Source organism: Tenrec ecaudatus, unplaced genomic scaffold (genome assembly GCF_050624435.1).
Source record: "Tenrec ecaudatus isolate mTenEca1 unplaced genomic scaffold, mTenEca1.hap1 Scaffold_554, whole genome shotgun sequence".
NCBI classification, from domain to species: Eukaryota; Metazoa; Chordata; class Mammalia; order Afrosoricida; family Tenrecidae; genus Tenrec; species Tenrec ecaudatus.
The window spans coordinates 303850-375938 of NW_027459466.1; positions in this window are offsets into that span (position 1 = coordinate 303850).

Sequence of the window (72089 nt, forward strand, 5' to 3'; positions counted from 1 at the left end):
AGGTGGATCACAGATCTAGAAGTCAAACCCCAAACCATCAGGACCATTAAGGAGGGAATCGGGACTAATCTCAGAGCACTGGCCCAGGGAGCACATAGGCTCACTGCAACAGGGAAGGGGACACACACAGGTGATCTGGAAATCGACAAATGGGATCTAATAAGAATAAAACACCTGTGCACCTCGAAAGACTTTGCCAAGAGGGTGACAAGGCAACCCACAGACTGGGAGAAGATTTTTAGTAATGACACGTCAGACAAAGGGCTCATTACTAAAATCTACAACACCATCATGACCTGTAAAAGGAGGAAAACAGTTAACCCCCTAAGGAAGTGGGCAAAAGAAATGAGAAGAACTTTCACTAGAGAGGAGATCAATAGGGCCAATAAATATATGAGAAAGTGCTCGAAGTCCCTTGCCATAAGAGAAATGCAAATCAAAACAACCATGAGATACCACCTAACACCCCTCAGGCTAGCTCAGATCAGTAAATCAGAGAGCAACAAGTGTTGGAGGGGCTGTGGTGAAATAGGAACCCTCCTCCACTGCTGGTGGTCGTGCAGATTTGTACAGACACTGTGGAAAGCAATCTGGCGATACCTAAAGAAAATGGAAATTGATCTACCTTACAACCCAGCCATCCCTCTACTGGGCATATACCCGGTTGAAGCAGCAAATAAGACACGACCAGTCATATGCGCTCCAATGTTTATTGCGGCACAATTCACAATAGCAAAGACTTGGAAACAGCCTAAGTTTCCATCGATAGACGAGTGGATTAGCAAACTTTGGCACATACACACAATGGAGTATTATGCAGCACTAAAAAGCACCGATGAGCACATGAAACACGTTATTTCATGGGAAGAGCTGGAAGGAATTATGTTAAGCGAGGTAAGCCAGACCCAAAGGGACAGGTACAACATGAGTCCCCTGAGGTAAGTACAATCAGCATGACAGAAATGGGGCATTAATCCACCCAAGGGGAGGGGATGGTTTATATCTCCACAGGGAAAGTGGGACCAGACTTCAACCCAGTGTCGCAAGGTGTGAATGCAATATCCCAGCGTGGAGGACGGAACCGGTGGAGAGGTCTGGGAGGCTGGCCCCAGCACCATAAATTAAGTGGATTCCTGCCCCTCCCCCGAAAAGAACTTGTTCCAAAGGACGACATTGACCCTGCAGCTATGGGAGATGGACATATTTGATCAGAGCACACGGGAGCAGATGAAGGGGCAGGAGGAGAGAGTGGAGCACAGCCTGGCCCACCAGGCCGTGATGATGATGTTCCTGAGTAGAGCAGCCAGTCCACAGAGAGAACAACATGGCTGGCCCTACTATGAGACATGATGCCCCTCAGTGACTAAGGGCGATACAGGGGACAGCACCGGAGACACAGTGTGGGAATTGCACCTGACCTGATCCCACCACACCGAGGCAAATCACTGGGGGAGTGCAGCGGAACAGCAAGGGAATGGAGTGGCAAGGTCCCCAGGGAATGCTGAAAGTGGACTTTGGGGCCAGGGCGTGGTGCCCCAACAGACTGGACTGGAAAACGCTCCTAAGGGCCAGCAAAGATCCCTGAACTAACTACAAGCTTTTCTCTTGTGAACTGTTTTGTTCTGTTCTTTTTCAGTGGTTTGTTTTGGTTGTTTTCTTGTCTGGTTGTATACTGTTGCTTTGTGTTCCTCTGTCTAGTTTTCGTGCATGTTAGTGACTCCACAGGTCTGTCTGAATAGGACAGGCTGGATGAACTATCTGGATGAAAAACAACGGGACCGACAGTTCCGGGGGGACTTGGGGTGGGGGGTAGGGGGGGTAAGGAAGTGGTGTTAACAAACACAGGGACAAGGGAAAAACATGGGACCCCAAAGGGTAGAGAAGGGAGAGTGGCAGGCCTGATGGGAAATGATCAAGGGTAAGGTTGCTTAGAGAAGAGGTATACTCTAGCCCAGGTGGCGATGAAGCATGGTAGTAGGGCAGGAGGAAGGTCAAGGGAGATGGAGGAAAGAGCTAGGAGTCAAAGGGCATTCATGGAGGTCTAGACAAAGACATGTACATGCAAATATATATAGGAGGTTGGAGAAATAGATCTTTGTGTCGATATTTATAGGTCAAGTATTAAGGTGGCAGAAGGACCTTGGGCCTCTACTCAAACACTCCCTCTATGCATGAATACCTTCTTTTATTAAATTGGAACTCTATGATGCTCACTCTCCCGACACAACGGCTGGAGCCAAAGTGGGTGAACAAGTAAATGTGGTGAAGAAAGCTGATGGTGCCCGGCTATCAAAAGAGATAGTGACTGGGGTCTTAAAGGCTTGAAGATAAACAAGCTGCCATCTAGCTCAGAAGCAACAAAGTCCACATGGAAGAACACACCAGCCTGTGTGATCGAGTGGTCCCAAAGGGATCAGTTACCAGGCATCAAAGAACAAAAAATCATATCATAGACTACACACCTCCATGATAGGATCGCTGAAGACAAATGGGTGCATAAGCAAATGTGGTGAAGAAAGCTGATGGTGCCCGGCTATCAAAAGAGATAGTGTCTGGGGTCTTAAAGGCTTGAAGGTGAACAAGCGGCCATCTCACTCAGAAACAAATAAGCCCACATGGAAGAAGCACACCGGCCAGTGCGATCACGAGGTGCCCAAGGGACCAGATATAAGGCATCATGCAAAAAAAAAGATATAAGTGTGTGTATGTATGTGTATATATGTGTATATGTATATATGTATGTGTATATATATATTATATTAAATGAAGGGGGAAGTGCAGAGTGGAGACCCAAGGCCCAAGTGTCGGCCAATGGAGATCCCCTCATAGAGGGGCTTAGGAGAGGAGATGGGTTAATTAGGGTGTGAGGTAGTATCGATGAAGAACACAGCTTTCCCCCAGATCCTGGATGCTTCCTCCCCCCAACTACCATGATCCGAATTCTACCTTGCAGGGCTGGATAGGACAGAGGCTGTACACTGGTACATATGAGGGTTGGAGGTACAGGGAATCCAGGGTGGATGATACCTTCAGGACCAAGGGCGTGAGGGACGATGCTGGGAGAGTGGAGGGTAAGTAGGTTGGAAAGGGGGAACTGATTACAAGGAGCCACATGTGACCTCTTCCCTGGGAGAGGGACAGCAGAGAAGGGGGGAAGGGAGACCCCGAATAGGGCAAGATATGACAAAATAACGAGGTATAAATTACCAAGGGCATATGAGGGAGGGGGGAAAGGGGAGGGAGGGGGGGAAAAAAGAGGACCTGATGCAAGGGGCTTAAGTGGAGAGCAAATGCCTTGAGAATGATTGGGGCAGGGAATGTATGGATGTGCTTTATACAATTGATGTATGTATATGTATGGATTGTGGTAAGAGTTGTGGGAGTCCCTAATAAAATGTAAAAGAAGAAAAGAGAAAAAAATGATTAGGGCAAAGACTGTACAGATGTGCTTTATACAATTGATGTATGTATATGTATGAACTGTGAAAAGAATTGTATCAGCCCCAATAAATTGTTAAAAAAAAAAAAAAAAAAAACTTCCAGCCACTTCACTGGAGAAAAATAAGACTTTCTATTCCCACACATAGTTCCAGTGTAAGAAACCCATGGGGACAGCTCTACCCTCTCCTTTTAGGCTGTAATGACTTTCAGTCCTTTCTATCACAGTGAGTTTGTATTTTTGTCTCTTAGAAGAAGTTCAGGAAAAATGTCATTAAAATCAAAGATGTTGAGGTATTATTCCCTCATACATGGGACATATTACAGGAATGGAATAGTCCAGAGAAAAGAACATGGTTTTTTGTTTAAGTTTAACAAAAAATAGAACCATCTTCAATGGCTGTATTTTAACAATAGAGTGTAGTTTAACAATACAGGGGCTAATTATGTCAGGCATTGTGGAGATAGTGAAAGACAAGGCAGGATTTCCTTCTGTTGTGCAAAGTGTCATTAGGAATGAGGAGTGCGTCTACCAACCTAAGTATCACCATCCATAAAAAAAAAATTCCCACATATTGACCAACTGGATACATTGCCATCAGATTCATTCTGTTAATGAAGCCCTTATACGATTACATTTCTAAACCGTGAAAGAGCTCAAGCTCCCATTTTCAGAAATCTATAGAAAATGTTTGACTGAATGAAGTGAATAAAGAAGACTGTAGGGCTGAAGAAATGCTGACACTAGACAAACAGATAATCCATGTCCTCTGGTAGAGCTTTATATCCAGACTCTACTCAGGAAGTTCTGTTGCCCATCCCAATGGACCAAGTCCCAAACTAGGAGGTTGACGCCTTACATAACCAGTACCAAGTCATAGAAGGAAAATCATTCCAGTAATCCAGTGGATTATACCATATATCCATTTGATAGCAATAGCTATCACGAAGCTTTATGAAGCCCTGTCTTTGTTCCCCTACCCTGCCATGCTCTTACATTATAGACAACCCTCAGCTATTGGACATAGTGTTCCCCACAAGTCCTATCTAACCTTTACCTGGATAATGAAAATACCCTAGGCATCTTTAATACCATTTTGTAGCTCAAGCTTCTTGAAGTCAAATTAATGCATTCTTTACACACAAGAAGCAGAATTCTAGAAAGTTTGGAGTTGGTTGAATGAATTTGGTTCACACACCAGCCAAATGTTGATAGCTTTCCTGGTCGTGCATAAACGTGAAAGATAGTATTCCCAGGTTTTAGCTCCCTCAACTGGACGGTATTTCTCTCTGGCAAATCTGTGACCTGAAACTTAGCAGTAGATAATGTTGATTAGGGCATGTCAGTTTTTTGGCCTACACTTCTTACCCTAAGTGGTTCCTTGTGGCCTCAAAATAATGCTCCAATCTGAGTGTTTGCATTAAATACAGGACCCACTCTAAATTGAGGGTACTCTGTTTTCTTCAGCCTCCTTTGTTGGCATTCATGTCAGACAGGAGATATTTCTTCATCTCAGAGGATGAATTCATTCCAGGTCTTCCCAAAATGAAAACAGTGAATCTGAAGTCCTATATAGACTTGGGAATTTAATGCTTATGTTGAGGATTGATCTATATTGTTAAAGGTTGACCTACAGCATTAAACCACACAGATGAATTTGATATCACCTTAGGTGATTTTTCAGGCACAGCATATTATTTCAGTCCAAGTCAATGAACTCACTGTGTCAATTGTTTTTGTGCCATTAAAACACCAGTATTGTACTTAAAAAGCAATTTAGAAAAGTATGATATGTGATCAATAGTTTTGTTGCTGTTGTTATTTATTGTGGACTGTTTCTAGTAACAATTATTTCTCTTTTTAAAAACCATTTTATTGGGGGCTCATACAATTCTCAAAATCCATACATACATCCATTTGTCAAGCACATTTTTACATGTGTTGCCATCATAATTCTCAAAACATTTGCTTTCTACTTGAGCCCTTCGCATCAGTTCTTCAATTTTCCCCCTCCTTCCCACCTCCTCCCTCCCTAAAGAAATCTTGATAATTTATAAATTATAATTATTTTGTCATATCTTACACTATCTGATGTCTCCCTTCTCCCACTTTTCTGTTGTCCATCTCCCAGGGAGGAGGTTATATGTAGATCTTTATAATCCATTGCCCTTTTAGAATTATTTCTTAACATTTATGTTTAGTTTATCTTTATACTTCATTATCTGAATATAACACAAACAACCCCTTGCTTTCCAGAACTTGGAAAGATTTTTAAAGAAAATTCCCCCAATATTTTAATGATCGTTTAACTAAAGAATCAGAAATTATTTATATGTATTTTAAGTAGTAGTCACACACTTGTTCATGTTTCTTTCTTTCCCACTATCTCATCCAACTAATTCCTATACTTTTATTTGTTGATTCCAATGCAAATGTTTCTCTTACTGTGACATTCCAACAGATTCTGAGTTTTTCATCAAAGTTCATCCTGCTTCAAGCTCCTTGTATCCCATGGAAACTGTATAATATTGACAGTGTGTGAACAAATGTGTATGGTAGGTAGAGCACATTTAGAAGCCCATAGTAATAGAATGTGGTACCACAGTAGAGGGTCACAACCAGTGAAAGCTGTTTTAGAGATGGAAAACAAGAGATAAAAGGAAATAAGCAGGACATACTAGAGGGGACTTGGCTAAGGCAGAGACAACCTTAACAAGAACTCAAGCCCAGAGGGAGGTGTATTTCCTAGTCTCTACAGCTCTTGTGTTTAAGGATGCCCAATGTTAAAGCTTTTGTGAAAGATAGCACATTACCAATAAGGAATGACAAGGTGTAGGTAGACAGACGATGCTAAGAGTAAAGGTGAATGAAGGAAGAAGCTTAAAAGTACATGAGATGAAGGAAGGTAATGGCTGATGCAGTCACTCTCCTCCTGGCTGGGGAGCAGAAATAACCTAGACTGTAGGCACAAGGTGGATAGCAGCACGGGGGAACCCCAGGGTGAGGTCTTGTGACTAGCTCTCAGAGGGTCTCTGCAAGCCTGGGGTTATGACCACTTTTAGACAGCAGATGGAGCAACAGCAATCTAATTGAGAGGAATTACTAATAGGTGGAAGGAGGACAAGCATGATGGTGGGGTAAGGAGGAAGGTAAAAGGAAACAGAAGAAAGATCTAGGAAGCAAAGCTATGGATAGTGGTACAAGCATAGGTCTGTGCATATGTAAATACATTAATTCTGAAAAATAGAGGTCTTGACCTACATGCATATATTTATAAGGCAATACACTAAGATAGTAGATGGACTTTGGGACTCTGACCAAGCCCTCCCTCAATGCAAGAACACTTTGTTCTAACAACCTGACCTTCTTTGATGCTCACCATACCAGCATGATCACTGAAGACAAAATGGGTGCATAAGCAAATGTGGTGAAGAAGGAGAAAAGTGCCTGGCTATCAAAATATATACCACCTGAGGCCTTAAAGCCTTGAAGTTTAAAAGTGGGTATCTAGTAGAGAAGCAACGGGCCCACATGGAAGAAGCACACCATCCTGTGTGATCATGAGGTGTCAAAGAGATAGGGTAATAGGCTTCATAAGACCCCAAACAAGCAAGCAAAAAAACCCCCAACATATTGCTGAGTATGAGGAGGGTTGTAGTAGAGACCCCACATCTATCTGTAAACAATGGGACATCCCCTTACAGAAAGGTCACACTGAAAGGATGAGTCAACCCGGGACCAGGATAGCACTGATGAAACACAAATATTATTAGGTTCCTTGAGGCTTCCTCATATCCCACTATCATGACTCCAATTCTGCCTTTCCCTGTGGGCTAGACTGGAGCATGTGCACAGGTACAGAAAAGAGATAAGAGTTCACAACATACCGAATCCAGGAACAGGAATGGGAGTATTAATACCAGTCGGGGAAGCGAAAGGCAGGGAGGAGAGGGGAGGAAGGGGGAGCCAATCACAATGATAGACACATAATCACACACACACACACCCGGGGGAGAAACACAGAAACCATGGGGGAAGAGAGATAGCAGTCAGTGCAAGATACAAAAATAACAATAATTTAATATTTATCAAGGGGTGATGGGTGGGGGGAGAGGAAGAGAGGGGATAAAAGGAGCTGATACCAAGGTCTCAATGGAAAGTAAATGTTTAGAAATGAATGATGGAAATATATGTACAAATATTCTTGATACAATTGAAGTATAGATTGTTATGAGTCCCCAATAAAATTATCTTTTAAAAAAGTACATGAGATGGATTAAGGAAAGACATGACTTTCATCCATTCTGTCATCTTGGGCTAGAGCATGGGTTTCAAGCTCTCTAAGTAATGTTAACAGATGACAAACAACACAAAGTGGGAGAGGGCTTATTGCCTTGGGGTCTAGGATATCCCATCCATAGTCTTGGTCTTCTAGGGAGACTGGGTGCGAATCATGCTTAACCAGGAACTTGGAGGGAGGAAAACAAAATGAGTGTGGTGGCAAGAGGCTGTGCTTCGATTAGTGAGGGCAGTATTAGTCTGAATGACTAGTTGGGCATCATTGGCACAGCCCTTTTGCAACCCCCAGGGTGTTTTTGGAGGCAGAGGGGTGTGAGGTTGCAGTTATAGGATAAAGGGTGAGGGGTTGGGCCCCTCTAAAACTGATCTGCAAGTCATGCTAATAGACAAAGCCACAATTTGTTTTAGACAATCTTGTGCCCAGTTATCATGCATTTCTGGAATCTAAGTGTCATCATTCCTCTAGGTCTTAAGGACAGCCTTCCAGCTCAGGGCTCTGAGACAGGTTGGTTTCAGAGAAGGTGAGCTTCCAGGTCCCTCCTTGCTCAGTATTCTTAATCTAAGCTCGACTAAGTATTAACTTCTTCTGGAAAGATTGTTAGGTTATGGGAAATTACAAAACAACTAAAAGGTGATAATAAATTCAATAGATCAATAGATGCATTATACTGGATAAATCTGCCTAACAAGGCCCCTGAAGAGTGTTGAAAAACAATGATGTTACTTTAAGACTAGGTTCATCTTACCCAAACCATGGCATTGCCAATTACCTCATATGCATTTACAAGTTGGACATTGAATAAGAAAGAATTAAGAAGAACCAGTGTATTTGAATTGTAGTGCAGGGGCCTTCAAATGGACAAACAAATATGTCTTGGCAGAAGTAAGGTCAGGGTGCTAGATAGAGATAAGGAGGTGAGAGTTCACATGAAATTCTTTGGACATGTAAGAAGTGATCAGTCCTTGGAGAAGGATATTTTGTTTGGTAAAGTAAAGGGGTAGTGAAAAATAGGAACCCCTCAACTGAAAGGATTGATACAGTAACTTAGGTAATAGGTTCATTCTAAATTGTGAGAATGCTGCAGGGCTTGGCAGTGTTTCATTCCTTTGTGCACAGGGTCCCTGTGAGATGGAATGGACTCAATCAGAACTATCAACAAGAAGAACCTCAGAAATTACTAATCAATACCCAAGCAATGCACAAACTACTAAATATTTAGTTATGTTTACAAAAGTTATTTCCATGTTATCAAATGCCTGAAAGCTCAAGAGACATTCACTGGAATATAAGCTTATTAAAAATAAGGAATGGGTTTCTTTTGTTAAAAAATATAATAAAATAAAGGTGATGCAAAACCAAGGTGATGCAAAAATTACTGAGGAATTGCTGCTCCTCCTTATACCATTCTTCTGGAGGTTAGCTAAAGGACATTTTCTAAGATCCATACAGCATGTCATATGGCAGAGTATTTTCCAAATTGAGGATCTATTGTGAGGGCAACACACAATGATGTAGGTGTTAGTGACTATCTGTCTGGCAAGAGGAATGTAAATCATGTCGTCTTCCAAACTGAGCCAGCTGGAAGATCAGAGGGTCCAACCAGTGCATGGGATCAATGGTAGTTGAATGCATTTTAGGTTGCTTACAAGGGCTATCATCAATTGAATCAAAATAAAATTCCAGGAGAAATTTCTAGCATAATCAGACCATAGATTAAAGCTTAATACAGAGTACTGAGCTGGTATGAATAAACACCACTTAACTGTTTGTTAGTTTAAGTTCAAGTTATTGAGTGTAAATATAACAATGGTTGTGAGAGAACACTTACCAATACTTCAATACTTTCTCTTTTTAAAAAAATCATTTTATTGAGGGCTCATACAACTCTTAACACAATCCATAACATACATCCATTGTGTCAAGCACATTAGTACATCCATTGCCATCATCATTCTCAAAACATTTTCTTTCTGGTTGAACCCTTGATTATCAATACTTTGTATCAAACCAGTAAATACCCTTGACACCAATGTCAGATAATGACACTACAAGAAAACTGTAGCGCAATACTGATAATCGATCTACATGAAAAATTCTTTTAAATATTTGGAACAGATTCAGACAACATATTACAAGGATTATGTACCATGATTCATTGAAATTTGTCCCAGAGCATATTTTACATAAGAAAATAAGCACTATAGTGAACCATTGACAGAAAAGAGGGTCAATTGTCTAAGTAGGCACAGAAAACAAAGTAGGAACATTTAAAAAGTCAAAGGTATTGGGCCTCTACTCAAGTCTTTCCTCAATGCAAGAATACTTTGTTTTAATAATCTGTTATTCTGTGATTCTCATCTTCCCAACAGGATTGCTTAAGGCAAAAGGGGTGTATAAGCAAATATAGTGAAGAAAGCTGATAGTGCCTGGCTATTATAAGATATAGCATCTGGTCTCTTAAAGGCTTGAAGTTAAATAGTCGGTCATCTATCTGAGAAGCAACAACGCCCACATGGAAGAAGCACACCAGCCTGTGTGATCATGAGGTGTCTATGGGATCAGGTATGAGGAATTAGAAGACCCCAAACAATCATACAGATGGGAACAAAGGGTGTTTGATTGGAGACCCAAAGCACGTCTTTAGACATTGGACATCCCCTCACAGAGGGGTCACAAGGAAAGAATGAGCCAACCAGTGTACAATAAAGCACCAACAGAACACATACCATTCGTATAGTTCTTTAAAGCTTGCTTCACCCTACTATCATGACCCCAGTTCTACTTTTCAAATTTGGCTAGACCAGAGCATGTACACTGGTACAGATACGATCCCTCAACATAACATATGGAATCCAGGAGAGATAAACCCCTCATAACAATAATGGGAGTAATGATACCATGAAGGTAGGGGAAAGGTGGGGCCACAAGGGGGAGAAAGGGGAACAGATTGTAAAGATTATCACATAACACTCCCCCAGGGTAATGAACAACAGGAAGTGGGTGAAGGAAAATAGCAGATTGTGTAAGATATGAAAACAATAATTTAAAATTGATCAAGGGGTCACAATGATGGGAAGGTGGTGGAGGGAGGGAAACAAAGATGAGCTGATACCAAGGGCTCAAGTAGAAAAAATAAAATATTTTGAAAATGATGATGGCAATGTATGTACAAATGTGCTAGATAAAATTGATGTGTGGATTATTAAAACAGCTATAAAAGCCCCCAATAAAATAATTTAATTTAAAAAATCAAAGGCTTTTAAAGTTTGGGGGAAAAAACTACAACTGTAACATGAAGCAGGTATAGTTCAATATGCTAATATATTCAGTTAAAAAAGCACCAGCAAATATCATTCTTAGAGGAAAGAGAAAATACCCCACCCCACTTAAGAAATAGGACAGACAGTTCCATTTTCAATACTGTATTAAAAATTCTATAGTATTTTCTAGATAGACCAATCATAAATGGAATGCTTTTTAAAGGAAGAAAAGAGGCTTCCAAAGAGAAGAAATACTAATTCCTCTAATCATCACAATTTAATGATATTTTACATAACAGATTTCAAATATACCATAAATATTACAGGTAATAAATAGTTTAAAAGTTGTAGGCTACATTTCAACACACAAAAATAATTTTTGCCACTGAACTCTCTAACCATTAACTACAAATCTCCAAATCTGAAACCATTAACCCTTACACCTTAATATGCTAAGCGTGCTTACAACACACTAATAACCTCCTAATGCACTGACCCCCTAAGTACATGAAAAAGCCCCTTACCACCCAGAACTCTTAACACCCTGAGCATCCCCTGACACCCACAAGAAACTTGACATGCTTAACAAATCCTACCACAATACACTCTTAACCTAGGCTAATGCATTTATCCCAATGTTTAAAACCAGGTCAAAGGTTGAATATATTTTACAACCTGAAACCTAACTTCATGACCATAAACCTCAAATTCAGAAATCCAACCCAGAAAACAAGAATCCTTAAACCATAAATCTACATCTTCATACCTTAACACATAAGCCCCTAATAAACTCCAAACACAATCTGTTAGCCCCTACTGAACTCCAAACATAACCTTCAAAACATAAAACCCTTTAACATGTCCACTAACATCTGACTCATGACACTTGATTCCTATTTCTATTTCTTGGCAATTGTTCTTGAACCTGGAACACTGATTAATCCCAGGATTTAGATGCTAATCTTTAAGTACAGACTCTCATTCAAGCACACTACAAGCCTAAACAGAACCCCAAACCTAATCCATCAAAAAACTAATGTTGCTAATTATGTGTATGGAGCTGTCTTCTCTCTCAGATTTTACACAAACAAGAACTTGGGTAGGTTGGCAGGCAAACTAAGAATCACAAACACATTTTCAGTTAATTTTAAGTAATTTGCATCTGGTTCAAGGAACTTAGGAAAACAAAGAAGTGTTATATAAAGTTTAAATATGACAAATAGCATCATGGTCAAGGGCTATCACAGGTCCCTTGCTGATCTCTGATCTACTGTGTGCTGGCCTCAAGGAGTCTTTTCTGCTGTTAGACATATGCAGGGATGGTACCCAGTAAGCCAGATGCCTGAGGGTTGAATAGTATTTACGCACGAATATGTAGATCACTATTTATCCTGGTTTATCCCTGGAGGATAGAGTGAAACCCATGTTAAATAAAACAAAATACTTACTGGTTATTCTTTCATTTACCCCCTTGCTCTCCTCATTCCCAGGGGACACTCACATCACCAGAGATGGAGGAGGTAGCAAATTAAAGGTGCTTACCTTGGAATCTGTGACTCCACTTTTGAAAATTGATCTTGGCCTTTCTCTCAGACCTAGGAAAAAAGACTCAGAGGAAGAATTTGCACACCCCCTTAAATAGAGAGACCTGGCAACCCTAAAATATTTGGGTCCATGTCTCTTGGAGATTCCTGTGAGTTAACGTCTTAAGCTCACAAGACATACTTCAAGCAGGAGCTCTATTTTCACCCCAAGCGGGAAAGGTGTCAATTCCAGGGACACCTGTGTGTCCAGTACCAGGAACTGTCACTCACAGCACACTGGGGATCTCCTCTCATGAAGACACAAGTCCTCGAAGAGGTCTCAGGAGAACAACAGCGGACCAAGCTCTCTCTGATGCTGGCCTGGAAATTAATACCTTTGAGTTCAACCCCAGGGACTTCCACAGGCAAACCAGAATATTCCTTCCTGAGCCTGTCTTACATGTCTACCGGCTGAGAGTACCTGCCTTAAGATAGGGCCCCCTCCCCAGGTTCCAGGGTCTCTTACCTTTAGGACACACAAAACATCCAAGCACGGATGATCCGCTGTCTTTCCACACAGCATACCCTGATCTGAGATCCAGATCCACCCCAATCTCAGCACCTTGAATTATCTGCCTCACCTGGGTCCTGTGAGTGACCTGGGGAATAAAGCAGGGAAGGTAGAGACAAGTTAAATCACAATCACCTGTAATTACTTCAGCATGATTAGTAAATCAACAGCTGAAGGCAGATTAGACCCTAGGTAGATTGGTTTACATTGCTGTAGTGAGGCATTCTTAGCTAATGCTTGGGAGCCCCGAGAACATCTTTGTTCACACACTCACACACACACACACACACACACACACACACGCATGCACGCGCAAGCATTCATTTAAATGGTAGCAGGCAATAACATCCTAAAGAGAATGGGGAGCCTAAAGGAAAATAAGAGACAATGGATAATATTTAACATCAAATCAGAGCACAACTAAATCCCACAGCCTACCACTGTGTTCTCTATATTTGCTCCATTAGAAAATGTAATATTTGCTGACCCTTTTTCTGTTAATCTCTATTATCAGATTAGGTGTGTTCATTAGTAAATTACCTCTTTGGCAAACTTCATTCTTCAGTGATCAACCTTGATTATCCTTTATGTTTTAAATATGTTTTCTCACACTTCAGATTTGAACTGCTTAAAACTTCACATTTTTTATTTATGAGTACTCAGAGGGCATTATACCATTGTGGCAGAACATAATAACTAATGAAAACTAATTGACAGTCTTGGGTCTTAGGAACTTGAAGGTAAGCAAGTGGGCATCTAGCTCAGAAGCAACAAAGCCTAAATGGAAGAAGCACACCAGCTTTTGTGATCACAAGGTGCCAAAAGAATCAGTTATCAGGCATCAGAGAACAAAAAATCATATCATTGCATTCTCCTCTCCCCGATAGGGTCGCTTAAGACAATTGGATGCATAAGCAAATGTGGTGAAGAAAGCTGATGATACCCAGCTATCGAAAGATATAGCATCTGGTGTCTTAAAGGCTTGAAGGTAAACAAGCAGCCACCTATTTCAGAAACAACAAAGCCCACATGGAAGAAACACACCAGCTTGTGTGATCACGAGTTGTCAAAGGGATGAGATATTAGGTATCAAAGAACAAAACACTGTGTAATTGTGAATGAGGGGGGTGAGGAGTGGGGACCTTAAGCCCATATGTAGGCAACTTGGCATCCACTTATGGAAGGGTCTCAGGGAGGAGATAAGCCAATGAGGGTGCAGTGTAGCAACCATGAAACACAACTTTCCTGTCTAGTTCCTAAATGCTTCTCCCCCCACCCCCCTCCCCCACTCCCCCACTCTCATGATCCCAAGTCTACCTTACAAATCTGGCTAGACCAGAGGATGTACTTTGGTACAGATAGGAACTAGAAACACAGGGAATCCAGGATGCATGATCCCCTCAGGACCAGTGGTGAGCATGGCAATACTGGGAAGGTGGCGTGGAAAGGGAGAACAGATTACAGGGATCTACATATAACTTCCTCCCTGGGGGATGGACAACAAAAAAAAAAGTGGGTGAAGGGAGACGTCAAACAGTATAAGATATGACAAAAATTTATAAATTATCAAGGGTTCTTGACTGAGAGGGAGAGTGGGTAGGGAAGGGGAAAAAATGAGGAGCTGATGCCAGGGGCTTAAGTGGAGAGCAAATGTTTTGAGGATGAGGGCAAGGAATGTAAAAATGCGCTTTATACAATGGATATATGTATGGATTGTGATAAGAGTTGTATTAGCCCCTAATAAAATGATTAACAAATAAAAAGAAAACCAATTGACTAATTATAAATTTGTATTGGCTTAATTATATCTTTTTAGTCTGTTTCTCATTTGAGGATATTTTAATGCAGTGAATTCACAACGGATGGTGGGTTATCTTGTATTCACAGTTATTGGCAAAAAAACACCTGGTTGACAGTGTCTAGAGGCAATCTGATATATTTCGCTAGGAAAAATGAGTATATTTAACTATAACGTATAAAATAAATAAGTAATGTGTAAATATTGTGGGGTTTTCCCCTAAAAATCCAGCGAATTGCACTTTTTCAATAAAACACACATTTTCATCTGTACAGTTTCCACAGCAAAACAAGATTTTCCAAATTAGAGATAAAATATTTTAGTTGTATCAATATTATTGACATGTTCAAAGAAAGTTTTGGGTCGATGCATACCAATGCTCAGTTTAAAAATTTTTAAGATTGATTCGTGGATAATATTTTCTCAAGTTAACATTTGCTGGAATTAAGAAAATCTGTGGGAGACTCAAAGCCCATCGGTAGGCAACTGGGAACTCCCTTGATGATGGATTTTGGGGACGAGATGTGCCAGTCAGGGTGCAGGGTAGCAATGATGAAACATATAACTTTCCTCTAGTTCTTAAATGCTTCCTCCCCCCACTATCATGATTCCAATTCTACCTTAAAATTCTGGCTAGACCAGAGGATATGCATTGGTACAGATAGCAACTGGAAACACAGGTAATCCAGGACAGATGACTCCTTCAGGACCAGTGGTGAGAATGGCGATGCCTGGAGTGCGGAGGAAATGTGGGGTAGAAAGGGGAACAGATTACAAGAATCTACATAAAGCCTCCTCATTGGGGGATTGACAGCAGAAAAGAGGGTAGGTGGAGACGTCAGACAGTGTAACATGTGACATAATAATAATTTATGAATTTTGAAGGTTTTATGAGGGAGGGGGGAGTAGGGAAGGAGGGGGAAAATGAGCAGCTGATATTAAGGGTTCAAGTATAAGGCAAATGTTTTGAGAATGATGGCAACAAATGTACATATATGCTTGGCATAATGGATGTATGTATGGATTGTCATAAGGATTCTATGAGCTCCCAATAAAATGATTTTTTTTAAAAGGAAAAGAAAATCTATGGGTAACTTTTCATCCTCACTTTAGTTGGCTATAAAATATGAGTATATTTTTGCATGTACAAAGAATAAAATATTACAATGAGTAAAATAATGTTCAACTGAGGAACGCCCTTCTAGCATCCCTGTCAACAAGTTTAACCAGGTTAAACCACCACAATGACTTTCTACAATGATTCATTATCAAGTTTATGAAATTGAATGTCTCATTTATGAAAACATATTTGCATATGTTCAATTTTAGATACTGTACCTGATCTCTTCACATAGTAGCAAACAATCATAGTTCCATTGGTCTACACTCTTGATGTTGTTAGTTTATTGTGCCAACTTGGCCAATAAACACGTCAGATTAATTGAAGGGCAGAGAGATAAATGGCTCAGCGAGCCTCACCTTTCTTGTCTCTTGCTCTTTGATCATCAGATCAGTGTGTGGCTGCCTTGCTTGATCTGTGCATCAATTTGCAAGCTACACTACCAGTTGGACAACTAAGCCGTGGACTGTGTCGCTGTAATTTGAGGTTCCTTCAAGACCTGCTTTGCCACACTATTAGAATATACATTTCTTGAGCTGGGAACTGTCGGACACTGTCATCTGGCTGACTGTTGGTGACCTACCTGCCTTGCTGTTTGCTTCCTGTGACTGGATAGCCTGAATTGCTCTACAGAGGACTACCTGGTGGTCCTCAAGATTTGAAGGATCCCCAGTGTCTCAAAGACTGTCTCATGGGAGTGAGCTGCACTGAGCCATTTGTGCTGCTTTATAGATTGTTTATTTCTTATGTTATCTTTTTCTCTCTAGCATTATATTAATCAATGATAATATAATTAGCATTCTATAATTTATATATTAATTACATAATATATCATTGATAATGCTAATAATTATATAAACTATAATAATCTATAGTTATTAGCATTATGGTTTTGTTTCTCTAGAGAATACTATATAACATAATTGATAATGCACGTTCATATGCTCAATAAATTTGTAAAATATATATATATGCTCACCTCAGCCCCATGATGCAAAGACCAAGGTTTATTAAGTGCATCCACTTCATTGGGGGAAATGTGGTAAGAGAAAAAGTGCAGAGAAGATCATGGAGGCGGGAGGATCACTCAGCTAAGACGCAAATCTTACCCTGAGAGAAGGAACAAAAAATGAGGTAAGAAAAACTTCCTTAAATGTCAGTGTAACCCAGCAGATGTCCAATAATTTGATCAGCTTACCTCAATACAAAATCACTCTAGAGAACCACCTTCTTTATCACAGACAAACGTTTATGCTTTGCTATTCTTCTTCTTGACTTGGGCTCACCCTTAGAACTGTCAGGGCTACAAACCAGGCAGTAGAATTCAGAAGCGATGTTTCTGCCTTGTCTCCTTATGCTCATTGTGTTGGAAAGAATTACCTTCTTAGATTTGATTCTGCTGTTATATGTTTATATATGAAAACGTGTATGTATTTTCTAATAAGATACATTGACATGAAGGATGTCCTTTCTTTAGGATGAGATTGTAAGAAATCTTTCCTCTTAATGACATTCTCATAGGTAATAATTTCAAATTTTGTTTCCAAATAGCATCCTGCTCTTCTTTGCTTAGGACTTTCATTACATTTCCTGAAAATCATCTCACTCTTCTCTCTTTAGTTCTTTTTAAAGATAAATATTCAGTTCGTTTTTGGAGTTAGTTATCTCAGCCCATTAGATTCCCATTTGACGTTTTCCTCAAAGATATTTCAGGGACATTAATTGTATATATTCCTACCCTGTTATTATTATTTCATGCTACTCTCCACAGAAGTCAAAGACATTGACTTCCTCTATACATTCTTCTCTCCCATACTGATCGAACTCCTATGCCCTTATCATCTCATCTACTGATAGCAGAGGGAGTAGTTTAATCATATCAGCTACTATGAGGAAGGCAGTTGAAGCTGATTACTTGCTTAAAGACTTATAATCTAGAGACCATAAGGATTTCTACTCTGTCTTTCAGGGACACTATGAGCCAGAATTAACATAACAAGAGTGGGCAATTGAGTTTGTTGATTTGATTCTTATTTTATTTGCTGTTTTCTTTTTTTTTTCCCCTGTATGTCAACACAACTCTGATGGAATCTAGGGGAAACGAGTAAGCCTTGGTGATCTCCCCTTCAGGATCTGCACTCAGTTTCAGTAACAACTGTGTGTCCTATGTATGTAGTTTCCAGGGTAGGGCTTTCAGTGGGTTGCACAATTTAACCTGATGGTGGCAGAGAGAACTATGTTCCACGAAGAGTTGATTGCCCATCTCTAGAAACAGGATGAACTGAAAGTGAGGGGGTGTCAGTGTGAGTCCAGGCACACTCAGGATCCAATGAGCACAGGCACCAGCATCTGAAGTCAGTGCAGGTTGATTGTCAGGGTGAGTTTCCTGTTGTGGTTTTGAGATTCATTTCCATCTCTAACTTTTCCAGGGGAATCTCTCTCTATAATTATTCTGCATCCACCCCTGCTATCTATGAATTCAAAAGTTGTATTGAACAAGTAAATAGCCTCACTCGCAGGAAAACCAGTCCATTAACCGCATGAAAACTCAGCTTTCCTGGCATTACAGAGTGAGAGTTCTGATGAATTTCAGCGAAAACTCTGTAGAATTCTCTCTCAGACTTGAGTCAGAGAGCATGCAAGGGGCCATAAATTTAAGTGTTTGAACACCAACTTGTCAAACCAACAGAGATGCCTTCAGGAAAGACCTGTGCTTTGATTTGATTCTGAAACAACAGACTCATGGCAAAGACTGCAGTGCAATCCTCTAATTCCGAAACGCTGAGTTTTGAGTTAAAGACTAGTGAGTGGTCAGTATGTATGGTCAGTAACATATGAAAGTATAATTTGGTTCACAACCGCTGTGCTCCTTCATGCAGAAGTGGGTCAAACCCAACAATGATCTGAAGGTTTATTTGTCCTTTTCTATTTTCTTTTTTTCCTTCTTTTTTTTTCAACTTGGACAACTATTGATTCATGCTTTATCATTTATATCTACAATGGAGCATGTCCACATTATCAATCACTCTGTTAAAGAGCATGTGTTAGTTATTATCCTGCAAGATGCAGGGACCAATCAGGGAAAAATCTGTGCTGATTTTCCTGGGAAACACCTGTGTGAGAAAAAATCAAGAAGAGGCCAGGAGAGAGAAAAGGAATTCAGTCTATGAAAGGAGGACAAATGGGTTTCAAAATATTCACAGAGAAATGGAATTAAACAATAATGGATTGTTTCCAGTAACTTTGGAAGACTACTTGTGTGGTCTTGAGGGAAGAAGAGAGAGGGGGTATGCTTGGCAGAAATTGTATTAACTATTGTGCAGTTCAAGGAAAGTTCAGTATGGCCATTGGATGTTCTAATTGAAAAATCCACCTTTGAAAATGATATACAATCTCTTGTGCTGCTGGACTTTCTGTGGGGGCTCCCCTCTGGGCTTGAAACATCTGCATAATATTGACAATGGATTTCATGACCCTTTGTGACCACTGTAGTTTTCCAAAATGAAGGAGGCATCATCAGGCCTGACGGATTCTTGATCGATGTTTTTGAAGATAACCTGGTCTTATTTTTTCCTTTTAGAATACACATAGATGGTTGGATTATATTTCTTCTATTGGTTATATTGACTTGGGTATTTCTCACCCTAGAGAGATTTCTCACCCTACAGAGATAATTTCCAATCCTTTTTAAGACCAATGCTTCTATCCTCTTCTCCTGGGAATTTTATTACCTGCACTGGAGACATTAAAGCTCTGTGTCATTTAACATCTTATATTTATTGTACATTTTATCATGAATGTTGGGTTTTTACTAAGAACATACCACAAGTAATTTTATTTTTGTACAATCTTCAATCTAGATGGACTATTCTGTGTTTTCTACAGAAAGTGAACATGTTTCTCTTTACAAACAGTTTCATAATTAGCACTGTGATAGACACACCACTCTATCTGTTGAAATCTATTACATGGCTCATTTTGCTTTAGCATCAATATAAATGTAAGACAAGTGTATCAGTGCACAACGATGAAAATAATGAAGTCATTTTTAGGAAAGTTACCAAAAGCATGCTCCTTTATTCCTGCTTACAGCTCAGAAATGAGGTTAAAGCTTCTCAGCCCAGGTTAGGAGTGTGATGGGATTGAGATGGGAAAACACTCACTTACAGTCAATCCAAAAAATTTTAAACGTTCATTAAATATTTTTTAAGTTGAGTTTCTCCCTATATTTTTAGGTTATGACATAGCATTCCGTTTGACTCAATGTTCAAGTTGACAGATGCTATTTGAGAGGTGAGCCGTTAACACCCACCATCAGGTCCCTGTGCACATGAAAACTGACAAGCTGCATCCACAAAGATTACATTCTAGGGAACCATATGGGCTCAGTTCTAGTCTGTAGTAAAGAGTGACCTGGAGACAAAATGGTCAAAACATTCACAAAAATAACGTGTCACGGTATATATTAAAGTTAATGTCTCCTCCAATTTTGAAAGTACAGTTAACCATGCCATCGGCAGCTAACTAATAAGGAGAATTCTGAATTAATGTTAGCAGTGACTTAATTCACACTTTATGTGGAATAGACTAGGAAGCAAACATAAGCAATTCACAACTTAGGTCTAGAGAGACTGACTTAGATATGCCTGCAGGAATTGGGCCCAGGAGCAAGGAAACGTCTCATTATCAAGTATGATGTAGTCTGGATACTTCCTAAATAATTATTAACCTCATGTCATTTTTCTGGTACTCAGTATTCTGAATTCTAATCTTAGTCAGCTGTTTATTGACTAAGTCAACAAATTAAGGACAAATTTTCTCTTTATGATACTACTTAAGTATCATAAATAACTTTCACTTTGTTTTGAAAACTTGACAGATTTTACTCAAGCATCTTGCTTCAGGCATTACTTTCATTATGTTTTTGAAATTAATTAATTTCTATTTATGTTTGCTTTACTCACTGCTGCACCTGCTTTACTCTATTAGAATATGATCATCTCTTTAGTCTTCTCACTCTTTCTTTGCAGATTTCAATGTGCTCTGCAGAGCATTTTATCCAATGGTCTCCTCTCATATGAAAAAGGACTCTGTTTTATTCGGCACTCCATTTCCACAACCATGTGTCCTGCTCACTTCAGATGGACAATCTACAGCAATTTGTTAAGGAATGTTGATTGGTTGTGTGACTGAAAAATCACTCTGTTCAGTTTTTCAATATAAAATGAATCACGAAAACTTTCAAAAATGCTAACGAATTAAATTTGAGATGTCACAATGTGCTGCACAGACTAAAAACTAACTGCACGGAAAGGTCATGATCAAATGAGATTGATGTATTCAGATAAATGAGAATTTAATCTTAATATTTACTATTTCTGCACGGTGGAAACATGTATTTCCCTTGTTCTCAGAGCTGAGTCTTATGAGGATTTATCCTAATCTGGCAAGAGTTAGAAAATATTAATGTTCACTATACATCTATTTTTCTACTCCTCAGAGGAGCAGATTATTCCCTTTCTAAATTGTGATCCACAATTGTTATGCTGGGTATCTGGATGGTGATGAAGTGAGAGAATGGGAATGTTCTGTGTGATCATCTGATTGGGCCTTGCTCTGTTATAGGACCTTCGTAGTGGGGCTCTGACCTTAACTTCATGCCTTTTCCATACTTTATATCTTCCCTGGTCGGTGTTCCTTTCCTTCACGGCAGTATCCACATTCTTTGCCTTTAACTCTTTATCACTGTTGACTATGCCTCTCCCCCTACTTAGGTGTCATGGGTAAGATGTGGGTGTGTGATTGATAGGGGGAATATTTCACCCCCAGCTTTGCAAAATTAATAAAAATGACCTTCCTCTGGTGAGAAATCTTTCAAGTTGAGAATGGTCTTCCTCTCCAGTGCCAGAAACATGAGGACTTGTTTTAAATGTTCACTGGAGAACCTGGACGGGTTTTACAGTTAGAACATGGGCCCCACTAATAACCAGCCCCAGTGTTTTCTCACAGTCTCAGTAATCAGTACTCAACCTCTAGAAATGTATCACATTTAAATGTACATACATATTTTTATTTTTCATATATATATTATTGTGAAGATGGCATAAGAATAGAGTGTTTTATGCTGTTGTACATAAGGTAAATATGAGTTGAAACTGCTTCTGACTTGATGGCACCTAACAATAATATGCATTTTGTCTCCAATGTTCACATTTAAAATGACAGGAATTATCAATGCTACTTGATTGCAAGTTCTTGCAGAAGTTGGCAGATGTCTTCAATTTCTTCTTTTTTTACATTTTATTAGGGACTCATACAACTCTTATAACAATCCATACATATACACACATCAATTGTATAAAGCACATCCATACATTCCCTGCCCCAATCATTCTCAAAGCATTTGCTCTCCACTTAAGCCCTTTGCATCAGGTCCTCTTTTTTTCCCCTCCCTCCTCACTCCCTCCTCCCTCATGTGACCTTGGTAATTTATACATCATTATTTTGTCATATCTTGCCCTATCCGGAGTCTCCCACCCCCTTCTCTGCTGTCCCTCCCCCAGGGAGGAGGTCACATGTGGATCCTTGTAATCAGTTCCCCCTTTCCAACCCACTCACCCTCCACTCTCCCAGCATCACCCCTCACACCCTGGATTCCCTGTGCCTCCAGCCCTCGTATGTACCAGTGTGCAACCTCTGCCCTATCCAGCCCTGCAAGGTAGAATTCGGATGATGGTTGTTGGGGGGAGGAAGCATCCAGGATCTGGGGGAAAGCTGTGTTCTTCATCGGTACTACCTAATTAACCCATCTCCTCTCCTAAACCCCTCTATTACACAGGCAGAGTTGTGGTAATCTCCATGTGCAGAGATGTTATAGGGGGACTAGTGCAATGGGTGCCTCATGGCCCAAAGTCAATAAAATCTGATTAACATTTTATCACCCCTTCTGCTTTGTTTCCAGGTTCTTCTAGCCGAAACCTGGAAATCAGTGCCCTGGACTTTAAGTAAAGAGCATCCAAAGGTTAATGGTGTCTCTTGAGCTCTTAGCCCTTGAATTGTTTTAGGACCATCAGACAAGGAAATATTTTTATAAAAATGTGTACTATACTCTTCAAATTTTGCCAATTTTGTAGCGATATAACCTGATCGTATGGGATTTTGCTCTAATTTTTCTTTCACAGTGCGGATATTATGTTGTTTTTTTTGAACAATTTATTAGGGGGTCATACAACTCTTATCACAGTCCATATATATACATACATCAATTGTATAAAGCACATCTGTACATTCTTTGCCCTAAACATTTTCCATTTTTTATCCTCTTTTCTTTTTTTACATTTTACTGGGGACTCATACAACTCTTATCATAATCCATACATATACATACATCAATTATATAAAGCATATCCATACATTCCCTGCCCCAATCATTCTCAAAGCATTTGCTCTCCACTTGAGCCCTTTGCATCAGGTCCTCTTTTTATTTCCCTCTCTCCCCGCTCCCCCCTCCCTCATGTGCCCTTAGTAATTTATACATCGTTATTTTGTCATATCTTGCCCTATCCGGAGTCTCCCTTCCCCCCCTTCCCTGCCGTCCCTCTCCCAGGGAGGAGGTCACATGTGGATCCTTGTAATCAGTTCCCACTTTCCAACCCACTCGCCCTCCACTCTCCCAGCATCGCCCCTCAAACCTTGGTACTGAAGGTATCATCCACCCTGGATTCCCTGTGCTCCGGCCCTCATAGGTACCCGTGTACAACCTCTGCCCTATCCAGCCCTGTGAGTTAGAATTCGGATGATGGTAGTTGGGGGGAGGAAGCATCCAGGATCTGGGGGAAAGCTGTGTTCTTCATCGGTACTACCTCGCACCCTAATTGACCCATTTCCTCTCCTGAACCCCTCTATGAGGGGATCTCCATTGGCCGACACTTGGGCCTTGGGTCTCCACTCTGTACTTCCCACTTCATTCGATATGATATATATACACACACACTCACACACACATACATATTATACACACACACATATATACACCTATACACATACATCTTTTTTTTTTTTTTTGCATGATGCCTTATACCTGGTCCCTTTGGCACCTCGTGATCGTACTGGCCGGTGTGCTTCTTCCATGTGGGCTTTTTTGCTTCTGAGCTAGATGGCCACTTGTTCACCTTCAAGCATTTAAGACCCCAGACACTATCTCTTTTGATAGCCTGGCACCATAAGCTTTCTTCACCACATTTGCTTATGCACCCATTTGTCTTCAGCGATCCTATCATGGAGGTGTGCAGTCAATGGTATGATTTTTTTGTTCTTTGATGCCTGATAACTGATCCCTTCGGGACCACTTGATCACACAGGCTGGTGTGTTCTTCCATGTGGACTTTGTTGCTTCTGAGCTAGATGGCTACTTGTTTATCTTCAAGCCTTTAAGACCCCAGTCACTATCTCTTTCGATAGCCGGGCACCATCAGCTTTCTTCACCATATTTACTTGTTCACCCACTTTGGCTTCAGCCGTTGCGTCGGGAGAGTGAGCATCATAGAGTTCCAATTTAATAAAAGAAAGTATTCATGCATTGAGGGAGTGTTTGAGTAGAGGCTGCAGATATTATGTTTTAATTAAAATTTTCAACTTTGGTTAGTCCTTTTAAAGTATCTTAAATATATATGTTGCAAACTAATTGAATTTATTTATAGAATAATATCAGACTTATGACAATATAGATAATATTCCTTAGATTTGTTTTTCTAATCAACTTCACATAACACAAGCCCCTTGAATGTTCAACGTTAGTGTTTGAGTAGTTGATTTTGTCACATCTCCCCTACGAGATGAGTGAAATTATAGGAGATGTGTGTAAGTGGATACGTCTGTACCAGTATGACCAGCTGTGAGCTCACTTGGTGAGATACTCCCACAATTAGCCATCAGGATTCCAGAATGCACTTGAGATGCACAGCTCAGCTATCACTACCTGTGATGCTCTAGAACAGCGGTTCTCAACCTGTGGGCCACGACCGCTTTGGGGATCGAAAAACCCTTTCACAGGGGTCACCCGATTCATAAAAGTAGCAAAATTACAGTTATGAAGTAGCAATGAAAAATAACTTTGGAGGTCACTACAACACGAAGAACTGCTCTCGAGTTATTGAAGCTTCCGATTATTTAGACATGATATAGACCAGAAATACATTCATGAATGTGAAATATATACACATACAAGTGTTCTATAGAGTTGAAGGTTGAATCCATCTCTGCTGTCACAGCATCAAGCAAGGATATTGTCATATAGGTTGCATCTAAACCACTGACAACAAAGTGAACTCATGAAGGGGTGACTGTGGAGCTTCATTTCCTATTGACAGTATCCCTGGGTAAGACAGCACATGGGATGGAGAGAACACTGTGGCAGCTCCAGAGCCCTCACCTTCTGATTTATGTCCTCACAGGTGTGCATGCCCAGATGCAGTTAGTGCAGTCTGTCACCAACGTGAAAAACCTTGGAGATTGGTGACGGTGTCCTGCAGGACCTCTGGAAACACTTTCACCAGCTACAGTATAAATAGGGTTTGACAAGCACCAGGAAAAGGCTTCTGTGGATGGGCTGGATCAACACCCACGCTGGGAAATCAGCCTATGTCCAGGGATTCACACAGGGCTATGCCTTCTCCTTGGATGCCTCAGTCAGCACAATGACTCTACAGATTGTCAGCCAGAAGTCTGAGACACACGCTGTGAAACCCACATCCCGAGAGCGGCAGGAAACCTGGGGAAATGGCAGCTGTGCTCACTATGGCAGGGACTCTGGATATTTCTCTGAATCCTTTATTTACTAGGTATGCCCTTCGAGATGAAATACAAAGAAAATTACTTCCTGAAATTAGCATAACTTTCCTGTGAAATGAGGAGGAGGATAAACAATACCTTGGTATGCAGCCTTTGTTCAGCTCTCTGTGTAAATACTGCCATTGCAGCACTAGGAACAATGCAGACTCTATGAAGGGTTGATTCAACATCTCCAGAGACAATGACAAGAACACAGTTTATCTGTAAATGGAAGGTTAGAAAATGGAAGACAAGACCCTCTGTTACTCTGTGAGAACATGAGAGGAAGTCAGTGTGATCCCAGACACCAACTCCCTGCTCGGAGATAGCTGGGCAGCAGGGGACACTCAGGACCCACACATCACAGGACACACTCAGGGACAGGTGCACAGGGACAGTTTCAGGGCTGGTTTCCTGTTGTGGTCTGGGGATGCTTCTCCATCTCACGTTTCCCCCAAGGGTTTTCTCTATTTTTATGACACAGGAATGCAATGTTAATGTACAAGAAATATGTAAAATCAGACCTATTGCATGTAGGATGTATAACAATGGAATTGAAATCTCAATTTAAAAAGTGGGAGGAAGGAGCAAATAAAAAAGACAATTTTTATTTATTAGGGTTATACCTTACTTATTGGTATGCTAAACTTGGCAGCAATTGCATTCTTCAAGTAAAGCTTGATAATAGTTGTATTGATTGGATTTCCTTGAAGGCATATAATCCTATCACAGACATTATTGTATTTCATGATGGGTTTAGCAAGATCCTTTCTGACAATGACTGCCATGCCGTTCTCTTGACTGTGCTTTTCCCAACATAGTAAATCCTATGTTTTTCTGTTCAAATTGGTCAATACCAGTCAGTCGATTTATGCTCACTAATGCCTAGGTTACCAATCAATATTCTTGCACCCCATTTAATTTTTGACCACTTCCAATTTCCCTGAATTCGTAGTATGCTCTTTACAAGTTCTGGTATTAGAAGGCTTTTGTAGCTGTTTCGCTTTACCTTACTTAAGTCATGCCCCATCAGCAAAGGAAGATCCTGACGGCTCCACTCCCAAATCACGTCATGATGGCCTACTCCCCTCCAAGAAATCGGCCTCTCTTCAGTCACATTTTGAGTGCCCTCGAACCTGAGGGGCCCATCCTCTGGCAGTAGCTTCAACAATTTCCTACTTCCTTGGCTTAAGCTTTTAATATTCGACAATACTTCAAAGTTATGCATAAGGTTTTAGCAGCATCTTCCTCTTAAGAGGGCAGAGGGGTCCTTCTGCATTGTCTGTTCTTAGTCTGGAAGCTTTGCTGAAATCTGCTCCCTTTGGGTGACCCTGCTGGCATTAGATATAACACTGATATATCTTCCAGCACCTCAACAAAAAGAGCCATGACAGTATCATGAACTAACAGACAGATGGTGAGAATATAACAGCATTTCTTTACTATATATCAAGCAAGTTCTGGATAATATTTTAAATGCAATAAATAAATAACAGCATAGTGCAACCAAATAGTGGAATATTTCAGTTCAACATTCTCTATTATGAACTTAACATTGAAATAGAAATCTATAAGGACATCAAGAATCAAATAAGTAAACAAATAAACAAGTCTAGCAAACTAAAATTAATAACCAATATATAGCATACTCCACCAAGAACCAAACATATTTGCTCCCATTAAGCTGGGGTATATTTCAGAAATAAAGTTAAGCATGAAATTGGTGGAAATATAAACAGAACTATAAATAGACAGACAGATAGATAGATATAGATGACAGATACAAGATATCGACAGTATTGACAGAAAGTAGATGATAGCTAAATCGATAGTTGAGTAGATTTGTAAACCAATTAATAGATATTCAGCAGATATAGGAAAATATATAGATGGATGAGAGAGAGAGAAAGAGAACCTTGTTCAACAGACTCCATTGTCATTGTGTATTCAGGTTCAGGGTTTGGGCTAAGTCCATGCAGATGGTGTTCAGACAACACTCTTGTCTATCCTGAGATAAATTGGAGACTAATTGCACAAACCACAACATGAGGTGTTCCATCAGGAGTAAGCTGTTGTACATGGATGCTATAAAACAATGACTCACTCGTCGAGATTATCTCAAGTAACTGGGTCCTCACAAAAGAAATATACCACTTATTTGATGCATGCATGGATGGCGATACAAGTAGGTCAGGGAAGCTATGTGAGACCAGATTGTAAGCACCACGAAGGGAAGCTTGGGATGTATGGCACAGGGTCTCAGGCCAAATAGGGACATGACCCTCATTCAAGACTCAGTGCATGGGGAGGAAGATACAGATTTTCTAGCCGAATTTGGGGGCCTTCCCTACCCCATTTTCCCCTGTGTCATGGTTTTCAGTCCTCATCCTGCTTCTGAGAACCAAGATTTAGATGTTTTTAGCATAACTGTCAACCCCAGAGAACAGAGGGAGGAGAATGAAGCATGGAAGTAGGACATCTTCTCTGGGTCCTGGCTTGTGTCTTGGGATACCACAAGTGGACACACCACAATCCAAGGTGCTCTCTGCCCACCAGAGGAGACCTGAAGGGAAAGTGTTCTAATGTTATTTTCTCTTTACTTTTCCTTGTGAATTGCATGGAGGTATACTGAGGAGATTAGTGTTCATTCAACAATTCATACACTTTTGTTTCATTTCATTGTCTACAATACACACAAACTCCTGTTACAATTACCTTTTCTTGTCAAACATTCTGAATTTTCCCTGGATAAGTGATGCCCTTTTAAACTCAGAAGTTTGATTATTCTAGGGTAATTGTATCTCCCCGGGACTATTGCTCCCTTGTAGGCTTGCCGATTATTTGACTGGAAGTTTTTCCGAGGCTGTGAGTTGGGTCCCAAACCTGAAGGGATGCTGACAGCCATAGTCTCAGGACTTCCACAAGTCTACCCAACCAGGAAGCCTAGTCTTTGTATTTTTATTTTCTTTGTGTGTGTGTGCGTTGTTTCACTTATTATCCCACTCCTCCCAAGAACTTCTAATGCTATCTTTTCCAAACAAGTGGGTACTGATAGCAAGGCACCATCTATTGCTTCTGGTCTTAGAGTTCAGGATACTCATGTCCATGATTCATTACAGCATTGGACTAATAATGGTTTCCATGTGTCTTCAGTGATCATCACTCTGGAAAGGGAGAGACAATTAGCTACACTTCATGTGGTTTAAAGTCTCTAATCACTACCCTCAAAACCCAGATGTAGAACATTGTCTTTATGGGCTGTTATGTCAACGGTTCTTGGTGTTCCCTGAGCCCCAAGGCCTCCTTAGAGAGAGAAAAGTTAACCTACTGATTGTTTCCTTTCGTTCAGATCAGAGCAGATCAGAGAAATATTTAGGACAGATTATGAAACTGATGAAGATGAAATATTCTCCATGTTGTACTTTTAACTTCTCTTCTGAACTAGCTCCACTGTCAGAGAGATGGTGACAAGGGCCAGGTTGACCATGAGTATTCAGAGTGACACACTCATCTTTGGCTTTAATCTGCACAGATTTGTCTGACACTCTGAGTAAAGCTGACATTCCCTGAAATTTGTCTCCTCTCCTCAGGAAGCAGGAAGCACAGGGGAGGCTGGGCACTGGGAGACACCTGAGAGGTCTATTCAGAAGGGGCCATTCAGGCTATCAGATTTTTCAAAGTCTTCACTAAGAATACAGGGTCACTTTTTATGCTGGACATCATTCCCCACAGACAGTAAGGAGGGACCATCTGTGAGGCCCCAGGCTCCTTGGGCTGCAGATTCACACTGGGTTTAAAACCACTCCTCCCCGGTGTAGATTGAGAGATGCACTGAGTGGAGAGCCACCGTTCAAAACTCTCCATGCGTGAGGTGCTAGTGCCAGTGTTCTCTCTCTCTCTGTCTCTCTCTGTATACATGTGTGTGTTGTGGGATGTTATTAGGATCCAGTTCTTCCCTCCCTGCGGTCCCAAGACCCGCACCTCCCCCTGCCTTGGGTTTCCAGGGTTGTGAGGCTGGAGGAGTCTGACATGGAGGGCAGGACAGAAATATGCAAAGTGGAAGACATCCATTTTAGACCCACAGGCTACCTCCACAGGGGAAGCTCCCTCATCACCCAGCTGGTGACCTTAGTGTGATTGCTTTCCATCCTCCTTGCAAGATGGGTTCTGCCACCCTACCTCTCCTCATTGCTCTTTTCCCAGGTCAGGATTGCCACAGGGTTCGAGATGAATAGAGGTGTGTGTGTGTGTGTGTGTGTGTGTGTGTGTGTGTGTGTGTGTGAAGAGGAAATCTCTGAATCCTATCTCCACACGTGTGTGTGCTCAGATGCAGCTGGTGCAGTCTGAAGTGAAGAGACCTGGGGAGTCTTTGTGGATCTCCTGTAAGACATCTGGATGCAGCTTTACTGGAAGCTGGATCGGCTGGATTAGGCAGACACCTGCAAAGGGCTTGGAATGGATAGGAATTCTTGACCCTAGTGAGGCTGACACCAGGTCCAACCCATCCTTCCAAGGAAAAGTCACCATCTCCACAGACAACTCCATCAGCACCATGTCCCTGCAGTGAAGCAGCCTTAAGGACACAGACATGGCCATGTATTGCTGTGCAAGAAACACAGTGAGAGAAACTCCTTCCTGAAAGGGGCAGAAACACTCAGCCCGATGCAGCTGCAGAGCAGGAGTCTCAGAGGCATCTGTCAATCCAGCACCAGAGGACACAATGTCTGCTGTGTCCTAGAGAGTGAGAACAAGAACACAGGCCACTGACACGACAGGGAAATATCTCCCCATGTGGGGGCAGTGATGCCTCTTACTGGATCGGGGTTCTCTGGAGTGGCTCACTCTGTGGCTTCTGAATAACCACACGGCTATAGAGCAGATGAGGTCAGGTTTCTTCACGATATTTTCAGAGTTCAGCCCTTGCTGCCGTTGAGGAATGAGCAGGTGCATTGCTGTAATAGGAAAGAAATTCCTAACCTCAAATTTCCTGGCCTCTTTTCTCACCAAGGCCATTCCAATTATTACTAGAACTTCTTCCTGACAAGTAACTGAGGTATCTTATTGTCAACATGGCTGATAAACACATGTGGGGTTAATTGAAGGGCGGAGGGATAAATGGTTCAGTGAGCCTCGCCTTTGTAGTTCTCAGGTCTCTTGCCTGTGATGACCGAACCAGCGTGCAGATGCCTTAGCAGTTCCCTGCTTCAGCTTGCAAGACTGACTTCCTGCAAGACATCCCCAAGGAGAAGCCACATGAACCTACCCCGATGCAGCCCTGGGTGCTGGAGCACCCGTGTGGAGAACCCTGTGTGCGCTGAGTTGCTTACACATTCACTGACTCAGCTTTTCTCCTACAGTTGGCATCATTGTGTCCGTTTTGTGAGATGGAGGTGGACTTTGTGGATTGGTTTTGGACATATGAGTTAATGTTGGTCTTGTGGGCTTGAGAAGCACTGGGTTGGGATGTTTTCTTGATGCACACTTACCCTTTATATAAAACTCTCTTATACATTAGTTTCTATAGATTTGTTTCTCTAAAGTACCCAAACTAACACAGTAGCGATGGTCATTTTTGCGTTCTAACTGAATTCAGTTGCCTGCATTCAACTTGATTCAAGAAACAGCTTTGTAGAAACTTTAAGGTGGAGTGGTGGCATTTGCAATTAGAAAACTACTAATGGATCCCAGACCTTATACCAGCCAGTTACACTCATGGGGAAATACTTCATATAGTTTCCTGGTTAAAAGGAAGGAGGAGATTAGAACCTGCTGAGCCAGGATGGACTTGGTTCAGAAGTGTCTACATCCTTCCTCTCCCTCTTTCTCCTGAAGATACTGGTCCTACCTGAGGTCAGTGTCAGGGAAGGGTATTTTGGATTGATTAGATTCAGGTAGCACACAGGGAGAGGCCATGGTGTACAGAGACCTCTGACTATAAGTCACTGTATTAGTGACTTTGACCCTTCAAGGAAACAGTTCTCCCTAACTCCGACCTCTGTGAGCATTGAGGACACATCTGTTATTACTGTGCAGGTGGACACAGAGAGGGCAGTCAGTGTGGCCCTCACATAAACTATACTGCAGGACAGCTCTGGTACCGGACTGCACAGACCGTTCAGACCAGCAGGTGGCACTCAGGACAAACAACAAGCCCAGGATCCAGGAGCAGGTACAGAGCTGAAATAATGTGGGGCTTTCTGCAGTGTCTTGAGTTGGTTTTGTTCCCACAGCTCTCAAACAGGTTCAGTGGAAACTCTGTTTACAATCGTAGGGAGTGTACTAGTGTCTCCTTAATGGTAACAAAGAAACTCTCACTGTCATGTAGTTGATTACGATCCAAAGTGACCCGATGGGACAGGTTTAAACTACCCCTGTAAAAGGTATTTGCATATAAGTGTTTAGTCTTGCAAAATTCTCTCATGTGATCTGCAATTTTATTTTTTAGTTTCACCTTAGTTAGTTGAAAGTATATAAAATACGAGTGATTTATATAAACAAACCTGGAGTTCGCATGAAAGTACCAGCATGATAGCCAGTGAAATAGGCCCCATGGGGCAGAGATACAAAGAGGGGTGGTGATGTTGAAAGCTAAGTATCCCCAATAAATTTTTTTAAAATAGAAAGAAAGAAAGCTAAGTATTGGGCTTCTAACCACAAGGTCACTGGGTTGAAATCCAACATCCTCCCCTCAGGGACTGTACTATCGTCTCTTAAATTCCAACAAAGAGAATGTCCCTTAACAAAGGGCAGGAAGACAGTAAAAGCACTACAAGTTGGTGCCCTTTGAAAGTGAAAACTTGCCAGAAACGTAAAATGCAAACATTATCCACAAAATAAGTGATCGAAAAATGGTAAACTTATTCCCTGTCAGTGGTGGAAAATTTGTGGGCTGAGGGTGTAGGGGGTCAGGCAGCCCCACTAGGTCCCTGCTGCCATCAGAATCATTGTATGTTTATTCACTGCACAGGGTGGTGTCTATTAACAATATTTCATCCTTCACTGCCTAAAAATTGAATGACTTTCTAAATCATTAGTATTATGAGGAAGGTAAAAACAATTTATTTTGGTTTTATGTTGACATTTACTTAGAGAACTGACTCTTTTTCATTAAGTGAACTTTTGCATAAATGCTATGTTTCTGAAAGCTACTGCAACTTGATATCACAATTACAAAGTCTTTAAGAATAGAAATATGTTTTGTTGAATATGGAACTAGAAGTTAAAATTCAAGGCCAGCTCTAAGGGAAGGCTTTATGACTGTTAAAAAAATTCATTTGATTAATGATAATCTTTTCAATTAATAGTTTAAAAGTATAAAACTAGGAAAGTTAGACCTTAATCCTATTAAGAAAAAAACATACAGTAAAGTGCTTAGATGTTAAAACAAAATACAAAGGCAAAATAGTCTAGAATAAAATAATGGACTTTATATTTGTGTTTGTTTGTATGTCTTTATGACTATGAGATTTCAGATAAAACCATAAAATCATGATGCATTAATGAAAAAAATAAGTTCAATAGCATTTGGACTTTTTGCAATTTTAAATGTTATGAAAAGCTAGATATTTTAATAAACTATGTGTAACCTTGAAAAGAATGGGAATTCCAGAACATTTCATTGTGCTCATGAGGAACTTGTACATGGATCAAGAAGTAGGTGTGTGAACAGAACAAGGGTTTAAAATCAGGAAAGGTGTGTGTCAGTGTTGTAACCTCTTTTCATACTTGTCCAAGCTGTATGATGAACAAATAATCAGAAGAGCTGGCATATATGAAGAAGAATATGGCATCAGGACTGAAGAAAGGCTTATTAATAACATGTGATATGAAGATAATACATTCTTGCTTGCTCAAAGTGAGGACTTGAAACACTTGCTGATGATGATCAAGGATTGCAGAGATTATTATGTATTAGGATTCAATGTAAAGAAGACCAAATGATGAGGGCCATATTCCAATTATTCCAATTCTGCTGTTGTTTCTGATAACTGTTTATTTTGAACTGACTTTGGAAAGTCAGCATACTTCATGAAGACTACAGACACCCATCTTCCTCCCAGGTGCTCTCACAACAAGCAGCCAAGAAGAGCATTCACTCTCTCTCTCCTAATAGCTCAAGTCAAAGCAAAACAAAAAAAAGTGTTACACGACTCAGTCTTTATAAGTGGCCTTGATTCTGCCTTGTCTGCTTGAGCCAACTGTAGTAAAGTTCAAAGTATTGGAATTTTCTTTTAAGTTCCAGGATCCTACTGCATTTAAACTCTGAAAATTGTCTTACTTTGTGGAACTTTGTGAATCCTTACAATTATTATTGTGCATTCCTAGATTGTTTCATTCCTTCAATAAACCCTTTAATTTTTAACTGAAGCTCCTGTTTGGCTTTGGAATGAAGAAGAGAAAAGTAAATAATATGTTCATTTCTTGACAATAGATGTCTACCAATCACTATCAAGTTCCTAAAAAGGAAGAAAACAAACAATAAATAACAATAAACTGACCATTTTTTAGCAAAATGTAGTAAACATCAAGGGATTCAAAAAGTTATCTTCAATAACTAATTTTTGTGGCAAGATTATATTTGTTTGAATATAATAGCGAAGGAGAATCTGACTACAGTGTAAGAACAATTATGAACATTGAGCATTCTGTTTGAGGCCATGCCCTAACCTGCTTAACTTTATGTAACAATGTAAATTCCACAGCTTGTACAAAGAACCTCCCCTTAGGACACGAGATGAGGCCACAGGATGTTAGACTACCCCATTTATTGCCTATAATTATTCTGAATTTTCTTTCCCAATCCCCTGTCTCTCTTGAGCCTTTCCTCACAGGAAAATATCACATTATACCAAATGACTATCCATTTTGACCAAAAGTGGCCAGGCAAACATGTCCAGTATAGATATTCCCAACCTTCAGGTCACAGATAACTTGGAACGGAAGGACTTTGTTCAAGGAAGCAAGTCACCAAAAAGACATCATCACACCAAATAAAAAGACATTTGGAACCAAGAAGTAGAAAGAGTCCTGTCTTGTTAAGAATCATAACCCCAGGTAGGGACAGAGGGGAGAAATGAGAAGCTGATACTAGGCATCAAGTAGAAAGAATATTTTTTGAGAACGATGATGGCAACAAATGTGCAAATGTGCTTGAGACAATGGCTGGATGAATGGACTGTGCTAAGAGTTGTACAAGCCCCCAATAAAATTATTTTTTTGTAAAGAATCATAACCGTGGACATCAAGAATCTCAACAGAGCCATAGCAATAGAAGAAATAGAAAAGGGTATCAAGGGATTACCACCAAAAAATCCCCTGGACCAGATGGCTACACTGGAGAATTCTACCAAGCATTCAGGGAAGAACTAATACCAATCCTACACAAACTTTTCCAGAACATAGAAAAATATGGCAAACTCCTGGACTCCATCTATGAAGCTAGTATAACTCTGATACCCAAACCGGGCAAGGATCCCACAAGAATCGAGAACTACAGATCAATATCCCTAATGAACATTGATGCAAAAATCCTTAACAAAATACTAGCCAACAGAATACAAAAGTATATAAAACAAATAATTCACCATGACCAAGTGGGATTCATACCAGAGATGCAGGGATGGTTCAACATACGAAAGACCATTAGTATTATTCATCATATTGACATGAAAAAGTATAAGAACCACATGATAATATCAATAGACGCAGAAAAAGCATTCGACAACATCCAACACCAATTCCTGTTTAAGACACTAGCGAAGATAGGAATGGAAGGAAAGTTCCTCAAGACAATACAAGCTACATATGAAAAACCAACAACCAAAGTGGTAGTCAATGGAGAAAAGACTAAAACAATCCCACTGAAAAAGGGGAAGACAAGGATGCCCCTTGTCCCCATTCCTATTTAATATCATGCTGGAGGTTTTAGCTAACAGCATAAGGCAAAGATGTGACATCAAAGGTATTCATCTGGGGAAGGAAGAGGCAAAACAATCGTTATTTGCAGATGATATGATTTTATATATGGAAAATCCCACAAGTTCCACAAGGGGAGTACTGGAAGCAATAGAGGAGTTTGGCAGAGTGGCAGGATACAAGATCAACAAACAGAAGTCCATCGGACAGTTATACACATCAGATAAGACCACAGAAGAAGAGATCAAAAAGGTGGTACCCTTCACAATAGCCAAACACAAATTGAAATATCTAGGGATACACCTGACTGAAAAAACAAAAGATCTATATAGGGAAAACTATAGAACACTATTACAAGAAACCAAGAGCTACTTCAACAAATGGAAGAATATCCCATGCTCTTGGATTGGGAGACTTAATATAGTTAAGATGTCAGTTCTGCCAAAAGCACTATATAAGTTTAATGCCATCCCAATACAATTACCATCATCTTTCTTCAAAGAAATGGAAAAAATGATTACCAACTTCATATGGAGAAGGAAGAAGCCCAGAATTAGCAGAGAACTCCTCAAGAAGAAGGACACAGTGGGAGGGCTTGCTTTACCTGACTTTGGCACATACTATGCACAACAGTTCTCAAAACTGCATGGTATTGGTACAATGACAGATACTCAGACCAAAGGAAAAGAAACTGAAAACCCAGGAATAAAAGCATCAGCATACACACAGCTGATCTTTGATAAGGGCCCCAAAAATATCAAATGGGAAGCCGATGCCCTCTTTAACAAGTGGTGCTGGGAAAAAATGGATATCAACCTGCAGAAAAATGAAGCAAGACCCTCATCTCACTCCATGCACAAGAATAAACTCAAGGTGGATCACAGACCATGAAGTTAAACTCCAAACTATTAGGGCCATCAATGAGGGAATTGGGACCAACTTGAGAACTTTGGTGCAGGGAATACACAGGCTATCAGAAATAGGGAAGGACACAAACACAGAGGTGGCACAAATTGACAAATGGGATATACTGAAGATAAAACACTTCTGTACATCTAAAGAATTCACCAAGAGAGTAATAAGAGAGTCCACAGACTGGGAAAACATCTTTAGCAATGACACATCAGACAAAGGCCTTATTACTAAAGTCTACAATACTCTGCTAGCTTCCAAAAAGAAAAAAACAATAGCCCACTTGCAAGGTGGGCAAAGGACTTGAACAGAAATTTCACAGGGACAGAAATCCGAATGGCCCACAAACATATGAGAAAATGTTCCCTATCTTTAGCCATAAGAGAAATGCAAATTAAAACAACAATGAGGTACCACCTGGCACCCTCAAAGGTAGCCCAATTCAAAAAATCAGAAAGCAACAAGTGTTGGAGGGGTTGTGGGGAGACAGGAACTCTCATCCACTGCTGGTGGGCATGTAAGTACGTACTGCCACTATGGAAATCAATCTGACGATAGCTAAAACAGATGGAAATAGAGTTACCATATGACCCAGCAATCCCCCTACTGGGCATATACCCAGAAGAAGCAAGAAACAAACCAAGGCCAGACATCTGTGCTCCAATGTTCATTGCGGGACAGTTCACAATTGCAAGGAGCTGGAAGCAATCCAAAATTCCATCAACTGATGATTGGATTAAAAGACTGTGGTATATACATACAATGGAGTACTCCGCATCACTAAAAAGCAGTGATGAACGTATGAGGCACATAGCGGCATGGGAAGAACTGGAGGAAATCATGCTAAGTGAAGTAAGTCAGGCACAAAAGGACAAGTACAACATGAGCCCGCTGAGGTAAGTATTAAAAAATTTTTTTTAATGCAAAAGTGGCATAGGGGGAAAAGCTACTGTACACAAACATTTTGGGGGTGAAGACTGTGTAGTATGGAAGAGACCAGACCAAAACCAGGGATGCACATGGTAGACAATGGTTAAGGAGGTGGAGAAAGCAAAATAAAAGAATGAATATAAGGAACAAAAGGGGAGTGGGGGCATGGGGCACTAATCCACCCAAGGGGAGGGTATTGTTTATATCTCCACAGGGAAAGTGGGACCAGACTTCAACCCAGTGCTGCAAGGTGTGAATGCAATATCCCGGGTTGGAGTAGGGAACCAGTGGAGAGGTCTGGGAGGCTGGCCCCAGCACCATAAATTAAGTGGATTCCTGCCCCTCCCCCGAAAAGAATTTGTTCCAAAGGGCGACATTGACTCTGCAGCTCCGGAGATGGACATATCTGATCAGAGCACACGGGAGCAGATGAAGGGGCAGGAGGAGAGAGTGGAACACAGCCTGGCCCACCAGGCCGTGAGGATGATGTTCCTGAGTAGAGTAGCCAGTCCACAGAGAGAACAACATGGCTGGCCCCACTATGAGAAATGATGCCACCCAGTGACTAAGGGCGATACAGGGGACAGCACCGGAGACACAGTGTGGGAATTGCACCTGACCTGATCCCACCACATCGAGCCAAAGCACTGAGGGAGTGCAGCGGAACAGCAAGGGTATGGAGTGGCAAGGTCCCCAGGGAATGCTGAAAGTGGACTTTGGGGCCAGGGCTTGGTGCCCCAACAGACTGGACTGGAAAACGCACCTAAGGGCCAGCAAATGATCCCTGAACTAACTACAAGCTTTTCTCTTGTGAAGTGTTTTGTTTTGTTCTTTGACAGTGGTTTGTTTTTGTTGTTTTGTTGTCTGGTTGTATACTGTTGCTTTGTTTTCCTCTGTCTTGTTTTCGTGCATGTTAGTGTCTCCTCAGGTCTGTATGAATAGGACAGGCTGGATGAACTATCTGGAGGAAAAACAACAGGACCGACAGTTCCGGGGGAACTTAGGGTGGGGGAGCAGTAGGGGGTAAGGAAGTGGTGTTAACAAACACAGGGACAAGGGAACAACATGGGACCCAAAATGGTAGTGAGGGGGGAGTGGCAGGCCAGGTGGGGAATGATCAAGGGTAAGGTTGCATAGAGAAGAGGTATAGCTATACCCCAGGTGGGACAGGGCATGGTAGTGGGGCAGGAGGAAAGTCAAGAGAGATGGAGGAAGGAGCTGGGAGTCAAGGGGAATTTATGGAGGTCTAGACAAAGACATGTACATGCTAATATATATAGGAGGATGGGGAAATAGATCTATGTGTGTATATTTATAGGTTCAGTATTAAGGTGGTGGAAGGAGCTTGGGCCTCTACTCAAACACTCCCTCAATGCATGAATACTTTCTTTTATTAAATTTGCACTCTATGATGCTCACTCTCCCGACACAACTGCTGAAGCCAAAGTGGGTGAACAAGTAAATGTGGTGAAGAAAGCTTATGGTGCCCGGCTATCGAAAGAGATAGTGTCTGGGGTCTTAAAGGCTTGAAGGTGAACAAGTGGCCATCTAGCTCAGAAGCAATAAAGCCCACATGGAAGAAGCACACCAGCCAGTGCGACCACGAGGTGCCAAAGGGACCAGGTATAAGGCATCATGCAAACAAAAAAAAGAATATATATATATATATATATATATATATATATATATATATATATATATATATATATATATATATATGTGTGTGTGTGTGTGTGTGTATGTGTGTGTGTGTACATATGTATATGTGTGTGTGTGTGTGTGTGTATACCATTGAGAATGAATGGGGAAGTGCAGAGTTGAGACCCAGGGCCCAAGTTTCAGCCACTGGAGATCCTCTCATAGAGGGGTTTAGGAGAGGAAATGGGTCAGTCAGGGTGCGCTATAGTACCGATGAAGAACACAGCTTTCCCCTCGATCCTGGATGCTTCCTCCCTCCAACTACCATGATCTGAATTCTACCTTGCAGGACTGGATAGGGCAGAGGTTGTACACTGGTGCATATGGATGCTGGAGGCACAGGGAATCCAGGGTGGACGATACCTTCAGGACCAGGGGTGTGAGGGGCGATGCTGGGAGAGTGGAGGGTGAGTGGGTTGGAAAGGGGGAACTGATTATAAGGATCCACATGTGACTTCCTCCTTGGGAGATGGACGGCAGAGAAGGGAGGGAAGGGAGACTCCGGATAGGGCAAGATATGACAAAATAAATATTTGTGGATTATCAAGGGCTCCTGAAGGAGGGGGGAGTGGGAAGGGAGGGGGAAAAATAAAGAGGACCTGATGCAAAGGGCTTAAGTGGAGAGCAAATGCTTTGAGAGTGATTAGGGCAAAGAATGTACGGATGTGCTTTATACAATTGATGTATGTATATGTGTGGATTGTGATAAGAGTTGTATGAGCCCCTAATAAAATGTAAAAAAATAAAAGAAAAAAAAAGAAAATGATTAGAGCAAAGAATGTACAGATGTGCTTTATGCAATTGATGTATGTATATGAATGGATTGTGATAAGGGTTGTATGAGCCCCTAATAAAATATTTTTAAAAGAATCATAACCCCACCATAATGCATATTCATGACAATCCCCGGTCCCTGTGAAATCTGTTTCACATCCATAATCCTTTACATTTACTTGTTGGTTTACTTGGCTAAATCTGTAAACCACTTCTACCATTTATTTTCAGGAGCTTTCCTTGGGGAATCTTCTGGCTGAGTCCTTACTTGATCCAAGTAAAGCAAGGCCCTTTCACTTTCATACATCTCCTGTCTTTTTTTCTCAGCAAGAGTGGTGCTACTTAAATGTTATACATTTCGTTTAGATGAGTTTGCTTTTCCCTTATAGAGTCGCTATGATACGGAATCACTTTAATGACAGTGGGTTTGGGATTGGTGTTATCATAAAAAAGATGTGATAGGGACAGGAGGAAGGTCAAGGGAAATAAAGAGGTGGGAAGCAAAGGGCTGTTATAGAGGTCTAGATAAAGACATGTACATATGCAAATATATTTATATATGAGGATGGGGAAATAGATCTATGTGCAGATAATTATAGGTTTAGTATTAAGTTAGCAGAAGAACATTGGGCTTCCATTCAAGTACTCCCTCAATACAAGAATACTTTCCTCTATTAAAGTGGCATTCAATGATGCTCACCTTCCCTACACAACCGCTGAAGACAAAGAGGGTGAATAAGCAAATGTGGTGAAGAAAGCTGATGGTGCCCAAGTATCAAAAGATACAGCATCTGGGGTCTCAAAAGCTTGAGGGTAAACAAGGGGCCATCTAGCTCAGAACAACATAGCCCACATGGAAGAACACACAAGCCTGTGTGATCCCAAGGTGCTGAAGGGATCAATTATCAGACATCAAAGAACAAAAAATCATATCATTGGATGCACACCTCCATGATACGATCGCTGAAGACAAATGGGTGCATAAGCAAATGTGGGGAAGAAAGCTGATGGTGCCCAGCTATCAAAAGGTATAGTGTCTACATGGAAGCAGCACACCAGCCAGTGCCATCATGAGGTGTCGAATGGATAAGGCATCAGAATAGAAAACAATCTTACCATAGTGAATGAGGGGAGGAGTGCAGAGTTAAGACCCAAAACTCATTTATCAGCCACTGGAGATACCCTTGAAGAGGGGTTTAGGGGAGGAATGAGCCAGTCAAGGTAGGATGCAGCACTGATGAAAAATACAACTTTCTTCTAGTTCCTAAATGCTTCCTCCCCCCACTCCCCCACACGATCATGATTCGAATTCTACCTTGCAAGTCTGGCTAGACCAAAGGCTATACACTGGTACAGATAGGAGCTGGAAACACAGGGAATCCAGGGCAGATGATACCTTCAGGACCAGCGGTGTGAGTGGAAATACTGGGAGGGTAGAGGGAGAGTGGGTTGGAAAGAGGGAACTGATTACAATACAAGGATCTACATGTGACCTCCTCCCTTGGGGGCAGACAACAGAAAAGTGGGTGAAGGGAGACGTCAGACAGGGCAAGATATGACAAAATATTAATTGAGAATGATGAGGACAATGAATGTACAGTTGTGCTTTACACAATTGATGTATGCATGGATTGTGATAAGAGTTGTATGATATGAACCCCTAATAAAATGATTTTGAAAATAAATAATAATGAAATAATAAAGTTAATTCTCAGAGTAAAACAAAATTTTTAAATTGAAAAAAAACAAAGAAGATAATGGGGTCGGATTTCCTCTTTTCAGTTTCTGAGCAGACTGGCATCATCACTACTTCATTCCCGGGGCTTCCAAAATGCAGAATATTTTATCAATTTCCAGGTAAAATATCAAACCTACTGAAAAACATTACATCATGGACAGGGTTCTCTAGGATCCACAGACCTTGTCCATTGTCATCAATTTCCTGTGGAGATTCTTCTGCCAAGCGATAAATTGCCAGTGTCCAGCTCTGTCAGAGATAACCTGAAACAGGGTCTGAAGGTAGGGAGAGGGACTTTAAATAAAGAAGGAATAGAAGACAGAACAGAGGGGTTCAGGAGGACCGAACAGCTCAACAACCCTGGAGCTGCTGGCAATTTTATTTTTGCAAAAGCCTTCCTTATATACTAAACACAGTAACCACAACCTTGACTTCATCATCTGTTCCGGGCAGTTTGCCAGTCTGTTTATACAAAGCTTATTCATAACTAAAACAATATATTCCTCAAAAAACTTTTATATCTAGTACAGGATGAGAACACACAATCAAGGCTATCTGTTCCTCCAAGGATACTGTGAGATCAGTCAACTGGACACGTAGTCCTCTGATGTACACAGAAAGGCCAAATTTTCCAAACTGACTCAGGGGAAGATAGGGAAAGGGAAAAGAGTCCCCCCTCCAATCCCTTAAAGCCCGGAGTAATTAGGGAAAATTCCCTACTCAGTCTCAACCAAAGCCAAGGAAGTAAGTGGAGAACTTCTTAGACCGAATCCCACAGTAAATTCTCTCTGGTAGTGTCCAGATTCCCCAAATGGCTTGACATAATAAGGTTTCCATTGCTTGTCATCAGTGATTATTTTCCCTCTTCCTAGTTGTCAAAGATTTGAACCCAGGATTGATGAACCCCTCACAGATTCTCAACCTAGTTTTTGCTTTCTCTGGTGACTGCTGAATTCCAGAGCTGGATCTGCCAAAACCTGCAGAAGTGGTTGGAGTAGTTGTGAGCAATATATTCTAGTAGCAGAAAACAGCTTCCCATCACTATGGAGATGGTACTCAAGCTCCTGAAGAATACCCACAAATCAGTTATCCTGCATCTGAGCTCAATCACACTGAGGGCACAGCTGTCCACTCATGTGGGAGAGAATCTGAGAGAGAACTGAGTGCCATCCCAGACACAAATATCACTGCAATCATGGCATTGATCTACGGTGATAACATGGGGTGTGGATAGCACAGGGGCGACTATATTTCTGGGGCCTGGGCAATGTGGGAGGCCTGGGAGCAAGCAGCTTCCTGTTAGCATCTAGGGTTTCCATTCCCTCCAAAATATTTCCTCCCAGAATGCCGTCTTCTTAAATGTGTATTCCCAAACCCCACAGATATTATAATTTTCATCCATTTGTAGATTTTATGCACACACAAAATTGTATGTGTGCATGCATACCTGTTTTATACACAAATGCTGTTTGTCTCATTGAGAGCTATGGCATATATTCAATGTTTTTTATACCCTGGATGGCTGTATTGGAATGAAAAAACAATGATCACACAACATAACACTCTGTGGGACTCAACTGAAGAGAACTTAATGGTGAATTCATAGACACAGACATCTGTATAGTATAGAAATATGGCTCTGAAATTAAGTACCTCATTGCCCATCTAATGGAGCTACTAAAGATGAGCATGCCATATCACAGTTTAGCAGGGCAGGCAAGGTGGGTAGGAACTAATACATATAAAAACTCACATAAATGAAACAGAAGGCGCACAGAAAATAAACGAATTAAATGAAAAAAAGAGAAGACAAATTAAAGTGATAAAGACCCAAATTCCCTGCTCATGACAAAAAGAAAGAGGACTGGAATCTCTCAGATCAGAAACCAGAGAAGAGACACCATTCCACAGGTTTTATGGACATGTTTTATGAACAGCTTCATACACACAGTTTAAAAAAGTCACTGAATAGGGGAAATTCCTTGAAAGGCTAAAAAGAATCTAATAATGTCCCCACATAAGAAACAGATCATAGAGCTGCTCACTGTCATCATGCGTATCCATCGGTTGAGGGGAACGAGAGGGGAGGCACTGTGAGCTCTCAGATGGCAAAGGCTGTTGTGTCTGCCATATACAGCTTATAACTTGAAAGTTACTTTCTTAAAAATTAATAATGTGTAACAATCAAATCAATACTTGGTACAGAACCTGCGTAAGGGCTCTGTTTTCCTATGAGAGTGTTTGTGTTTCTCTGAGTCTGAGGGAGAACAGGTGCCCATAATCTCTACTCATCCGCTTCTAAATATCAGAGAAGATGCAAATGTAGCTCTCTGCCTGCCGATAAACCAGCCACAGCCCCTGATTTGGGAGATCTCAGAGGACAGTCCAGCCTTCGGGTCTCTGCTGTTACCATTTCATGCCCAGGAGCTAGTCCAGAGGACACATCATTAATTTTGCAGCAACGCTGGCTTTCATTTTGGCTATTTCACATGGTAATTGTGCTGTACCCTGCTCTGTGTGTGTGTGTGTGTGTGAGAGAGAGAGAGAGAGAGAGAGAGAGAGAGAGAGAGAGAGAGAGAGAGAGAGAGAGAGAGAGATGGTGAGTGATTTAGTTTATTTAGGTCATCTGAGCACAGTGTCTCCTGCTTGCAGGTGGTCAGTGTGAGGTGCAGCTGGTGGACTTTAGGGTTGATATGCGAAAGCCAGAAGGATCTCTGAAAATATCCTGTGTAAATTCTGGATTCAGCATCAATAACAATGGCATGAATTGGGTCCTCCAGACTCAAGGAAAGGGCCTTCAGTGGGTCTCAAGCATTAAGACTGGTGGTGGTACACACTACATTGACTGCGTGAAGGGTCGATTCACCATCTCCAGAGACAACTCCAAGAACACACTCTATCTTCAAATGAACAACCTGAAAGCTGAGGACAGGGCCATGTATTATTTTGCAAGAGACACCCAATGGGGGGAAATCAGTGAGAGCCCAGACACAAATCTCCCCTGCAGGAAGGACAGTGGTCTCCAGGGGGCGCTCAGAACTCACAGAGCACAGGACTCAGACACAGGAGCAGGTGCAGCTAGAGCTTCAAGGCTGTTTTCTTGTGGGGATCTGCGGATTCTGCTAAATCTCGGTTTCCCTAGGGAATCCCTCTCTAATTTAAAAATATTAATTCTGTGACTACTTCCGGTATCTGTGAATTCAAAAAGTATATTGTAACGGGAGAATATAATTTGTCTTACAGCAACAAACAGTCTGCCCCTTAAGGAAGGAAATGACTCTGTTAGGGGTCCTTGCATCAGAGTTCTCATGACGCTCCGATAAATACTTTCCAATCAGACTCAGTGGAAATAGGAGACTGGGAAAAGGTAACTATTAAGTGCCAACATTGTTGGCTGCAAAGTTCACAGTATATTCTTCCATCACTTTGTGAGGTTTCCTGACAATCACTTATTCAAAATATAGAAACATCAATACATGCACACCATAGAAAGATATACATGCCTAAAAGTACTAGAGAGACCACAAAGCACATTATGACATAGACATGAGTGAAATTACACAAACACACACGCACACGCACAAACACAAAACAATGAAACAAAAACAAAACAAAAAAAAACACCTGCAGTGGAAGCTCCACTCAAACTTGGGCACTTGTCAGATAGCAGGAATTAGGAAATGGCAAATAGTTTCTGACATTCAGCAGTGTCCCAGGGTTACTTCAATTTCATAGTCTCCTGAAATGGTGTTCTCAAAGGAACCAAATTGTTGAACTTAAAGAAGAAAATCTCCAGTGTGGGTGGCACAGGTGATTGCTATCCTAAAGTCATGTGTTTCAGAGTATGATCATATGATTTCAAACTGTAAAAACAAGATCAGAGGAGGGAATGGTATTAGAGGTGCAATTCAGGGCTATCATTGTTGGAAGTTCTCTTTGTTCTGGCTAAAGACTTCAGGCCTCTAGTGATGTGCTGTTGTTTTCCTTTCTCTCTTGGCATTGGTCTGACAAGGGGAATACAATCCTGCACTTGCCTTGTCAGCACCCTCAGGGGGATTCCAGGGTTATTATAGTTGATGATTGTAAGTTTGTCTGGAGTTCTGCTAAAGCGAAAGGTGATCAACTGATCTTCTGACTGCAGCATTCTAAGGGAAACATTGTGAACCTAGGTCTGACATGTGGCCTTACAAACATCCACGTTTCTCCCTCAAGGGAAATATGGGCCCAGGAGAAATTCCTGACCCTCTTCCAGGATAGACCTTCTTCTTTTTTACCGCATCTGTTTCCCCCTCAGTTGCTATAGCTTATCACAGGTGACCATAACGTCCTGTTTTGGAGTTTTTAGCTTGTATATCTTTGTTTTTGTGTATTATGGAAGTTAGGGGCTATATTCTGGGGGGGGATCATATGGCGTCCTCTGTTTCTATTGGTCTCTGTGTGACTTAACCACTACACGTTATTCTGCTGATGAAAACCAGACTAGCAAAAGTATTCAACTCTAGGAGAGAGGACACACCCCATAGGATGCCCAGTTCTCCCCATTCACTGGAAAGGCAGGATTATACATAAGTCACAGTGGAATTTCTGAAGGCCTAAGATTCTCTTGTTGCAATATTAAATAGGAAAAGAAAAATGTGTTGAACAAAAGAGTGAAACCATGGATGTTGGTTTCCTGATCGGATGTCTTTGTGTTTGCATGCCTTCAATGCAGCTAGAGGCTCTGGGAGACTTGAGGCAGAATAGGGCACCTCTGAGATTCCGCAGTCCAATCTGTGGACCAATCCCCAGCAGTGATGGCATGGATGTCATCAGCCAATTCTATGAAGGGCCTGAAGTGAGTAATAGTTATTCCATATCCTACCTATACACTGTGAATACCTGAATGACAGTCACCAGGGAAAAGCCAAGAACATTCTGCATCTTCAAATGGACAGCCTGAACACTGATAACACAACCTTCTATTTCAATAATGGAGACACAGAAAAGGGAATCTGTAAGGGTCTGTACACAAACCTCCCAAAAGGGAGGTATGGATTTCAGGGATTGCTCAGGACTCTCAGTCATAGGGCTCAGTTCTGGCAGACAGTATGGAGGGGAGTTAAGAACTGGCTTCATGTCAGTGTCTGGGACTTCCTCTCCATCTTACAAATTCCATTAGAGCTTCTTTCAATGTGAGGGTTTGCATCAACCACTGAATTACAAACTTTGCATTGTAAGGGGAGGAAACAGTCCCCCATTTCCAAAGAGCAGAAGGACACCTTTGGAGTCAGATACACACAGAGGGACAAGGCAAAGATGATGGATCTCTCAGCTATGATGCAAATCTGTGCCCAGTAAGGGTCTTGGGAGGAAAGGGTGGCTGGGATTTCCATAAAGTTAGCTCAATCCCGCATGAACCAGCAAGCACTTCAGTGTCCTCAAGCCATAGCTGTGCATTGGAGCTGTCCTGTGTATCTCAAACCCAGCTTGTCTTCATCCCCTTGACATCCTCAGACACTGGGTGGGAATCAGGACAAAGCAGGTGAGGAGTTCCAGAGGACACATTTAAGGGCCTGCCCTATCATACGGTTAGCTTAGACAATCATGGCATTAACATTCAGAGATGGAGGTGACCTGGACTAGTGTGCATCTACATCAAAGTGTGATCCTTAAGTTGTCCTGCCAGCCAGCAACATCAGATGTTATGAGACGAGTGTGTGCTGGAATGACCAGGTTCACGTAATGCCATACTAGTCTGTATGTGGAAACTGAATGACTCCAATGAGCTTCAACTGAAAACTATCATCATATTATTCGATTGAAATCCTGAATTTTAGTGAACCTCGTGAGTGTTCTTTTGCAAGGCATTTGCTTTTTCTCCTCAGCAAAACCGAGCTCAGAAAAGCCCAGGTGACCAGGACCTGTGCTTGGATTTCCACAATGGTAAAAAATTATTAATTTAGAGATATAGAGACAGTTTAAGCATTCAGTAAATTAGTTGTGTCAACTGTAAGACTGGAGAAAATGCTTGTCATGGTGGATATCAATGATAAAGAAATATTCATGGGAAGTGAACATTAAAAATGCATGTTTCAAGATAGTACTACTGAGTTCATGGTCAAGAATATGCAAATGATTCCAAAATCAGGCAATCTGTGACTTGGGTAATACATTCAAGGTTGAGAGTCCTGCAGTTATTAAGGGGTCAACCCTACAGCAAAAAAAGAGTCACAGACTTTGGTTGTAAATGATCAAATTTCAGGTGAGCCAGAGCCGCTGGGTAATGAATAGTTAAAACGGTCTATAATCCTTCCTAAAATTTAAGGACCTGAATGGACCTCATTTAATTTGGAGTGCCTTTGTGTCTCAAACTGGTGTATTTTGGTTAAGGATCTGAAATACTATTTTTGGATCTTATTCTTACTCTGTCCTGTCTATTAAACAACTCCTTCCCCCTAACTGCTCTGCTGTATCTCTACATGTGAAGTCATGACGCCTGACTGGTTTGCACTCTTCTGAACGTTCCTGCCAAACAAAGGTCTTTCTTCAGAATCTTGCATTTCTTAAAGGGCACAGAGTTAAAGCCTTGTCTTGTCTGGGGACCAACTTTTCTAGTTGGCAACGTCTTCCCTGAATCATGATGACACTTAACTCACTTTACTTACACTGAGGTTTTCCTTAGCCATCAGGCACTGGGATGCATTGAGGGTGTTGCTTGTAGGAGCGGTGTGGTTTGTGACGATCACGGCCAAGGTGGGAAAAGACCGGGCTGATTCTCATCAGTAGGAGGCCAATGTCTCCTGGAGACATCCTGCCAGAGGCCTCAGGGCATATGACCATTAATACCATGCAGGGACAGGAGTGAAGGACAGCCTCTGGTCCCAGCTTACCCCTGCCTGACCTTAGCAATATGGTATAAGTGAACCCATGAGCATGTGAGCCATTTCCTCAAGTATTCATGAGTTTCTGTTGGACTCTGGAACAATTCACAGAGCCCAGAAACATGAGGAAGTATACTCAAGGGAGGGGTGGGTTGAAAAGGGCACTGAATGGCATTATGGAAGAGGTGGATATTGACGCATCATCAATCCCCAACTCCTTGGGATCAGCCTGGTATTAATTCTTGTAAATCATATATTTACCACATATGAAAATAACCAAGGACTTTGAGGTTGATTAAGTGGCACCAGTGTATGAAAAAGAAATGTGTTTTGGAGAGTGTGAGATAATGGAGACACTGCAGGGTGGACCTGATGGTTTCAAGGAAATCTGTACTGTCCAGTCTCTGACACACAGGTATATCAGAGCCTCAGGGCAGGAGCAATGAAGGGTTGGAGGGAGAGATTCTGGGCTCAGAAATGCGGGGCTGTTCTTTGACTATTCACTCACACCTCCTAGGAAACTTGCTTTCTCACTGCGGACTAACACAGAGATGAGTTCAAAAGAAGAATTACCCTACAATGGCCTCAGAGGAAACAAAGGAGCATCTATTCATAAGCACAGGGCTCCCTCCTATGCAAATCATTCTTCAGGCACTAGGTTAAAATCCCAGCCTTGGGCACTGAAGGCTATCAGTTCTCTTCTGACAGAGCTGTGGGTCCCTTGGGAAAGCGCAGCTGTTGGCTAAAGATGCTATTGCTATGTGTTCTCCTGTGCCTGCTGACAGTTCCCCAAGGTGAGGGTCTCAGATATCAGTGTGGAATCTGGGGAAGGTTGTGACTGAGTGACTAACAGAGACCAATTACCTTTATTTACAGAAGTCATGTCCCAGGTGCAGCTTCAGGAGTCAGGCCCAGGATTGGTGAAGCCCTCCCAGAAGCTGTCCCTCACCTGCACTGTCTCTGGTGTCTCCATCACAAGCAGTGGTTACTACTGGCACTGGATCCGCCAGACCTCAGGAAAGGGGCTGCAGTGGATGGGCAGGATAACGTATGAAGGTAATACATATTATAACCCGTCCTTCCAAAGCCGACTCTCCATCACCAGAGACACATCGAAGAATCAGTTATCCCTGTAGCTGAGCTCAGTGACTGCGGAGGACATGGCCATGTCTTACTGTACAAGGAGCACAGTGAGGGGAAGTCAGTGTGAGCCTAGACACAAACCTCCCTTGCAGGGAAGTCATTGGGCAGCAGGGGGCGCGCAGGACCCACAGAGAACAGCCAGCCAACCCTAGACAGGCACAGATGAATGACAGGATGTCCTGTTGGAATTAAGGTTTCTCTTAGCTCTCAGCATCCCCAGGGACAATTTTGCCTCTTTATTTTTTTCTGTCTAAATTTTCTCCTTCACAATGCAGGCTTGAAAGGAGCGGCTAACAATCTTGGTTTGAAATAGAATATAAAAATCACAGGGCCCCCTGACTTGTGAGACAAGGTCAAATAGAATGGCCTGGAATGACTGGAGGACTGCTTTGTGAGATCATTCATGGAAGGGAACACTCATTGGAAGGGAACATTTGATCCCTCTAAAATGGCAAGTGTGTTACAAGAGCAGGACATTTCAAACGAGTGTCTCAGAATGCTGGTTAGAAGTGGAGAGGACGACACATCTCCCCTGGTTTGAGCATGTCGTCAGGGAGACAAGTCCCTAGGGAAGAATGTCCCTTTGCACTGCAGTGTCAGCAACAAGAGGTGCACCCTCAATCAAGTGAATAGTCAGTGGTGCCTAAATGGTCTCACACATGGGAGAAGTGTGAGGATGGTGCAGGGCCTGGGGATTATTGTTATTATTCTGTTTTTTATAAAGTCGCTAAGAGTAAGCACTGACTCAACAGCACCTACCAACGTCTCTAATGCAGTGAGGGGCAGAAAACTGAAAGTAATTTGGAAATAAATATAATTGCCTAAATTAGCAATATACTATCTTACTGCATATTATTTTATCTTTATTTAGAAGTGTTAAAATGATTTAAAATTCAATAAATCTGCCATTTCTAATTATGATAAAACCTATGGGGATAACACACCCGAGGACAAGTGTAAGAAATAAATATAAAGGCTATAATGAAATAAGGAGAAGTGGTGACACAGTGGATTTGGGTTGGGCTGCTAACTGCAAGCTCAGCAGGTAGTAGAGCACTACAGCCTCGCAACCCACAGAGCCCGTTGTGCTCTACCCTGCAGGACTGAGATGACAGAGGATGGACTCAAGGGCAGGGAGTTGGTGTTTTGGTATAAATAATAGTAAATCATCAATGATTCCCTTATTGAATCCAATAAATATTCCCATGTAACAAGGAAGAATAAATGAACTTGCATCGGAGGAAATACAAATAAATTCTTTATGCTCCTGATGAGACATTTTTGCATTCTCAAGAGAAAAACTAAGTAAACCATGGACTCAAGAGTTTGTACTATACTAAGATCACTGAATCCAAAGATAATCAGCATATTGTTTTTCTAGATATTAGGGTGGAAATATTTCCAAATGTTTCAACTTTTAAATTTTAGTTACAATTCAATCCATTATCAATCAATTTGGTAACAGAAATTTAATGAAATCATCAGAATGGTATTTAAATTTATTTGGGATCATTATAGATGAAAAATAAATATAGCTAACGTATATTCTTGACCATACTCTGAAGTACAACACCGTGTTTGATGCCTTCTGACAACTATAAATGCAGTAACATTAGATATGATCTGTCTTTGTTGCATCTACTTCTCAATTGACTGTTTTATTGTGTGTGGTTTTTTTTGTGTCCTTTCATTTCATACAGTATGTGATGGTATCTCACTGTTTAACCTTACACTCTAATGACAAGTAATGCTTATTTGTTATATATGATGCTTATGTTTCCTAAGAAAGTCAGATTATTTGTGTTTTTGTAGTCCTTCCAGGATGAGGCTTTAAAATCAAGTCCTGTTTTCAATATTTTATATCTTCCTTATTATAGATTTCCTTCTAGTTCCCAGTTTAGGTCGGTACCTTCAGTGATGATGCCTCTCTCTGTGCCTGATATAACAGATCACAGGGAAAAACTAAGAAGAGCTTCCACCCCGTGGAACACATGGTCTAGAACAGACTCAGTAAGAGATTGACAGTACAACTGGGGGATTTATTGGGGTGGGCATCTGGAGGATCCTTGAGCAAAATCCGTGAAAGGCAGGGTTCAGACTCCATGCCGCTGTCTCTCAACATCAATGAGGACTCACCTATGAAAGTGGACAGAGACATCCTTCCTGAGCAGACAGCCCCCAGCACTCCTCTCAGACACCACACCCAGGATTCTGCCCAGCAGGACAGTGAGGGTTTGCATCTCTGGGCTCCCGCTGCGTCACAGAAATCTGGGAGCTTCCACTAGCCTTTCAGCTGGCCACTTCCCAGTGTGCATCTAGTGGAACAGAGTGTGTTGGTGACTGCAGATGGATTCCATCCATTTTTGACCCCCAAAATTCAATAAATACAAATAACAATTTTAAAATAAAAGCTACATAGTCATCAGTAACCAGAAAATGTGTAACGGATAAATAATAAAGACTATATATAAATGAAATCATCACAATGCATGTGATATGATTAAAGTTAACCTTAATGATTTTAAATGATATAGAACAGCTTTTAGCAATAATCCACACCAACTTTCATTATAAGAAAGAAATAAATGACAATCTATCCAAGGAAAGAGAGGTAAAAATAAAATTGTCACCCTTTATGGTATATGATTAAAGTTTACCCTAGTGCTTCTAAATGAGACCTCAGCAGCTTTCAGCATGAAAGCCATGTTTCCTACATAACTTGGATTCATCCTTCTGAATAACCTGGGAGGAAGCAGCCTACCATCCCACGTGCCCATCTTGGATTCCTCTAGCCCTCACCTACTTGAGTCAAGAGAGTGGTCCAGACTGATATCTGAGCCTTGACAGCCCCTACAACTGTGAATTGAAAAGGTGAGAAGTGTGACTAGAATTTTTCCTAAACATTTCTGGCACGGTGTAAGGGTGGCGGGATGGGACTAAAAGTGAGGCTTTCTTCTTTAGTAAAGGGCACAGTCTCTGAAACTCACAGGGAAGCACTGATTCAATAACATTCAGTGACTAAGGGTGCTGGGGCCAAGATATCAGAGGATGGAGGTCACCCACCCAGTTGGCCCTTCCTGAGGTCTGAGCAGATGCAGCTTACCCTTCATGGGTCAGGATTCCTTTTGGAGTAGATTCGTCAGAATGAGCACAGGGACCCACTCAGCATCTTGGAGCTTCCCATCCAGAGTTATGTTGCAACATGAGGCTTCATCCATTGCCCCTCTGGAGCGGCTGTCCATAGAATTCTCCCACCGTTGTTCATGGCAGCTGTTGCCTGGAGATAGAGGGAGACAGTGAAAGTCATGGTGGAGTCCTGGCTCTTCATCTCGCTGTCCCTGGTTGTTCTAGTGACAATCTCACAGGACATCTTTTGCATGTGAAAGACAGTTGTCTTCATATTCTAAGTTTCCAGAGCTTTTCAAGAACATTTGATATTTGGTTGTTTTTATTTTACAGTGTCTCATGTTTGTCTGAAAATTTTGCCTCAGTGTTTTTAAAGGTTTTTTTTTTCAAAAGTCAGCCACCAGGCCTATCTGTTAAAGTGTCTCTGAGGAGAAATGAAACATCTTCTCAGCTGCTAAACATTGGAACTCTTTGTGTTGTTAGGGGTTCCAAGTTTAATCTCACATTTATTCAAGAGGGAAATTGACACATTGTGATGTATTTATTTTGGAGGATTTAAAGAATTTTTTAAATTATGGTAAATTCTCCCTTTTAAGCTTCTTGGGTTTGCATTTGTATTTGTTTTGTTTCACTTTCTATTAAAAATCTCTGACATTTAAGGAAAAGGCATTGCTTTTAGAATGCTGTTGTTGGTGTTGCTGAGATGACTGCAAGGTGTGACATAAGTGTGGATCAACTACAAGTCCGGGGAGATAACATAGAGCTAAATAAGAGACTGTCACAACTGTCACAGTATTTTCACATTAGAATAGAGGCGTCTAACCTACTAAGAATTGTGTAGGGAGATTTGCATTCTGGTGGTGAGAATAATTTTTTATATAATTCATGAATTCTATTTATGAATCATAAAATGTCTGTCATTGTAAAGATGTTTTAGGCTGTTCTTGTTGTTAAGAGATATGGAATTGGTCCAGAATCCTACATACCCTCAGCACTGACTCATAGTTAGCTTATATGAAAATGGAGGAAATACTGGAAAATCCAGGGACATCCTCAAAATTGTAATGTTGAAATGAAATGCTGCAGTTATCATATCACTCTAGCTTAATGAGTTGATTATACTAAGAAAGTGTTTATACTACTCACTGCTATAACATATTTGATGTAATCATTCAAATTGTTAATTTGGTCTTCAAATATCCAATTCTTTATAGGTCATTGTCTTCCTTGAAAAATGCTGACAGAGACCTGCTCTGATCTGCCTTTCAATATGTTGATCTTACTTACAAGACATGCCCACATCTTCCTTGAAAGACATCGATTATCTGACTTGTAAGATGGTGACAGAAGACCAGATAAAAGTCTTTCTTGCAAGATGTTACTAAGCTTCCTTGCAAGATGCTGGGAAAATATTCTCTTATCTGTCTTACAAGATGTCGCTGATACTCTTTAAAAGGTGCTGATAGAAGACCTGGTCTGAGCTTCACTGATCTTTTTTGGAAGATGCTGATAGAGTACTGCTCTGATCTTCCTGGCAAGATGTTGCTGTTCTTCCTTGCAAATTGCGAGAGAAGACCTGTTCTGATCTGCCTTGCAAGATTTAGCTGAACTTCCTTGCAAGAAATTGATTGAGACCTGCAATGATCTTCCTTACAAGATATCACTGGTCTTCCTTAATGGGTGCTGATGGAAGACTTGCTCTGGTCTTCCTTGCCAAGATGTTGCTGATCTGCTTTGCAATATAGAAGACCTACAATGATTTCTGTACAAGATGCTGCTGGTCTTCTTCAAAGAAGCTCTTAGAAGATCTGCTCTGGTCATTCTTTTTTTCTTCTTCTTCTTCTTTTTTTACATTTTATTAGGGGCTCATACAACTCTTATCACAATCCATACATATACACATATCAATTGTAGAGAGCACATCCGTACATTCTTTGCCCTAATCATTTTCAAAGCATTTGCTCTCCACTTAAGCCCTTTGCATCAGGTCCTCTTTTTCCCCTCCCTCCGTGCTCCCTCCTCCCTCAATTAGCCTTTGATAATTTATAGATTGTTATTTTGTCATATCTTGCCCTATCCAGAGTCTCCCTTTCCCCCCTTCTCTGCTGTCCCTGTCCCAGGGAGGAGGTCACATGTGGATCCTTATAATCAGTTCCTCCTTTCCAACCCACTCACCCTCCACTCTCCCAGCATTGCCTCTCATACCCCTGGTCCTGAAGTTATCGTCCACCCTGGATTCCCTGTGCCTCCAGCTCCCATATGCACCGGTGTACAACCTCTGCCCTATCCAGTCCTGCAAGGTAGATTTCGGATCATGGTAGTTGGGGGGAGGAAGCATCCAGGATCTCGGTGAAAGCTGTTTTCTTCACCAGTACTACCTCGCACCCTGACTGACCCATTTCCTCTCCTAAACCCCTCTATGAGGGGATCTCCAGTGGCCGACACTTGGGCCTTGGGTCTCCACTCTGCACTTCCGCTTCATTCACTATGGTATACACACACTCACACACACACACACACACACACACACACACACACACATATATACACACACATATATTCTTTTCTTTTTTCTTGCATTATGCCTTATACCTGGTCCCTTTGGCACCTCGTGATCGCACAGGCTGGTGTGTTCTTCTTTGTTGGCTTTGTTGCTTGTGAGCTAGATGGCCGCTTGTTTATCTTCAAGCCTTTAAGACCCCAGACAATATATCTTTTGATAGCCAGGCACCATCAGCTTTCTTCACCACATTTACTTGTTCACCCACTTTGGCTTCAGCAGTTGTGTCGGGAGGGTAAGCATGGTAGAGTGCCAATTTAATAAAACAAAGTAGTCATGCATTGAGGGAGTGCCTGAGTAGAGCCCCAAGGTCCTTCCGCCACCTTAATACTAAACCTATAAATATAGGCACATAGATCTATTTCCATATATATATATATATATATATATGTATATGTATATATATATATATATATATTTGCATGTACATGTCTTTGTGTAGACCTCCATAAATGCCCCTTGACTCCTAGCTCTTTCCTCCATCTCCCTTGACTTCCCTCCTGCCCTACTACCATGCTCCGTCCCCACCTAGGCTACAGCTATACCTTTTCTCTACGCAACCTTACCCTTGCTCATTCCCCACCAGGCCTGCCACTCTCCCCTCACTACCATTTTGGGTCCCATGTTGATCCCTTGTCCCTGTATTTGTTAACACCACTTCCTTACCCCTCTACCTCCCCAACTTTCCTAATAGTTTGAGCAAATTTTAAATCAAAATTTTTATTTTATGCAAAAGGGGCATAGGCGAAAAGCTCGTGTATACAAACATTCCTGTGGCGAGGTCCAGGTAGTATGGCAGGGGCCAGCCCAAATTTAGGGATACATATGGAAACGAATTCAAAATGAGGGAGCAAAAAGGAAAAAGAAAAAAAGACATGAGATGCAGGACAACAGGGTACTAACCACCCAAGGGGAGGGTATAGTTTATCTCCACAGGGAAAGAGGGGCCAGAGTTCAGCCGGTGCAACATGACATGAATGAAACATACTAGCATGAAGAAGGGAACCAATAGAGAGGTTTGAGGGGCTGACCACAATCCCAACTACGTGGATAGTCTCCCCTCCGCCCAGAAGAATGTACTTCAGAGGACCACACTGAAACTACAGCTCAGGGAGAGGGACATGTCTGATCAGAGCACACAGGTGCAAAGGAAGGGGGTGGAAGAGAGAGGGGGGCACATGCTGGGGCACATGCTGGGCCACCAAGCCCTGAGGACGATATCCCAGCTCAGAACAGTCAATACAGAGAGAGGACTATAGGGCTGGCCCCACTACAAAGCACGACATCCCTCACTGACCCATAGCACTATGGGGAACAACACTGGAGACACTGGGAATTGTGTCCAATCTGACCCCACGACACCGAGGCAAAACACTAAAGGTGTGTGACAGAACAGCAAGGGGAGCAGAGCATTGAGTCCCAAGGGAATATGAAAAATAAACTTTGGGGCCAGAGAGTGGCACCTCATCACACTCCACCAGAAAACACTCCTAAAGGTCAACAAACAGACTTTGAACTATTACAGCAGTGGTTCTCAAACTTCCTAATGCCAGGAACCTCTAATAGAGTTTCTCATGTTGTGGTGACCCCCCCAGCCATAGAATTATTTTTGTTGCTACTTCATAACTGTAATTTTGCTACTGTTATAAATCAGGCAACTCCTGTGAAAGTGTCATTCGATCCCCCCCAAAGGGGTCACGACCCACAAGTTGAGAACTGCTGATTCATAGGCTTTTCTTTTTGTTGTTGTTTTGTTTCTTTTGTTGCTTTTTTTTTTGCTGTATTATTTTTTGTGCATATTATTATCTCTGTGGGTCTATCCAGATAAGTTAGGCGGGACAAAGAATCTGGAGGAAAAACAATGGAATCGGCAGTTCCAGGATTATCTGGGAGAGGGGGAGTAGGGGAAAGGAAGTATGTGTTTACAAACCCAGGGGCATAGGAACAACAAATGATCCAAAATCAATGGCAAGGAGGGAGTGGGAGACCAGGTAGGGCTTGAAAAAGGGCAAAGTAACTAAGAGGAATTACTGAACCCCAAATGAAGGCTGAGAATGAGAGTGGGACATGAGGAAAGGAATAGGAAATAGAGGCAAGAACTAGGAGGCAAAGGGCATTTATAGACGGCTAAATACAGGCATGTATATATATAAATATATTTATATATGATGATGTGCATATATTTATAGGTTTAGTATTAAGGTAGCAGATGGACATTGGGCCTCTACTCAAGTACTCCCTCAAAGCCAGAACACTTTGTTCTATTAATCTGGCATTCCATGATGCTTGCCTTCCTGACAGGATTGCTGAAGACAAAGCGGTATATAAGCAAATGTGGTAAAGAAAGCTTAAGATGACCGGGTATCAAAAGATAAAACATCTGGGTCTCAAAGGCTTGAAGATAAACAAGCTGCCATCTAGCTCAGAAGCAATAAAGCCCACATGGAAGAAGCACACCGGCCTGTGTGAACACAAGCTTTCAGTGGAATTAGGTATCAGGAATCAAAGAGGAAAAATCATATCATTGTGAATGAGGGGGAGTTCAGAGTGGAGACCCAAGACCCATCTGTAGGCAACTGGACATCCCCTTACAGAAGGGTTATGGGGAGGAAAGCAGCCAGTCAGTGTGCAATATACCACTGAAGAAACATACAACTTTCATCCAGCTCTTTGTTCTTCCTCCCCCCTACTACCATGATCCCAAAGCTACCTTTGAAATCTGGCTAGACCAGAGGATGTACACTGGTACAGATAAGAACTGGAATCACAGGGAATCCAGGAGAGATAAACCCATCAGGACAAATAATGAGAGTAGTGATACCATAAGGATAAGGGGAAAGTGGGATAAAAAGAGGGAACCAATGACAATCATATGGGTCTGGGTCTCCACTCCTAACTCCCCATCATTCACAATGATATGATTTTTCCCCTTGGCATCAGCTGTTCATTTTTTCCCTCTCTCCCTGCTCCCCCCTCCCTCATGAGCCCTTGATAATTTATAAATTATTATTTTATCTTCTCTTACACTGCCCAGTGTCTCCCTTCACCTACTTTTCTGTTGCCCATCCCCCAGAGATAAGGTTATATGTAGATCTTTGTGATAGCTTTCCCCTTTCTACCTCCCCTTCCCTCCCGGAATTGCCATTCTCTCCATTGGTCCTGAGGGGTTCATCTGTCCTGGATTCCCTGTGTTTATAGTTCAAATCTGCACTGCTGTGCATCCTGTGGTCTAACCAGGTTTTCAAGTTAGAATTGGGATCATGATAATGGGGTGAGAGGAAGTGTTTAAGAACTAGAAGAAGGTTGTGAGTTTCATTATTGCTACAGTGAAAAAAAAGGTTTTTATTTTATTTGGATCCATAATCCGTGGCAAAAACTATCAATAAATCCAAAAACATATTTTTTGGAGAAAATCTTCTATAAAGGATCCACTTGAAGTGTTGAAATCAACATGGGGAGCTTGGCTCAAGTCAGACCATGGTATATTCATTACAACATATCAATTTTTTAAAAGTGGACAATGAGTAAAATTATATATTAATTTATTTTATTTTTTATTTGTGCAGAATATTGAATATACCACAGACAGGAAGAAGAATAAAAAAATTATCTTGGAAGGAGCACTAATGAAACATTTGGCTGCTAACTGCTCAGTCAGTAATTTGAAACTTCCAGCCACTTCACTGGAGAAAAATAAGGCTTTCTATTCCCACACATAGTTCCAGTGTAAGAAACCCACTGGGACAGCTCCACCCTCTCCTATTAGGCTGTTATGAATTTCAGTCCTCTCTATCACAGTGAGTTTGTACTTTTTTGTTTTTAGTCTCTTCGAAGAAGTTCAGGAAAAAATGTCATTAAAATCAAAGACGTTGAGGTATCATTCCCTCAGACATGAGACATATTACAGGAATGGAATAGTCCAGAGAAAAAAAACATGGTTGTTTTTTTTAAGTTTAACCAAAAAATAGAACCACATTCAATGGCTGTATTTTAACCATAGGGTGTAGTTTAACAATACAGGGGCTAATTGTGGCAGGCATTGTGGAAATAGTGAAAGACTAGGCAGGATTTCCTTCTGTTGTGCAAAGGGTCATTACGAATGAGGAGTGTGTCTACCAGTCTAAGTATCACCATCAATAAAAAGTAATTCCCACATATTGACCAACTGGATACATTGCCATCAGATTCATTCTGTTAATGAAGTCCTGAGACTATTACATTTCTAAACCGTGAAAGAGCTCAATATCCCATTTTTAGAAACCTATAGAAATGTTTCACTGCATGAAGTGAATAAAGAAAACTGTAGGGCTGAAGAAATTCTGACACTAGACAATCGGATAACCCATGTCCTCTGGTAGAGCTTTATATCCAGACTCTACACAGGAAGTTCTGATGCCCATCCCAATGAACCAAGTCCCAAACTATGAGGTTGACGCCTTACATAACCAGGCCTAAATCACATAAGGAAGATCATCCCAGTAATCCAGTGGATTATACCATATATACATTTGATAGCAATAGCTATCACGAAGCTTTATGAAGCCCCGTCTTTGTTCCCCTCCCCTGCCATGCTCTTACATTATAGACAACCCTCAGCTATTGGACATAGTGTTCCCAACAAGTCCTATCTAACCTTTATCTGGATAATGAAAATACCCTAGGCATCTTTAATACCATTTTGAAGCTCAAGCTTCTTGAAGTCAAATTGATGCATTCTTTACATGCAAGAAGCAGAAGTCTAGAAAGTTTGGAGTTGGTTGAATGAACTTGGTTCACACACCAGCCAAATGTTGAAATCTTCCCTTGTCATGCATAAACGTGAAAGATAGTATTCCCAGGTTTTAGCTCCCTCAACTGGACGATATTTCTCTCTGGCAAATCTGTGACCTGAAACTTAGCAGTAGATAATATTGAGTAGGGCAAGTCAGTGTCTTGGCCTGTACTTCTTACCCTAAGTGCTTCCTTGTGGCCTCAAAACCATGCTCCAATCTGAGTGTTTGCATTAAATAGAGGACCCCCTCTAAATTTAGGGTACTCTCCTCTTTTCTTCAGCCCCCTTAGTTGACATTCATGTCAGACAGGAGATATTTCTTTATCTCAGAGGATGAATGGATTCCAGGTCTTCCCAAAATGAAAACAGTGAATCTGAAGTACTGTATAGACTTGGGAGGTAAATGCTTAGGTTGAGTATAGATCTACATTGTTAAAGGTTGTCCTACAGCATTAAACCACACAGATGAATTTGATATTACCTTAGGTGATTTTTCAGGCACAACATATTATTTCAGTCCAAGTCAATGAACTCACTGTGTCAATTGTTTTTGTGCCATTAAAACACTAGTATTGTGCTTTAAAAATAATTTAGAAAAGTGTGATATGTGATCAATGGTTTTGTTGCTGCTGTTATTTATTGTGGACTGTTTCTAGTAACAATTATTTCTCTTTTTAAAAACCATTTTATTGGTGGCTCATACAATTCTCACAATCCATACATACATCCATTTGTCAAGCACATTTGTACATGTGTTGCCATCATAATTCTCAAAACATTTGCTTTCTACTTGAACCCTTTGCATCAGCTCTTCAGTTTTCCCCCTCCCTCCCGTTTCCTCCCTCACTAAAGAACTCTTGATAATTTCGAAATTATTATTGCTTTGTCATATCTTACACTGTCTGACGTCTCCCTTCTCCCACTTTTCTGTTGTCCATCCCCCAGGGAGGAAGTTATATGTAGAGACTTATAATCAGTTGCCCATTTAGAATTATTTCTTTCCATTTATGTTTTAGTTTATTTTTATACTTCATTATCTGAATATAACACAAACAACCCCTTGCTTTCCAGAACTTGGAAAGATTTTTTAGAGGTGAACAACAATAAATAAAATGAAATAAAGCAGGAAATACTAGGGGGACTTGGCTAAGGCAGAGACAACCTTAACAAGAACAAAAGCCCAGAGGGAGGTGTATTTTCTAGTCTCTACAGCTCTTGTGTTTAAGGATGCCCAATGTTATGGCTTTTGTGAAAGACAGCACATTACCAATAAGGAATGACAAGGTGTAGGTAGACAGATGACACTAAGAGTCAAGGTGAATGAGGGAAGAAGCTTAAAAGTACATGAGATGAAGGAAGGTAATGGCTGATGCAGTCACTCTCTTCCTGCCTGTGGAGGAGAAATGCAAAGCCCTAGACTGTAGGCGCAAGGTGCACAGCAGCACGGGGGAACTCCAGGGTGAGGTCTTGTGACTAGCTTTCAGAGGGTCTCTGCAAGCCTGGGGTTATGACCACTTTTAGACAGCAGATGAAGCAACAGCAATCTAGTTGAGAGGAATTACTAATAGGTGGAAGAAGGACAAGCATGATGGTAGGGTAAGGAGGAAGGTAAAAGGAAACAGAAGAAAGATCTAGGAAGCAAAGCTATGGATAGTGGTATAAGCATAGGTCTGTGCATATGTAAATACATTAATTCTGAAAACAGAGATCTTGACCTACATGCATATATTTATAAGGCAATACACTAAGATAGTAGATGGACTTTGGGACTCTGCTCAAGCCCTCCCTCAATGCAAGAACACTTTGTTCTAACAACCTGACCTTCTTTGATGCTCACCATACCAGCATGATCACTGAAGACAAAATGGGTACGTAAGCAAATGTGGTGAAGGAGAATAGTGCCTGGCTATCAAAATATATACTATCTGAGGTTTTAAAGGCTTGAAGTTTAAAAGAGGCTATCTAGTAGAGAAGCAATGGACCCACATGGAAGAAGCTCATCATCCTGTGTGATCATGAGGTGTCAAAGAGATAGGGTAATAGGCTTCATAAGACCACAAAGAAGCAAGCAAAACCCCCCAACACATTGCTGAGAATGAGGGGGGTTGTAGTAGAGACGCCACCTCTATCTGTAAACAATGGGACATCCCCTTACAGAAGGGTCACACTGAAAGGATGAGTCAACCTGGGGGCAGGATAACACTGATGAAACACAAATATTATTAGGTTCCTTGAGGCTTCCTCACACCCCACTATCATGACTCCAATTCTGCCTTTCCCTGTGGGCTAGACTGGAGCATGTGCACAGGTACAGAAAAGAGATAAGAGTTCACAACATACCGAATCTAGGAACAGGAATGGGAGTATTGATACCAGTCGGGGAAGCGAAAGGCAGGGAGGGGAGGGGAGGAAGGGGGAGCCAATCACAATGACAGACACATAACCACACACACACACCCCGGGGAAAAACACACAAAACATGGGGGAAGAGAGATAGCAGTCAGTGCAAGATACAAAAATAACAATAATTTAATATTTATCAAGGGGTGACAAGAGTGGGGGGAGAGGAAGAGAGGGGATAAAAGGAGCTGATACCAAGGTCTCAATGGAAAGTAAATGTTTAGAAATGAATGATGGAAATATATGTACAAATATTCTTGATACAATTGAATTGTGGATTGTTACAAGTCCCCAATAAAATTATCTTTTTAAAAAAGCACATGAAATGGATTAAGGAAAGAGATGACTTATCATCCATTCTGTCATCTTGGACTAGAGCATGGGTTTCAAGCTCTCTAAGTAATGTTGACAGAGGGAAAACGACACAAACAAGGAGACGGCTTATTGTCTTGGGTTCTAGGATATCCCATCCATAGTCTTGGTCTTCTAGGGAGACTGGATTAGCTAGTGTCTGGGCTGGAGTTTGTGAAACATGCTTAACCAGGAACTTGGAGCGAGGAAAACAAAATGAGTGTGGTGGGGAGAGGCTGTGCTTTGATAAAGGAGAGCAGCATTAGTCTGAGTGGCTAGTTGGACATCATTGGCACAGCCCTTTTGTAACCCCCAGGGTGTTTCTGAAGGCAGAGGGGTGTGAGGTTGCAGTCCTAGGATAAAGGGTAAGGTTTAGGGCCCCTCTAAAACTGATCTGCAAGTCATGGTAATAAACAGATGCACAATTTTTTAGACTCTCTTATGCCCAGTCACCATGCATTTCTGGAATCTCCACGTCATCATTCCTCTAGGTCTTAGGGACAGCCTTCCAGCTCAGGGCTCTGAGACAGGTTGGTTTCAGAGGAAGGTGGGCTTCCAGCTCCCTCCTTGATCAATATTCTTAATCTAAGCTTGACTAAGTATTAACTTCTTCTGGAAAGACTGTCAGCTTATGGAAAATTACAAAAGAACTAAAAGGTGATAATAAGTTCAATAGATCAATAGATGCATTATACTGGATAAATCTGCCTAACAAAGCCTCTTTAGAGTGTTGAAAAACAATGATGTTACTTTGAGGACTAGGTTTATCTGACCCAAACCATGGCATTGCCGATTACCGCATATGCATATATAAGTGGGACATTGAATAAGGGAGAAATAAGAAGAATGAATGTGGTTGAATTATAGTGCATGGGCATTCAAATAGGCAAACAAATCTGTTTTGGCAGAAGTAAGGTCAGGGTGCTAGTTAGAGGGTAGGAAGTGAGAGCTCACATTAAATACTTTGGACATGTTGTCAGAAGTGACCAGTCCGTGGAGAAGGATGTTTTTTTTTTTTTTGGTAAATTAGAGGGGCAGTGACAAATAGGAATCCCTCGACTACATGGATTGACACAGTGACTGAAGCAATGGGTTCATCCTAAACTGTGAGGATGCTGCAGGGGTGGGCAGAGTTTCATTCCCTTGTGCACAAGGTCCCTGTAAGATAGAATGGACACCATCAGAACTATCAACAACAAGAGCCTCAGAAATTACTAATCAACACCCAAGGCGTGCACAAAATGCTAAATAGTTATGTTTACAAAAGTTATTTCCATGCTATCAAATGCACAAAAGCTCAGGAGACATTCACTGGAATTTAAGTTCTAGTTTAAAAGAAGGAATGGGCCCTGCCCACTCACTGCGTTCTTCCCTCTGCCTTCCTTCCCCGCTGCGGGACGCCTCCTCGTACAGCCGGGAGCCCGGAGCCCGGAGCCATGGCCTCGGGCAACACCCTCTACAGCGCCATGGACGGCCCGGAGATGCCAGCCGAGATCGTGGAGCTGTGTGAGATCGAGGTGGAGACCATCCAGGTGGAAACCATCGAGACCACGGTGGTGGGCGAGGAGGACGTGGACTGGGACGATCGCGGAGGCGGGAGCGGCCATGGGCACACCGGCTACCACCACCAGCAGCAGCAGTCCATGATCGCGCTACAGCCGCCGGTCACCGTGGACCCGAGCCAGGTGCACCACCACCAGGAGGCGATCCTGGTGCAGACACGTGAGTTGGTGGTCGGCGCCGAGGAAGGCTTCGAGGGCCAGATCCCGATCCCAGTTCCAGCGCCGGCCAGCATTGGTGAAGAGGACGATGATGACTACATCGGCCTCAAGAGCAGCGGTAGCGACAGCTCTTGTGGGGCGGCGGCACCGGCAGGGGCGATGCGGGCAACAAGAAGTGGGAGCATGAGCAGGTGCAGATCAATCAAGACGCTGGAGGACCAGTTCTCTGTCACCCTATGGTCGTCAGATGAAAAAAAGGTCTTGACCATGAGACTGGCTGGGGAGCAGATCATTGGGGAGAACTCCCCTCCTGACTAATCTGAGTACATGATGGGAAAGATGCTCCCGCCCGGAGGGATCCCCGGCATCAACCTCTTGGACCCCAAACAGCTGGCAGAATTTGCCAGAATGAAGCCAAGAAAAATTCAAGAAGATGATGCTCCGAGAACAATAGCTTGCCCTCACAAAGGTTGCCCGAAGGTGCTCAGGGACAGCTCAGCCAGGAGGAGGCACCTGGACACCCACGGCCCTGCGTCCACCTCTCTGCCGAGTGCGGCAAGGCTTTTGTCGAGAGCTCAAAGCTAAACGACACCAACTGCTTCGCACTGGAGACAAGCCCTTTCAGTATAAGTTTGAAGGCTGTGGGAAGCGGTTTCCCTGGACTTCAATTTGTGCACAGACGTGCAGATCCACGCGGGAGACAGGCCCTAGGTGAACAAGAAGTTTGCTGAGTCTACTGACCTGAAATCTCACATCTTAATACACGCTAAGGCCAAAAACAAGCAGTGAGAAACCGTGAGAAGGTAGCTCCTTCTCAGCTCCAGAAGCCTTTTCCAGAAGTGACTGGCAGACAACGCGCCTCTCCTTTGTAGATTGTTTCCAGGAAAGAATTTTAAAAATGAATCCTACATACCTAAGGGACATGTTTTGATAAAGTAGTAAACATTTTAAAAACACAAACTTTATTAAGATGACATTGTTAAGATACCCTATCTTGCTCCGTAATCTCGTTTCAAAAAAAAATAGTGTTTTTGTAAAGTGTACTCCCAGCAGGCGAACAGTTCATGAACTTCGCATCAAAAGACAATTCGTTATATGACAGTACTAAAAACGGAACTTCTTTTCACATTTTTATAAATATGGATCTCACCTGTTGCTTACAATTTTTTAATTTTGTATTCTCCAAGTGTGCATATTGTACACTTTTGGGGGATATGCTTAGTAATGCTGTGTGATTTTTCTGGAGGTTGATAACTTTGCTTGTAGTATATTTTCTTTAAAAGAATGGGCAGTTACATGCATACTTCAAAAGTATTTTCCTGTACAAAAAATATTATACAGGTTTTGTTTGCTATCTTAATTTTGGTTGTATTCTTTGATGTCAACACATTTTGTATAATTGTATAGCTGTATTGAATCATGTAGTAGCAAATATTAGATGTGATTTCATGGTGTTAATTTAAACCCATTTTAGTTACCTTTTTTCCTCTCCAAAAAATACTGCCAGATGCTGACGTTGCGTGTGCTCCCTTTGCTTGTTGAGTTACAGAATGTGGTGCTTGGTTGTAGAGTATACTGTACTTTGACTATCAGATGTGCATGCACACCATGTCACAGGGAGGGCGACAATTAAACGGTGGTCCTACAGACAGGAATGGCAGAACGAGCTCTGTAAGCACAGTCTTGTTGTCTTCTGTTGTCCAGAATTATCCTAATTCTTGAGCCTCCCAGAAATTGGAAGCTAAATAAAGCAAGTCAAGTTTTCCTTAAAAAAAAAAAATGGGTTTCTTTTATTTTAAAAAAAAACTAATAATACGGAGTACTGAGATGGTATGAATAAACACCGCTTTAGTGTTTTGTAGTTTAAGTTCAAGTTATTGAGTGTAGATATAACAATGGTTGTGAGAGGACACTTACCACTACTTCAATACTTTCTTTTTTAAAAATCATTGTATTGGGGGTTCGTACAACTCTTATCACAATCCATATATACATCCACTGTATCAAGCACATTAGTACAGTTGTTGCCATCATCATTCTCAAAACATTTTCTTTCTACTTGAGTCCTTGGTTACCAGTACTTTCTATCAGACCAGTAAATACTCTGACACCAATGTTAGATAATGATACTGCAAGAAAACTGTAACCCAATACTGATAATGGATATACACTAAAATTTCTTTAAAATATTTGGAACAGATTCAGACAACATATTAAAATGATTATATACCACGATGAATTGAAATTTGTCCCAGAGCCCATTTTACATGAGAAAATTAGCACTGTAATAAGCCCATTGACAGAAAAGAGGGTCAGCTGTCTAAGTAGGCACAGAAACAAAATAGGAACATTTAAAAATCAAAGGCATTGGGCCTCTTCTCAAGTCCTCCCTCAATGCAAGCTAATAACCTGGCATTCTGTGATTCTCATCTTCTCAGCAGAATTGCTTGAGTCAAAAAGGGTGTATAAGCAAATGTGAAGAAAGCTGGTGATGCCTGGCTATCAAAAGATATAGAGACTGGAATCTTAAAGGCTTGAAGTTAAACAAGAGGCCGTCTATCTGAGAAGCAGCAATGCCCACATGGAAGAAGCACACCAGTCTGTGTGACCACAAGGTGTTCATGGGATCAGGTATCGGGCATCAGAATACCCCAAACAAAAAATCATATCAATGGGAACAAAGGGTGTCAGATTGGAGACCCAAAGTCCATCTGTAAACAATTGAACATCCTCTCACAGAAGGGTCACAAGGAAAGGATGAGCCACCCAGGGTACAGTATAGCACCTATGGAACATATAACATTCCTTCCGTTTTTTAAAGCTTGCTCCACCTCACTATGATGACCCCAGTTTTACATTACAAATTTGGCTAGACCAGAGTATGTACACTGGTACAGATAAAAGCTCTCAACATAGTACATGGAATCCAGGAGAGATAAACCCCTAAGAACAATAATGGGAGTAATGATACCATGAAGGTAGGGGAAAGATGGGGCCACAAGGGGGAGAAAGGGGAACCGATTGCAAAGATCATCTTATAACATTCCCCCAGGGGAATGAACAACAGGAAGTGGGTGAAGGAAAATAGCAGATTGTGTAAGATATGAAAACAATAATAATTTAAAATTCATCAAGTGGTCACGAGGGAAGAAAGGTGGTGGAGGGAGGGAAAAAAAGAGGAGCTGATACCAAGGGCTCAAGTAGAACGAAAATATTTTGAAAATGATGATGGCAATGTATATACAATTGTACAAGTTATAATTGATGTGTGGATTGTAATAGGAGCTGTAAGAGCCCCAATAAAATAATTTAGTTTTAAAATGTCAAAGGCTTTTCATGTAAAAAAACTACAACTGTGACATGAAACAGGTATAGTTCGATGTGCTAATATATTCATTAAAAAAACACCCCACTTAAGAAGCAGGACAAACATACATTTCCACTTTCAATACCGTATTAAAAATTCTACAGTATTTTCTAGATGGACCAATCATAAAAGGAATACTTTTTAAAAGGAAGAAAAGAGGCTTCCAAAGAGAAGAAATAGTAATTCCTCGAATCATCATAAATTAATGATACTTTACGTAACAGATTCCAAATATACCATAAATGCTACAGCTATTAAATATTTTTAAAGTTGTAGGCTACATTTCAACACACAAAAATAATTTTTGGCATTGAACACTCTAACCATTAATTGCTAATCTCCAACTGCCAAACCATTAACCCTTACATATTAACATGCTGAACTTCCTTACTAACAACTTCCTAAAGCACTGACCCCCCCTAAGTACATGAAAAAGCCCCTTACCACCAGAACTTCTACTAACACCCTGAGCATATCCTGATACCCACAATAGTCGTAACATGCTTAACCAATCCGACCACCATACTCTCTTAACCTATAATGCATTTATCCAAGTTTTTAAATCAGGTAACAGGGTAAACTTTATTTTATAACCTTAAACCTAACTTAATGACCCTAAATTTCAAATTGAGAAACCCAACTCCGAAAATAAGAATCTTAAAACCTTAGCTCTACATCCTTATACCTTAACACATAAGCCTCTAATCAACTCCAAATACAATATGTTAGGCATTAAACCTTCAAAACATAAAGCCCTTTAATATGTCCACGAACATCTGACTCACGACACTTAATTCCTATTTCTATTCCTCGGCAATTGTTCTTGAACCTGGAACACTGATTAATCCCAGGATATAGGTTCTAGTCTTAAATACAGACTCTGAGTCTAATACACTTACAAGCCTAAACAGAACCCCAAATCTAATCCATCAAAAACTCATCTTGCTAATTATGTGTGTGGAGCTATTTTCTCTCTCAGATTTTACGCAAGCAATAAGAACTTGAGTAGGTTGGCAGGCAAACCTAAGAATCACAAAAATATTTTCAGTTAATTTTAAGTCATTTGAATCTGGTTCAAGGAACTTAGAAAAATAAAGAAGTTATATAGAGTTTAAATATGACAAACAACGTCATGGTCAAGGGCTATCACGGGCCCCTTGTTGATTTCTGATCTTTGCGTCTTGGTCTCAAGGAGTCTTTTCTAACATATGTAGGGATGTTACCCAATAAGCAAGATGCTGAGGGTGCAATAGCACTTATTCACTAATTTGTAGATCACCATTTAACCTGGTTTATCCCCGGAGGATAGGGTGAAACCCACATTAAATAAAACAAATTAATTACTGGTTATTCTGTCATCGACTCCCTTGTTCCCCTCATTCCCAGGGGACATGCATGTCACCAGAGATGGAGGAGGTAGCAAATTAAGGAGCTTACATTGGAATCCATGACTCCACTTTTCAAAATTGATCTTGGCCTTTCTCTCAGCCCTAGGTAAAAAGACTCAGAGGAAGAATTTGCACACCCCCTTTAATAGTGAGAGCTGGCAACTCTAAAATATTTGGGTCCATGTCTCTTTGAGAGTGTTGTCAGCTAACATCTTAAGCTCACAAGACATACTGCAAGTAGGAACTCTATCTTCACCCCCAAGCTGGAAAGGCATCAATTCCAGGGGCACCCTGTATGTCCAGTGCCAGGAACCCCCACTCACAGCACACTGGGCTCTTCACTTCTGAAGACCTAAGTCCTCGAAGAGTTACTCCTGATAACAACAGCGGCCTAAGCTCTCTCTGATGCTGGCCTGGACATTAATACCTTTGAGTTCAACCCCAGGGACTTACAGAGGCAAACGCATTGTTCCTCCCTGAGCCTGTCTTACAGGTCTACTGGCTGTGGATACCTGTCATAATATAGATCCCCCTGCTCAGGTTCCAGGGTCTCTTACCTTTAGGACACACAAAACATTCAAGCACGGATGATCCACTGGCTTTCCACACAGCACAGCCTGATCTGAGATCGATCCACCCCAATTTCAGCACCTTGAATTATCTGCCTCACTGGGTCCTGAGAGTGAGCTGGGAAATAAAGCAGTTAAATCACAATCCCCTGTAATTACTTCAGCATGATTAGTAAATCAACATAATGTAGCCATCCTTGGTTTAGTCCAGCTGAAGGCAGATTAGACCCTAGGTAGATTCCTCTAAGTTGCTGTAGGGAGGCATTCTTAGCTAATGCTTGGGAGCTCCAGGAACATCTTTGCTCACACATACACATGCACACGTGTGCACACACACACAGATGCACACAGGCAAATATTCATTTAAATGGTAGCAAGTAAGAATTTAACCTAAAGAGAATGGGGAACCCGAAGAAAAATAAGAGACAATGGGATGATATTTAACATCAAATGAGGGTACACTTACAGCCCACAGCCTGCCATTGTGTTTTCTGTATTTGCTCCATTAGAAAATGTAATACTTGATGACACTTTTTGTGTTAATCTCAATTATCAGACCAGGTTTGTTCATTAGTAAATTACTTCTTTGGCTAACTTCACTTTTCATTGATCAACCATGATCATCCTTTACGTTTTAAATATGTTTTCTCTCCAGGTTTTAACTGCTTAAAACTTCACGATTTTAATTTATGCGTACTCAGAGGGCACTATAACATTGTGGCAGAGCATAATGACCAATGAAAACCAATTGACTATATGGGTCTTAAAGGCTTGAAGATAAACAAGTGGCAATCTTGCTCAGAAGCAACAAAGCCCACATGGAAGAAGTACACTAGCTTGTGTGATCACGAGTTGTCGAAGGGATGAGGTAGCAGGCATCAAAGAACAAAATATCCTGTCATTGTGAATGAGGGGGAGTTCGGAGTGGGGACCCAAAGCCCATCTGTAGGCAACTTATGATACCCTAATGGAAGGGTCAAGGGGAGGTGACAAGCCAGTCAGGGTGCAGTGTAGCAACAATGAAACATATAACTTTCCTCTAGTTCCAAATTCTTCTCCCCCCCACACCCCCTGCGCCCAATGCACACTATCATAATCCCAATTCTACTTTACAAATCTGGCAAGAACAGAGGATGTACACTGGTAGAGATAGGAACTGGAAACACAGGGAATCCAGGGCGGATGATCCCTTCAGGACCAGTGGTGTGAGTGGTGATACTGGGAGAGGGGAGGGAATGGGGGTGGAAAGGGGGAACCGGTTCCAGGGGTCCACATATAACCTCCTCCCTAGGGGATAGACAACAGAAAAGTGGGTGAACGGAGACTTGGACAGTATAAGATATGACAAAATAATAATGGGTTCATGAGGGAGGCGGGAAGGGAGGGGAAAAATGAGGAGCTGATGCCAGGGGCTGAAGTGGAGAATATATGTTTTGAGAATGATGAGGACAAAGAATGTAAAAATATGCTTTGCACAATTGATGTATATGTGGATTGTGATTAAAAGTTGTATGAGTCCCAATAAAATGATTAAAAAAACAAATATAAAGGTATTGGTTTAATTATATCTTTTTAATGTATTACTCATTTGAGGATATTTTAATGCAATGGATTCACAACGGATGGTAAGTGATTTTGCATTCATAGTTAATGGCAAAAAAAAAACCCGATTGACAGTGTCTAGGAGTTATCTGATACATTTTGCTGGGAAAAAAATGAGTATGTTTATTTATAAGGTATAAAATAAGTAAGTAACGTGTAAATATTGTGGAGTTTTCTATATAAAAATGTAGCGAATTGCACATTTTCAGTAAAGCATACATTTTCATCTGTACAGTTTCCATGTTAGAACAAGACTTTCCAAATTAGAGATAAGTTATTTTAGTTGTATCAATATTATTGGCCTGTTCAAGAAAGTTTTGCGTCAATGCATACCAGTGCCCAGTTTGAAAATTTTGAAGAAGATTGATTTCTGGATATTTTCTCAAGCTTACATTTATTGGAATTAGGAAAATCTGTGGGTAACT